Consider the following 71,725-nt stretch of genomic DNA (forward strand, 5'->3'; position numbering starts at 1 on the left):
GTGCCTCCTCGGCAGTCAACTGAAATGCCCGACTCCTCACCACTGGAGCCTCTGCCTTGCCCTGACGGCCATCCGTGATCCGCAGGGTCGCTGGAGCTGGCGCCTTCACTGGCGCTGAAACTGTCAACATGGGGCAATTGGCCTTCTTGTGGCCCCTCTGGTTGCAGTGGAAACACAGCAACTCCGATGTCTGAATAACTGTCGCAGGAGCAGTGCAATCCCTGCTGATATGCCCAAACTTGCCGCACTTGTAGCAGCCTGACGATCCCATCCTGCACGCCCCCTCGTGCGGCCTGCCGCACCTCCTGCAGCGGCTCAGTCCCGACTGGCCTTTCGGCCTCCCATCTGATCCCTTGGGCTTCTTCCCCGAAGCCCCTGCTGCCTGACCGTCCTCAAGTTTCCATTTCCGGATGTGCTCCAAATCTATCTCTCTCTCCCTAGCCCTGGCAATCATGGAGTCCAGGGTAGGGCAAGCCGAAAAGCTAACATGCTCCCGAATGTCAGCTCGTAGCATATCATGGTAACGAGTCCTCCTCATATCCTCGTCACCAGCATACTGGGGCACCAATAAAGCCCTCTCCCGAAACTTAGCGGTGATCTCCGCCACGGTCTCTGTCGTCTGCCTCATGTCTAGAAACTCCCTGGCCAGCTGCTGAAGCTCGACCGCTGGTGCAAACTCTGCTCTGAACCTAGCCACAAAGTCCGACCAGGTCATTGCCTCGATAGCCGAGGCTCCCACCGAGTCACCCACTGACTCCCACCAATCCCGGGCTCGGTCCCGTAAACACCCTGCTGCGTACCTCACCTTCGACCCCTCGGGGCAGAAGCTGGTCAACTGGGCGGACTCAATATCTGCAATCCACCGCCTGGCGACAATGGGGTCCTTCACCCCATGGAAATCCGACGCACCACTGCCCCTGAAGTCCTTGAAGGACAGTGTGCGAGATCCCGACTGGCTAGAGGCCAAGTCGCTCCTGAATGCCCGTAGGCGATCCTCCATCAACTCTATGATCCCTTCCTTGATCGACCCAAAGAGGATGGGGGTCGACTCAAGGATGCCCCTGGTAATCTCCGACGTGATGAACTCACGTAGCCTCTCGTCAATCAGCTCGGTGCCTGATCCCGAACCTGACCCCTCTCCTGAACCGCCATCAGTCGGTCTCGGTCGAAGTACCACCATTCTGCACAACATCATATTAATCATTAGTGATACTGCTACTTTCTGAGGGATCTCAACTACTTACAGGTTCCTTGGTCTCGTCTTGGCCTTCCTCGGCTCGGGTACGGATCCTCTGCTTTCAGTAGTACGGGCCCATACTACCTTCCACATCTATCCGTACCTTCTCCGAGGAATTCCTCGACTCCACCAGCTCCCCTTTACTACTGCTACTCTCCGTTATTCTCATCCTAGGCTTGCCCTAGGGAAAACTCAAGTTCAGCACGACTCGTCCTCAGCTGCTGTAGGTCTCCTCATAGTGCCAGTTAGCCACCATCCAAACACCATCACATGTGATGAGGATTAGATAATCCTTCAAGTAAAAGATCCGTTCCTACAACGGTTGGACTCAAACAAGAGCTGCGCAATAGGGCCAGTTCCAATACTTTGGGATTATTCAACCCTGATTACATGTGGTGTGACGTGTTTACCTAGTGGCTAACTCCCATTACTCAGAACCCCACCAAGCACGAAGCAAGCAGCATTCGGATGAGGGAAAAACAGACTCAAGCCAAAACTATTCTTATAACAAGAAACGACACTTAACATAGGATGCTAAGCTCATACTATCAGGCATAACCTAAACAGGCTATCCTACTGCTGTCTACTCAATTCTAGCATGCAATATTCATAAAGCTGTAACACATAAGCAGGCACATAAGACATCACTCCTAGATCCTTAGCCCTATTCTAGCATGCAGTTCTACGTAAGCTGATAAACATAACATAAACTTGTATGGGTACTATGGGGAATACTTACTTGAGCTCGGCCGGTCGCGCACGTCACACACTTTGCTCTTTCTTATGACTCTTTTCCGGGTTTTAAAGAACAATTTCTTTTGGAAAATCTTTCAATCCCTCGATTTGAGTCCAGACACTCCCGAAGGCGTGTCCGAATCCCTCAAACCAGAGCTCTGATACCAACTTGTAACGACCCAATTTTTACGTCCGAAAATTTCGTTTTAAAATATTACTTTAGAAAACATTAATAAATAAAAACATTGTTTGATCACACCATAACACATCGCAACCATGTTCTAAAAGGTCAAACCATACATCCCATCAAAATATCAGAGTACAATCCCAGTAAATCTTGTAATGCGGAAACCGAAGAGTGTGTGTATGACGTGCCGCTACCGCGCCGGCTCCTTCCCCTTCGGTGCAGAGGTACCTGAAAACAAAAGTGTAAACGTAAGCACAAAGCTTAGTGAGTTCCCCCAACGTACCACATACCATACAAACACATAACATACGTACTGCCAGGCTATTCTGGGGTGCCTGACTACCCGGTACGGCCATTCTGGGGTGCCGACCTACCCATACGCCCATTCTGGGGTGCCGTCTTACCCGTGTCAAGCCATTCTGGGGTGCTGACTACCCATGTCAAGCCATTCTGGGGTGCTGACTACCCATCGGTCCTAACAACCGATCCTCGGGGACTGGTCCCCTCCCGCTACCTCTATCGCATAACATAACAGGCCAACATACAAGCATACCATCACATACAGTCAGATGTTTCTGGGGTGTCTGACTACCTAGCGGTCCTAACAACCGAACTCTACTACTATTGCATATAACGTATCATGATAACATGTAACATAACAGGTAATAGCAAACCTAGATGATATCACAAAGACAATCATCTATCATACGTCTCCTACTGGTGGGCCGGCATTGTGGCCTTAGACCCACCACTTCTGGAAGGTAACTCACCTCAAAGTAGCTGCTGAACTGATCGGGAACTAACTGACTGCTGCTGCTCCGGGAGTCCTCCGGCTGCAATTCCCACAACATACTCAATCAAACACTGCTAACTGTCCTTTAGGTAAAATGACCATTTTACCCCCGGTCTAGCTCTAAGCCAATGCTAGAGTCAACTTTCAGTTGACCCGACTCGCCGAGTGGATCTCCACTCGCCGAGTCCCTAGCAAACTATTATCCTGGGTCCCTGGTTCTACTTGTCGAGTTGGGCTATGACTCGACGAGTTCATCTTCTAACTGTCATTCAACTCCTCCATCCTACTCGCCGAGTTATATGAACAACTCGTCGAGTTCATCTTCATCCGAAGAACACTTATGCTAAGACTCGCCGAGTTGTATGAACAACTCGCCGAGTCTGTTCTTGATCTATGAAGATTGCCTTGGACTCGCCGAGTCATGGCATTGACTCGCCGAGTCCTATCATGGGTGAGTTCAGCTCCCAACTCACCGAGTCACCCCCTGTGACTCACGGCTCAACTCGATACATCATGAAGGGACCAATTCGGTGACTCGCGACCAGACTCGCCGAGTCACCTATACGACTCGCCGAGTCGTCGCCATGCATCCACCAAATACACCGATTTACTCGATTTCAGTCCATGCCATTCATAGATCTGGACTTCTAGGACACAAATCACACGTAAAGTTTCCAACTTTACGTGTGGATACTCACTAATATGGATTTTAGGGTTCAAAATGCCTCAAAAGGGTAGATCTAGGATGAACAAGCCACATGGGGCCATAAAGCTAACAGATCTGAGCTCCTGGAGCTCAATCTTGCCTAGATCTAAAGGCCAATCCACTTATTACGAAACATTAAGCACAAACAAGCTTGAAGAATTGCCCAAGAGTGTCTCAAATGAAATCTTAAGCATAGAAACAGGGGGAAAACGAGATATACCTCAATGATACAGCTGAAAAACACAATGATGCTTGGATGGCTCTCCTTTCTCTTGATCTCCTTCCCCTTCTTGCCTCAAAACCTTCAAGAATGCACACAAGAGTCTCAACTACACAAGAAACAAGCTTAGGACGAGGGTTGGGAGCTCTGGGGGTGAATGGGGGCTGGCAAGGGGCAGATATGAGGTTTAAATAGGGAGCAAACCTCTGAAACTTAGGGTTTCATCCAACAGCGGTGACTCGCCGAGTCCAGGATATGGACCCGCCGAGTCGCCAACTTAAACGTGTCCTGAGTCTCGCCCCTACTCGGCGAGTCGGACCTTGTGACTCTCCGAGTCCAAGGCTAAAATAGGGCAATACTTCAAATAAAATCCACATACCGGAAACCAGGTGCTACACAACCGCTGCGAGAAACATGACTTTTGTAATGAACTTTTTGCTTTTACATGTTCTCAACGGTTCATCCTCACCGGGAACGAGGTAGTATCGTTTTGATGATCTTGATATGTAAAACCATTTTTCATCAATGTGGATGACATTAAACATATCATGGAATGTGGTATTGGAATTAGGTAATGACCGAGTGATCATAGATAAACAAAATTCTAACCTCTTTGTTTTATTTGCATCGGTAAGGTCCGGCTTGATAGCATTTGTGTGTGGTCTAAGGTCACCTTCTTTTATTCGTCTATGCAAAGTTGATTTTGCAATACCTAATGACTTTGCAATAGACCGAATGGTAGTTCGACGACGTAATGGAATTTGTGAAACTTGATTCAAATCGAGTTGAACCCTTCTTCGCCCAACAACTTTTAGCTTCTTTGAAGAAAAATCAATTATTGATCCATTCTCCACTTGAATTTTAGCCCGATTCCAAATACGACTTACGGTGCGTTTAGAAACTCCGAAAAGTGCAGCTACATCATTTATGGAACCCCTTCTTAGCTCTCCATTAGAATTGTGCTGCAACAAGGCTTGAAATATATCTTGACGTTGGGCATAGGTTGTGTGTTTTTTAGTCAATGAAGTTAAAGTGTTCTCCATGACTTACGTAGGAAAAAAAGATGAAGGAAAATGGTTTATAAAGATTCATTGAATTGTTTTTGGTGGGAGAATTTGGAGCCAAATTTTGCTACTGCACGGCTTAATTTTTTTTTTCATTACGAGGTAAGTTTGGTTTCAATTTACAGTAAAACAAAAATTGGTGGGAACATTTTGCCTCCAAATACTTTCATTTTCCGATTAGTTAAATTAAGCATTTAATAGTTCTTTAATTATTTTTGTTTTTCTCTTTATTCCATCGGAGAGAAATGGTTCAACCGTTTCTCTTTATTAATGATTGATTAATTGTATTAATAGCTCATAAGAAGGGTAGATAAGTCATTTTGTTTACAAAAAGTTGCATTAAATGTACTTTTCTTAAACAATGTGTTTTTTACTTGTGGACAACTAAAATGGGACGGAGGGAGTATAGAAGATATGTACTCTCTATCATTGTCTAATAGACCAAGAGCGTAGCAAGTATCTTTGTAAGAGTCATAAACGATCTTGTTAACCGTTATAATATCTTCATAGCAAGTAGGACCCTTTACTTTGTTGAGTAAAATGTGTAATTAATAAACATCACCAGACTTGGGAGACACATGATTAATTCTTCCAAGTGCCTTTGTCTTTTTTTTTTTCTTCTTGTCCATATTTTATCTGATTTATTCCAAACGTATTGAGTTGAGAATTCAATATACGACAACTCCCTTGCCTTTTCATCATAGCTATTACATTCCATCCATGCCAAAAATTGAGAAGCAACAATAGTTGGTTTAGAAACAACATTAGTAACACGTTGGGATGGTTTAAACACAACAAGTTGTCTGTCTTGTAGGTGAAACAACAACCTTTCAACAGGTGGTGTTCTATAATAAATATCATACCTAAAAAGTCTCTAGCATGCCTCACAAGAAGAAATATAACGACAATTATAATAGCCAACAATTTCATCATGATCGTTGTTTTTTTTTTATGTTGTTTTTTGTTATTTTTGGCGTCATAAAAAGACGCAGTGATCCTGTCTCGACCTTTGTTAATATACTTAAAAATGTACTTTATTGATCCAAGCTAATTACACCACTCAAGATTCATATGGGTTTGGTATTGCTTCAAAAGTATCTTATTATATGGAACAACATATCTAAAAACAGAAACGAAATTTCATAAAGAAAATTAAGATCATTTAATATATATTTCCTATAAAAGATAACATTTATAAAGAGATAAATGTTTATATAAATAAAAAAATAATTTTTATACCTATTGTCCAAAGAAACTCCGTTTTTCAAAACATTGTTTCCAATTTCACATATTTGGTAAACTGGATAACCATCATCATCATCAATATACATATCATTTGTAAAGTCTTTTGGAAATCCTTTAGAACATTTGCCTTTTTTCATACATGATATAAATGGAAAATCATTGCCGCAAGGTCCATGTATCATGTTGTCAGAAAAAATTTGATACAAATCTGGTTCAAGTTCCTTATTTGGCAATTCAGCACATGTAACACGATCTATGTCTTCGGGATTTGGAAGTTTAGACTTTTTTTTCTAAAAATAGGCATACATGACAATGTGGAAGACTCTTTTTTTGAAACTCGATCGTATACATAACTGTATGATGCAAAATATGTTACTTGGTTAATGTATAATATTATAATATAAAAATAAAATAAAATGAATAATTACATTTTAGATTTATACCTCCATCGACTTCACCTAAATTTTTTTCTTCCCTAAATCTAGTGATTAGTGAATCAAGTTTTATTTTGAATATTCTTGTCAAAATATCAGGCCTGTCTTCGGGTTTAAGATTTTCAGATTTAACGAATCTAATTACCTCTGACCATTTAGGATTACATGTAACGGTTAAAAAAAATATCACGATAAACAAACCACTTAACTAAAGTCATTGCGTCTAAGTAATTTTGTTGCATGTAACCGCTGCCACCCGTAAAAGAAGACAGAATAATAATACAGTTTCCCATCGTAGAAGCATCTTCAGTTCCTTCTTGAGCAGCCTCGGCCAGGTCTCCATAAGGAGGGACACGTAATGTTGGTTGGTTAAACCGAATATAATTAAGTCGGTCATTTTCAACCATTGTATACGAATCAACAAAAAAACTATTGAAAGAGTTTTCTGGAACGTAATATCAAATATATTTCATTAGTTCTCTGTTGTATATGATAAACAAAAAACTCTCACATTGTCAGTGTTATTCGTCCTTTGGAACTTGGCTCTTCAACACCATGATGTAATATATCCAATCAAAATCCCTTTGGCATAAGGGAGCAATAAAGGATATTGAAGTGAAAGATATTGCGGATGCAACTCATTAATACGTTGAAGTTGACGACTTTGAGTTTCCAAAAAAATATCTCATGAATCGGAACCGTCAATGCCACCTACAATAAGTGCAACAACCTCACTTGTGGTAGGAAGATTATACTGTCTACCGTCTTTTTCTCTTGTCCTGTTGGATTTGATCCAAATCGATCACGTGCCATTCTAAATTGCTTAACTAATGGGTTGATAGAATCCAATAAACCCATTAGCTCATGAATAGTCAAGAACTCCAGTGAAAAATGATTTCCCATTGAATTATGAGATGTTGACTTTTTCTTTTTTAAACTACATTAATAGGAAAACAAAATTATGGATATAAATATTATGAGGCATAATAAAAATGATAACCATATATATATATATATATATATATATATATATATATATATATATATGTGTGTGTGTGTGTGTGTATGTATGTATGTGTGTGTTATGTGTGTTTAATGCTATTATATGATATAATGTATTTACATACTCGTATGCATTGAATCTGTTGTCAACCTCATGATTTGTATCGTATATATACAACTGACAAAATTTTGGTAATTCGCCTTCCTATGGTAGTAAGCTGCCTGCAATATGATAATTTTGTCCATGCATTCGATAAACATAAGGACCACCTCCAGAGTTAATGACATGATCAGTCTTACCAGCCATATATGTAAATGCAAACATCATATTGTATCTATAAATATTTTTTTTATAAAGTTATGGCTTTTTTCAATAACTCCGCTATATAAATCAAGCAATAACTGAGGTGGGTGAATCAAGTTTGGTAATTCTACTTTTCCATTGTAACAACAAATGGAATAAGATGTTTTCCTTAAATCTTTATTTCCTCTTATTGCTTCTCCCTTCCAAACCCTAACTTTACATGTAGAGCAAACATATACCGCATCACCAGAATCAAAAATCTATAAAGAAACAAAAAAAAACAAAAAAAAAAAAAAAAAAAAAAACTCATCACATAATATATACTATAAGCATAATATGAAAAGGGTGATAACATATTGAAAGGATAATTTTTCATTGGATAATCAAAATTTAAAATTTTAAATGGAAAGAAACAGTAACTTTACTTATGTCAATATATTTAGTCTGGGTGTCAATCCTTACATCGTTTTAACCAATTGAATTATAAGACACAAATGTTTGTTTCTTTTTTCTTGGTGCATCAAAATAAACATAATTTAAATTATTAATAAGACAATGAATATTTATAAAATTAAGTGCAAAAATGTATAAGTACATATGTTAACAAAACAGATGATAACATACCTTGGTAATCAATCTTATCAATATAATCGAAGGAAGGTTGAGAACGAATAATAGTATTGGTTGAGTTCTCCACAAAATCTTCATTCAAATCAAAAAAGGAATATCCTTTGTATTGAACTGTTTTCGTTTCCCTCTTATCATTTTTGTTGTGTTATTTTCTTGAAATGTAGCACATTTTTTGAAAAAATAATGATTAGATAAGATCAATGATTGTGTTTGTAATAATTGTGAAGTAGCTTTTAAACGTGAGAAAAAGTATAAAGTGAAATACAACGTATGTAATTATATGATAAAATAAAAATACTATGTATTAATTAATAATGAAATAATTTCAAATATATTACCATAGTTCGGATAGGTCTTGCCTGCATTGAAAGTTGTTGCATTTTGAATTGTTTGATAATTTGAAATTGGCAACATACTTGAACTATTTACAACTCTTCATTGGTAGTTTTTTATGCTAGTAAATATTGAATGTATTAAAGTTTTTATATTATTTAAATTGTTTAGGTAAACATAATAAAAAAATAATTATGAAAACCTTACCCTGACCGGTGATATGTGACAATGGTGATCTTGAGGAAATAAATGAATGTTGCACATTTTGCAGTATAACGGTTATGAGAGGATGATGTTGAAGGTGATGGAGTAACTTTCCGAGTAACTTGTTACACCCATAAAATTCAAGCCAATTTAAAACTTTTTAGAACATTTAAAACCATTAAGTTATTACAGTTTGTTTTCAAAATAGTTTAATCACCAGAGTATCCCTAGAATTAAATCATAAAATCATGAACTATGAGGAGTTGTACGATCACGCCTTTGCCTTGCCACGATCCCTTAATGCACCTGAAACAATAAACTAAAATTGTAAACCCGAAAGCTTAGCGAGTTCCCCCCAAAATACCCATACTCACACAATACAAATATAACCATAAAAAGCATACTATGGGTCCAAATCAATCATCGGGTTGGAATACCCCAGGCCCTCAACCTTCCGGTTGGAATGCCAACATTCTATGGGTCCAATCATCCTCGGGATGGAATACCCCAGGCCTACAACCAACAGGTTGGAATGCCCAGGTCTGTTAGCTTTCGCACAAAGCAGATAAGCCTCAACCAATAAACAAACATGTGCACATATAACATATAATATACTATGGGTCCAATCATCCTCGGGATAGAATACCCTAACTCCACAACCAACATGTTGGAATGCCCACATACTATGAGTTGAGTCATCCTCGGGATGGAATACTCCAGGCCCACAACCAACAGGTTGGAATGCCCAGGTCTATTGGCTTTCGCACAAAGCAGATAAGCCTCAACCAATAAACAACATGTGCACATATACTAGATAATTTCATAACAGTCTATAGATAACAAACTGATCTACCGGATCATACCACATAACATATAATATTATCCTACCCTCTAGGATGTCTAACTAACAGGTCATATAATATATCACATATTATCATCTTACCCTCTAGGATACCGATCTAACAGATCATACTAGCATAACATAACTAATAACAATTCAAAGGGCCGGCCTTAGTGCCTTAGACCTTTGAGTATAGTGAGGAAAACTCATCTATCACTGCTGAACTCCTGCGGATGAAACTCTAGCTGCTGGTTGATAGATTCCCAAACTGTCAACATCAAACAACACCCAATTGATAATTGGGTTCCAAGCCCAAGGTCCAACTCACACTCCAAAAGCCCAAAATTCCAACTATGGCTCAAAGCCCAACATATAGCCTAATTTTCTAAATTGGGCCCAGACCTATACATGGTCTTATTTTAAGGCCCAACATCATATAATCATTCAGGCCCAAACTGTGGTCCATCTATGGCCTAATTTTCCAAATTGGGCCCAACTCCTCATATGGGCCTTACTCAATTACTTGACATTGGATGACCCAGTAATAACCGAATCATCAAGGCCCAATAGAAAGGCCCAACAATAAAACCCAAGTGAAATTAGGGTTTTCATGTAAAATGACGATTAGGGTTAAGTGTTTCTCACTTAACCCATTAAAGACTTAATCCATTAAGTCCATCATTCTTCTAAACAAGTCATATGGTTTGATTAGGCTTAATCATACAATTCCATTCCAATGGCCCAAAAGTGGGTCCTAATAAGTCCAATATTGCTTAGATTAATCTTTGCCAATGATTATTATTTTAATGTTTCAAACTATTAAATAATTCTCGTGTGTGTCTCCCGATTAATTTTCAAAGTTAGGGTTTTATCATCATAAGGGTTTCCAACCCAAATATTAGTCCATTTATCAATTTGTTGGGCTTTAAGGTCCATTAGGGCTTTATTGGGTCAATTAGGGTCCATTAGACCCATTAGGGTTTTCACTAAGCCCATTAGGCTTCATTGGGACCATTAGAGCTTACAAGGCCCATTAGGGTTTCAAGCACCCCAAACGAATCAATCTCAACAAGGTAAACACACCGCCACCCGACATGGCTGCCGGTGGTGGTTTGATTTTTCCTTTCATTATTCCAATTTGTAATTTACACATTACAATGCAAAAACTCAAAATAATCACACACACTAAGAGGGTGTTTGGATAGGGAAAAAAATGATAGCTTATTGCTTATTGTTTATTTTCACCACAATAAGCTAATTTAAGTGTTTGGATAGGATGCTTAAAAAATTAGCTTATTGCGGTGGGAATAAGCTAAATAAGCTGATTTTAATAAGCAAGGGGGGTAATGCTTATTGCTTATTGCTTATTAGTCATTTTACTCATATAACCTGTTTTGTTTGCCAAACACTTCAAATGCTTATTGCTTATTGTTTATTCCCACCGCAATAAACTAATCCAAACACATTTTAAAAAAATGCTTATTCCCACCACAATAAGCAATAAGCAATAAGCTAATTAAGCTAAAAATGCATTTATCCAAACACCCTCTAAACAAAATGAACACACACATGCGGCACATGGCGGCAGCCACCATATCACGGTGGTGGCAGTGGCGGTCCTCAGCTTCCAAGCTTGACAAACTCACACAAATAAACCTTACACTGCATACAACACTCCAGCACAACCTTCGCATGAAGGCGTACGGCAGTCGGAGTAGGCGGTTGATTCAAGTTGGCAGCAGCAAATCATCGACGACGACCAACCAAGGGTCTCCTCCGGTCACATACTGCCTTGGCGCTCCATGGCGGCCCTTCGTCTTCAACGGTGATGGTTGTGACTGAGGGTACGGTAGTAACAGCAGGGAGGTGGTGGTTGGATGGCAATCGAATAGTAGCAGTGTACTGTCAGAACAGAAACGGGGAAGAAGGATCGATAGGGTCTTTTCTTTATCCGCGAATGGTAACAGCGACAGCCGAGGTTGTTGTCGTCGGTGGCCATGGGACCTTAGCAAAGACATCCTTACCGGCAGCGCCATTTGCGGCCTTGACATCGGAGAAGGGAGGCGGCGACGTAACTGATCGAGGAACGGCGACGACGATCCATAGCAACAACCTCCGACGGTCTTGCTTTCTTTCCGATGTAGCAGGGTTGGCTCAGTCGGCTGGAGAGGAGAAGAGGTGAGGGTGACTGCTGGAGGTCTTCCGATGATGGCAGCTGCTTTCATGCTAGGGTTAGGGTTAACAGGTAATGGGTTTTATAGTCCTATAGCCCATCAAACTTTTCTCCATAACAACAACTTTGGTCCCTCCCTTTTCTTATTCTTTCAAAATGAGGCCAACTTTTACCCTTTCTACTCTAACCTCGAAAATCCTTTTCAAATTCGACCCATAAATTACCAAACAGACCCCAACCATCCAAAACCTTTCAATTTAAGTCTGATATTTATTCTTTACCCCTATTTCCATAGTTCTTTACTTATTAAGCCCAAATAATATCAAACACTCATTGACTTATGAAAATCTTTACAAATTAAGTCCCTAAATTACACTTTAACCCCTGGAGATTCAATTCTTGCCAGTTGACTTCCCAAAACCAACACCCCACTAACCATTTAACTATTCTATTTAAAACGGGGTGTTACATAACTTGAGAAACTGGCGTTATGAAGATATGATTTTCTGAAGGAAAAAAAAATTGTATTGTAAATGATAAGGAAAATATGAATATGTATATGTAATATTAAAGTACATATATTGAAATTAAATTTATAATCAGTTAAATACAAAAAATATAATAAATAGTAATGTAACAATATGATAACTATTACCAGAGTTGTGATGCGTCCTTACATCCTTGAAAGTTATAGCATTTTTATTTGTTTGGATATTTGGAGTCGGCGATATATACGGACCGTTTATAACTGTTTATTAATATCATAACAAATATTAAATTTGGTGAAATTAATAGTCGTTATATGGTTTTGACTGACAGTGGGAGAATAATATTAAAATGATTATTAATAATTTACCCTGATTGGTTATTTGTGAAAGTGAATACCTTGATGAAATTGTTGTAGGTTGCATATTCAGTCGTATGACGTTATGAGATGATGAGTTTGAATGTAATTCTTAACATTTTCGAATAACCCGACAACTAGTGGGGATGTAGAAGTTATTTTCTTAAAGAAAGTATGATAAATGTGGATGAAATGAAAATATATTAGACATTAAATATGAAATTTAACGGGAATATAAAAATCAATAAATTATATATTAGACATTAAATACGGACCGTTTATAACTGTTTATTAGTATCATAACAAATATTAAATTTGGTGAAATTAATAGTCGTTATATGGTTTTGACTGACAGTGGGAGAATAATATTAAAATAATTATTAATAATTTACCCTGATTGGTTATTTGTGAAAGTGAATACCTTGATGAAATTGTTGTAGGTTACATATTCGGTCGTAGGACGTTATGAGCTGATGAGTTTGAATGTAATTCCTAACATTTTCGAGTAACCCGACAATTAGTGGGGATGTAGAAGTTATTTTCTTTAAAAAAAAGTATGATAAATGTGGATGAAATGAAAATATATTAGATATTAAATATGAAATTTAACGGGAATATAAAAATCAATAAATTATATTTACTGAACATCTAATGCTAATATTAAATTAAAATTTTACCGTTTGTGATATCCAACAGTGGTGGACTTGGCGATGTTTTTGATTTGTTTCTTCCATTGTTGGTATTCGTATATGTTGTATACTGTAAAATGTAAGATGAAATGCATAAAGTTGGAGAGAATAGTAATAGCATAGATGAATATCATAACATACCATAAAAAATGATTATGCAATGAATGGAATTAAAGGATATTGGTGAAGATAATAACGAATTAAAGTTGGTTAACAAATATAGAGATATAATTGCAAAACGTGTGTCGTGATTTTATATTCAATAAAAATATGTATCAAAAATAGATGAATTAAGTCCTTTTTAATAAGATTAAATTAAATGGTAGTTTCTAAACTGATAAGGGTATATGATTTTGAAAAGATTTAAAGATAACATTTCCTTATTAAACGATAATGTCTGGATTCTATATATTGAAACCCGATAAATATGCATATAATTATTTTGGAAATTGTTTATGATTGACGGCATAATTGGAATGATAATCTACATAAATAAGAATATAAGATTCATGAAAAAAATTAAAATTTGTGGAGTATGTGCTTGCGTTGATAATTATACTCTTGGTCATAAAGAGATTACCTTTAAACTTAAAACAAGTTGACAATAATAGATTTGGTTAACATAATTTGTTATTTAAACTTAAAACAAATTGAAAATAATAGATTTGGTCAACGTAGTTTGTTATCCAAACTTAAAACAATTTGACCATAATAGACTTGGTCAACATAGTTTATTACGAACAATAAAAAAAATTATTGTTATAAAATGTTGTTTGTGCAATAACAAACTCAGTGGATTAAGCCAAACATTAAGGGATGAATAAATAACTTTTTGGCCAAAGTCTAACTGGTAAAGTCAAATATTTGGATCCTAATGCAGACTTGCAGAATAAGATGATATAATGTGTATATATATATATATTTAAAAAATAGTCGACATATAATTGTTATTAATTATAATATGGGACAACATTAAAAGTGTAATTATATTATGATCCACGTGACAAAATTTATTGAATACATGATCATTTATGAGATTGTAACATAAATGGTCTATATTATTTGTAAACATTGATGCCTAATACATCGATATATTTCGGCACATTGGTTTTATACACTTTGACAGCGATTGTTGTTGTCATGATTATTGTTTTAATGAAGGAAAAAGTGTAAACCATATATTCACCAAAAAAACAGTTTTCAATTCAATAAAGACGAAAATCAAATAGCATTCGGTAAACGAAACAAAATGTGAATTAAGAAAAGTTACAATTATTAAATCTTTTAACCCTAAAGAAAATAAACCAGTTTGCATACACATATTGGAAACACCATTCTATACATTATTCATAATATAACAACAAAAACAAACATTGTAGAGGATAATGAAACCTGTTATGGATGATGGATGATGGAAGTAGGCAGCAATAAGTGTAAATAGAGGTTGAAGAAACAATTTTTTTTTTGGTGATTGAGAGGGGTAAGAAACAATTTCTTTTCATGATTTGTATGATACGTAATATTATATAAAGTTTATAAGGATATATAAAATGATAAACAGTGATTTTATAAGATATCTATATATCATAACAGAATATGGAAAATAGTATAATTGAAAAACATGAGTCCTAATATTAAATTAAGTTACGATAATTATAAAACATATATGATTTACATCTATAATTAATTAGATATAATTAAATGACCGGATTTGAAATTGATAAGGGTACATAAATTTGAAAAGATTTAAAGATAATATTTCCTTATTAAACAATTTAATCATAAATGTTTGGATTCTATATATTGATACCTCATAAATATGCATATAATTTTTTTTGGAAAGTGTTTATTATTGACGGTATAATTAGAATGATAATATGTATAAATAAAAATATAAGATTCATAAAAGAAATTAAAAATTATGGAATATGTGCTCGTGTTGACAATTATACCCTTTGTCATAAGGAGATTATCTTTAAACTTAAAACAACTCACCGTAGTATATCGTTTTTATAATATATAGGTTGTAGTCATCTAAAGTTCTTAAAAACCAACTTCTAACTTGATTTATTTTTAAGGTTTTTAAAAATTCAACCATGATCTTCATCTTACATAATTTTCATTTGTAAATATAATGCTACCTCCGTCCCAAATAAATTGTTCATGTTTGACTTTTGAATTTTTACTTTTCAACTTTAATCTTAAATATTTTTGTTGTTTATAGATAATACTTGATTAAAAAAATATATGAATGAATTGTATTTAAAATGTTTTTTCATTGTTATAAGTTTTATCAAGTAATATATAAATAAATAAAAATATTTAAGGTCAAAGATGAACAAACAAAATTTCAAAAGTAAATATATATATATATATATATATATATATATATATATATATATATATATATATATATATATATATATATATATCTTAAAAATCTTTAAATATATATGTTAATAAATTTTATTTTTACTATCACTATAAATTCAAACATTTTCAATAAAATTTATTTTTCATTAAATGTTAATTATATATTTTTTATTACTTTAAATTTATATTTTTAATGACAAACCCATTTCTAACTTTTCTAATTCGTTTTTAGCAACATTTATTTAACCATTTATACATATAAGTATTGACAAGTTAAAGCTAGCCCATTTGGTTAAATGAAAGTTCTTAATCTACCAACTAACTAAGAGGTTATTGGTTCAATCTCAAACAAAATAAGAGATATTAAATATTTGTTGAAAAAAAAGATATGGTCTTGCTTTGACATTTATGCTCATTTATTTATCTATGTTTATCCAGATTTTTTTTTCTAAATAGAGATTATAGTTTATTGAGTTAAATACATTTAATGTTTTAAGTAGACAAGTTTAAATGAACGAACATAAATAAACTTTTGTTTGTATTCGTTAAATTCATTTTTGTTTATTTTTTATTTGTTCGGTTAATTTAAACAAACGCAAATAAACAAACATTTGTTTTTGTTTGTTCAGTTCGTTTATATATAGAGAAGATGATTATTTTTATTATTCATAACAACAAAATTCTAAATTATTTTATTATTATTTTAATAACAGAGAAAAAGATTATGTTTTTATAATTTTATAGTATATCTATTGATTTTTTATGATTTTAGTTAAAGATAATTAAACATAACCATCATCATCATTAGTAATTAGCGTGTGTATATATATATATATATATATATATATATATATATATATATATATATATATATATATATATATATATATATATATATATTCAAGACTAAAACCATTACATAGTAAAATAATTAAAAAATAAACCTAAATTAGTAACTTTGGTTGATTATTAAATGACTTTAATTCCATAAAAAATAAAATAAAAAAAACAAATATTTGCACAATGTAAGACTGGAGGGTGTGGTGTGGTTTCAGGCAGTGCGGTTTCCCACATAAACAGCGAACACCACCCCATGGGTGTGGTTTGGTGTTGTTCAAACCGCAGTGCGACAAAAAATAGTCACGACTTGTGATTGGGTTTAAATAATTTGACTGTTTTGTGATTGGGTGGGGAGAATTAAAGTTTTTATTTATTTTTTTTAAAAGAAAGTGTGACACCACTCCTTGGGTGTGATAAGGAACCACACTTTTGTGATAAAAATGACGTGGCGCTTACATGGCAAAGACGACAGTGCGGTTTCGGTTACACCACTCCCTCTAGCCTTAATATCCTTAACTTCGTCTTTTATCGATTGTAATTTAATATATTATTAATATTATTATTATATACTTTTTTTATTCTAATATAACAATACATATGAATATTCAAAACCTAAAGGGCAAAAGTTGAAAGTTTTGTAGAAGTAGGAGCAAAAGAAATGAAAATTTAAATTAAAACTAGACAAAACTTCAAAAATGGTCCCTGTGGTTTTCGAAAATATCAAGTTTAGTCCTTAAGTTCAAAAACCCTCACAGATGGTCCCTGTGGTTTCAAAATTTTAACAAATGGCCCTTTTCGCTAACGTCGTTAGCTTTTGGCCGTTAAGTGAAGGGTATTTATGTCTTTTCACTACCACAGGGACCATTTATGAAGTTTTGTCTTTTTTTTTGAAAAAAAGAAAAATAATAATTATTTGATATTAACTCTCTCTCTCTCTCTCTCTCTCTCTCTCTCTCTCCAATACAAATAAGGGGAAAGGACTTTTGTCCATGGCAGATCGAAGAAGACGAACATAAGCAGGCAGAAAAAATGGTCTGGTGATATTTGATCGAACTGCAAGGAGGGGCAAAGAGATCGATCTTTGGCGACCCTCTAAGGGTTTAATTTACGTTTCTAGCGGCGACAACCTAGGCAAAAAAGAATTGGTTCGAAGGCAGATCAAAAACCACACCTCACCCCTTGCAATTCGATCAAACATTGGCTCTCAATTCGAACATGCTACTCTTCAATGATGAAATCAAATCTTCAAAGAAAAGGCATGTTCAACCTAGAAAAGGCAGTATGCAGCCACATACGAGTTTTTTCATGACTGCTCGAAACCACTGGACCCGGTCTTAAAAACCCTCCAACTTAGAAAAACCCTCCGTTTGTTGGAGAAATAAGAGAAAAAGTTTAAGGAGCTCCTGCAATATCCTCCTTGGTCCATTTGTTCGTCATCTGTGGTCCAATCAAGGGGAAGAATAACAGAAGACAACAAATAGCGAAAAGGGTGACTGTAATTAGTGGAAGAAGGAAGAACAACCAGTTCTTCCGATGAGCTCCTTCTCTTGGTACTCCAACCTTCGATTGTGCAACTGTAATACGGGGGTGATTGCGGTGGCATTTAATCAGTTGTGAGGAGGGCTTACCCAACAGAAGGTGTTTAGCAGCCGGAGTTAATGAAATAGAAGGGAATAGGAGGAAGGTTGCCATCGCTGGTGAAGGTCACCAGTTTAAACACTTGGATATTTGATTCATGGGTTGAAGAACAAACAGAAAAATGGTTTCATGAAGAACACACATTTAATTTATGCTTTTTTTTGTTATTATTTCTGGAAAAGTATATCTTTTTTAAATTGGGTTTCGGTTTTTGATTTTTGGAATGGTTGGTTTCCTAGAAATCACAAACACGAACTCAAACATGAATTGGAATGGTGAGTTATTGATATTTGGAATTGAGAGAGAGAGAGAGAGAGAGAGAGAGAGAGAGAGAGAGAGAGAGAGAGAGAGAGAGAGAGAGAGAGAGAGAGTTCATATTAAATATATTTTTTTTAATAAGACAAAACTTCATAAATGGTCCCTATGGTAGTGAAAAGACAAAAATGCCCTTCACTTAACGGCCAAAAGCTAACGGCGTTAGCGAAAATGACCATTTGTTAAAAGTTTTGAAACCACAGGGACCATCTGTGAGGTTTTTTGAACTTAAAAACTAAACTTAATATTTTCGAAAACCACATGGACCATTTTTGAAGTTTTGTTTTTAAAACTAATTTTCACTCGTAATGATTGATATAGTGATTGAGTTACTCCATTTTCATGTATTTATAACTTTTATGTGCATTTAGAATTATCCTATTTGAACGTCTTCCACGTAACTTATCAGATCAATAACTTCCATTGGGATAAACTAAAAAACCATACGTTACTTTCGATAAATCCAGAACCGTTGAAATAAATCATACTGTCACATTTATACATTTTAATAATAAAGTCAAATTACGGTTTGTATTAGGTATGTATTAAATATTTGTTTATTATAAGATGGAATCACAATTAGTAGCAGGTCCCTCGTATAGAACTCCAAAATCCAACCAAACAAAGCTTCACCTTCCATGACATTAATTCAAGGCATGATTCATAACACAAACACACACGTATATATATTGTATGTATACATGTATTCTCCCATGCCACATATTCTCCACCGCATGTTTCAAAAATACATACACAATGAATTATTCAGTCGAACTAATTTTGTTACTCATTTCTCTAGTATTCCTCTTCTACGTTGTAGTTGTCCGTCGAATCAAGTCCATATCGATAGTTGGGGAAGCTCCTGAACTCGGTGGTGCATGGCCAATCATCGGACACCTCCACCTACTTGGTGGTGGTGACCAGCTTCTCTACCGTACACTAGGAGCCATGGCAGACAAATACGGTCCAGCGTTCAATATCCGGCTCGGAACCCGTCGTGCTTTTGTGGTCAGCAGCTGGGAAGTAGCTAAAGAATGTTTCACCATTAACGACAAAGCACTAATTTCCCGGCCTAAAACCGCCGCAGTGAAGCACATGGGCTATAACTACGCGGTGTTTGGCTTCGCCCCATACACTCCCTTTTGGCGTGAAATGCGAAAGATCGCCACCCTTGAGCTCTTGTCCAACCGCCGCCTCGAGATGCTCAAAGACGTCCGTTCGTCGGAGATCAACTATGGAATCAAAGAGCTGTACGGGAGATGGGCTGAAAATGATCGTCTGCCTGTAGCTGTCGAACTGAATAAATGGTTGGAATACATGATGTTAAACATAGTTGTGATGATGGTAGCCGGAAAGAGGTACTTCGGTGTTGGAGGTGGTGGCGATGAGGCTGACAGGTGCCAGAAAGCCATCAGTAATTTCTTCCGGCTGATTGGCATTTTCGTAGTATCAGACGCGATTCCTTTTTTTTGGTGGTTGGATTTACATGGATATGAGAAAGAGATGAAAAAAACCGCGAAGGATCTGGATTTGGTTCTTGGAGGGTGGCTCGATGAACATCGGCAAAGAAGGAAATCAGATGTAGCGAGAAATAAAGACGACGTAAAAGATTTTATCGACGTCATGTTGTCACTTGAAGACGAAGGCCAACTCTCAGGTTTCGAGCATGATTCAGATACAAGCATCAAGTCTACATGCTTGGTAAGTAATTATATTATATAACTTTATATGATCATAAGTCACAAGTTTATTAATTATTATAATACTCGAGTCATATATGCATGCATGCATAATATATATTACAGGCATTGATTCTAGGAGGTAGCGACACGACAGCTGGGACGCTAACGTGGGCTATCTCATTGTTGCTAAATCATCCTGATGCTCTAAAGAAACTACAACATGAACTAGACGATGAAGTAGGTAAAGACAGACAAGTGGAGGAATCCGACATAAAAAACCTCGTATTTCTTCAAGCTGTAATCAAAGAAACTCTGCGTCTTTATCCGGCGGGTCCGCTGCTAGGACCAAGGGAGGCGATTGAAGATTGTATGGTTTCTGGGTATAATGTGAAAGCTGGGACTCGATTGATAGTAAATGTATGGAAGATTCAAAGGGATAATACGATTTGGACCGATCCATCTGAATTTAATCCAGAGAGGTTTATGGGTGTTGAGTATGAACATGTTGACCTCAGAGGACAACAATTTGTGCTCATGCCATTCGGGTCGGGTCGACGTTCTTGCCCCGGGGCTACGTTTGGGCTTCAAGTCCTTCATTTGACTTTGGCTCGTCTTTTTCATTCGTTTCATTTGGATCTTCCAGGAGGTCTTCTGGTGGATATGACTGAGAGCCCTGGAATGACTATTCCTAAAAAGATGCCGTTGGAGGTGCTTTTGACCCCACGCCTTCCATCGGAGCTCTATGCTTAATTAGTTGTAAAAGCATTATGTTGCTTTATGTTTTGTTTTCTCTTTTTGTCGTATGAAAGAATGATATATGAAGTGAAATAAGAATAAAAAAGTTCCATCACTTTCTTTGGAAGTTTATAATTCACATATATCCTTTGGGTCCTTAATTGATATATTCTACTTCAAATAATTCTTGATGAAAGTTCATATTAGAACCGAAGTATAATGAAGACAGAAAACAAGAGAATCTCTGACACATATAAAATATAATTTATGATAGGTGTGTAGTAAACAATCAATGTTAGGTGTTTAGTAAAAAGTCTATGAAAATAAGAAAACCGAAAAAAAAAGAACATACTGTAAAATCTTTATAGATGGTAAACAAATCATTGAAACATATTTAGAGTTGAAGATTATAAATGGAAATAAGAGATTGTGGTGTGGTGAAGTAATGTCTGAACACAGAAATTCTCTTATTGTTGTCTGTTTATATACCTTGAAGATATAAAAATCTATTCAAATGTCAATCTTGATTTTGACGGTTTCCGATGTATCCATAATTTGAAAAGAAGAAAAGAAAATATATGATGATGCATATTGATTTGCCAAAATCTAAAAAAAGGGACTGTACAAAATATAAATAGGCATCCAATCGACAATTATTAACAGTCAAATACTTCCTCCGTCCCATTTTAGTTGTCCACAAGTAAAAAACACATTGTTTAAGAAAAATACATTTAATACAACTTTTTGTAAACAAAATGACCTATCTACCCTTCTTATAAGCAATTAATACAATTAATCAATCATTAATAAAGAGAAACGGTTGAACCATTTCTCTCCAATGGAATAAGGAGAAAAACAAAAATAATTAAAGAACTATTAAATGCTTAATTTAACTAATCGGAAAATGAAAGTATTTGGAGGCAAAATGTTCCCACCAATTTTTGTTTTACTGTAAATTGAAACCAAACTTACCTCGCAATGAAAAAAAAAATTAAGCCGTGCAGTAGCAAAATTTGGCTCCAAATTCTCCCACCAAAAACAATTCAATGAATCTTTATAAACCATTTTCCTTCATCTTTTTTCCTACGTAAGTCATGGAGAACACTTTAACTTCGTTGACTAAAAAATACACAACCTATGCCCAACGTCAAGATATATTTCAAGCCTTCTTGCAGCACAATTCTAATGGAGAGCTAAGAAGGGGTTCCATAAATGATGTAGCTGCACTTTTCGGAGTTTCTAAACGCACCGTAAGTCGTATTTGGAATCGGGCTAAACTTCAAGTGGAGAATGGATCAATAATTGATTTTTCTTCAAAGAAGCTAAAAGTTGTTGGGCGAAGAAAGGTTCAACTCGATTTGAATCAAGTTTCACAAATTCCATTACGTCGTCGAACTACCATTCGGTCTATTGCAAAGTCATTAGGTATTGCAAAATCAACTTTGCATAGACGAATAAAAGAAGGTGACCTTAGACCACACACAAATGCTATCAAGCCGGACCTTACCGATGCAAATAAAACAAAGAGGTTAGAATTTTGTTTATCTATGATCACTCGGTCATTACCTAATTCCAATACCACATTCCATGATATGTTTAATGTCATCCACATTGATGAAAAATGGTTTTACATATCAAGATCATCAAAACGATACTACCTCATTCCCGGTGAGGATGAACCGTTGAGAACATGTAAAAGCAAAAAGTTCATTACAAAAGTCATGTTTCTCGCAGCGGTTGCTCGGCCAAAGATTTGATGCCTTAGGAAATGAAATTTTTTCCGAAAAGATTGGCATCTTCCCACTTACAACAAAAGAACCCGCTAAGCGTTCAAGCAAGAACCGTGTTGCGGGAACATTGGAGACAAAACCAATTTTATCGGTTACTAAAGAAATAACGAGGTCGTGGTTGATTGAAAAAGTTTTACCCGCTATTAAAGCTAAATGGCCTCCAAACCATATTGGTCCAATATTCATTCAACATGATAATGCAAAACCTCATATTGATGTCAATGATAGCGAATTTCTTGAAGCATCGTCTCAAGATGGGTTTGATATTCGACTTTGTTTTCAGCCCCCAAATAGTCCAGATTTAAATGTGTTGGACCTTGGGTTTTTTTGGGCCATTCAATCACTTCAAGAACAAGAGGTACTCCATACAGTGGATGAATTGGTTACTGCAGTTCAAACCTCATTTGACAAGATGCAATCTCATGAGCTTAACAATGTTTTCTTAACTTTGCAAACATGCATGAAAGAAATCATAAAGGTTAAAGGTGGTAGCAACTATCGAATACCGCATATCGGTAAAAGTAGGTTGGAACGACAAGGTATTTTGCCAATACAAATTGAGTGTGAACAAAGCCTCATAGATGAAGTAGTTCCATATTTGAGTCAGTAAGATGTAAACATGAAAACAAATCAAATTTTCATTTGATGTGTAACACGTTGCTGGCTTTCTTAAAAAGAAAAAAGAAAAGAATGTTTATTTGCATTTGTAAGCAAAGAGTAACATACGTAACTATGAGATGCAAATGTCTTTTGCTTTTTTATTCCACTAATTAATGCACGATAGTAATTAGGCGTATTTATTACCAGGGGTAGTATGGGAAACTTTCTTAATTATACTAGTCTTGTTTTAGTAGGTGACAATAATTTTGGGACAAACCAAAATAGTATACTGGACAACTAAAATGGGACGGAGGGAGTACAAGAAACACATCATTGGGCCACCGCTTCTTTCTGCAGGTCCCTATTCGTTATGTTGATTACATCAGATAGTCTATCCCGACCTCATCATGTTTTTAAGAGACATATAATTGTCTTTCTAATGATGTCGTTCACATTCGTGAACAAGAAATAAGTGTGAAACTAAACCATTTACACAAAACAAACGTTCCCACTTTAATTGATATTAAAAATAAATTATTTCATAACTTTTTAATGTTTTCAGGCTTGAAGCTAAAACCGGAAGCAATTTACCACCTACCGTTTTCATACATTGAGAAATCTTTATTGAGCTGAGGACTGAGTCTTAAGCAAATATCCAATATGCGATTACGTGATCACAAATATATTCAAGATTCTTTCAATATGTTAATTCAAGATGAGCTTAATTATGATCGGTCTAATCTTGAATTTGAACATCAACAACTGCATTCAGAATTAAATGTCGAGCAAAAAATGTTTATGATATAATTATGAATGCAGTTGACAACAAAAAAGGTGGTGTCTTTTTCCTCTATAGTTATGGAGAAACAGGAAAAACATTTGTTTGGAAGACATTGATTGTTGGTATTAGATCTAAAGGTGAAATAGTTATTAATGTTGCTTCAAGCGGAATTGCAGCACTCTTGCTTTCTGGTGATAGGACAGTGCATTCAATATTTCATATACCAATTAACTTGAATGAGAATACATTTTGTTCTATTATGTCAGTTAACGATGTAGCTGCCATGTTGAACAAAGTGAGCCTTATAATATGAAATGAAGCCCCAATGATGCATCGTCATTGTTTCGAAGCAGTTGATATGACACTTAGAGATATTATCCTTCCATCAGACAATGATAAACCATTTGGAGGCAAGACCATTGTATTTGGAGGTAACTTTCGACAAATTCTTCTAGTAATACAAAGAGGAAACTGTTCAGATATTATGCAAGCATCATTGCATTCATCAAGATTATGGCGTGAATGTATAGTTTTACGTTTATCTGTAAACATGAGGCTTCAGGTCGGTTATCTAAACAATGATTTCGAAGAGACAAAATCATTTGCTGATTGGATTCTTAAAATTGGTGAAGGTACTATCAGTGGTCCTAATGATGGTGAAGTTAAAGTTGAATTTCCAGAAGATGTGATTGTTCCCTCTACGGGTGACCATATTCATTCAATTGTATCCTGCATTTATTCATCCTTTCATAACCATCTTGATGATCCATCATATTTTCAAGATAAAGCTATTTCGGTCCCTACTAATGAAGAAGTTGATGCTACCAACGACTACATGTTAGAATTGATGAAAGATGAAGGGAAAACATATCTGAGTTCATATTCCTTATTTGAGACCGAGATAGAAGATCCTTTTGAGGAATCAATTTACTCTCCAGATGTGTTGAATGCTTTTAAGGCCTTTGGAATTCCCAACCATAAACTTATACTAAAAAAAGGTGTTCCGGTCATGTTGCTTCATAATATCGACCAAACCAGAGGACTATGCAATGGTACAAGATTACAAATCGTATGGTTTGGAAGACATGTCATTGAAGCACGAATCATATATGGTAGATTTTTCAATGAGACTACTGATATACCTCGAATGAAGTTGACCTCATCCGATAAAAAAATTCCATTCTGTTTTCAACGTAGGCAATTCCCCATAGCAGTTTGTTTCGCTATGACCATTAACAAAAGTCAAGGACAATCGTTATGAAATATTGGATTATACTTGCGTAGACCTGTCTTCACCTATGGTCAGTTATATGTAGTTGTTTCTCGTGTAACAAGCAAAAAATGTTTGAAGGTACTCATATGTGATGAGGAAGATCGTTCAACTAATAAAACAAAAAACGTTTTCTACAAAGAGGTCGTGCAACGTTTATATATATTTATCAATTTTAGTGTTTCTTCTTCATATTTATATATATTTATCGATTTTAGTGTTTCTTTTATAATAAAACAAAAAATATTGTCTACAAAGAAGTCCTGCAACGTTTATATATATTTATTGATTTCAGTGTTTCTTCTTCACATTTCAATAAAAACAATAGCCATAAACTTTTTTTTATAATTATTATGATATATACATAAATATTTTTGTATTTTTTTAATATGTTCCCCATGTTTAACGCAGGTTATAATCCAGTGTATATTAATATCATAATATTTTAAGATTTGAAGATAAGCATTTATTTTTTTTTAATAATTTTTTTAAATAGATAAAGGTGGTAACATTTTATGAGGAATATGTTTATTTTCGACACTTTATTCGATAATTTTTCTTCGCGGCAGGTTACTAAAAGTAATACAACTATTATATATTATATATTATCTATATAATTAAATCACAACATAACCCTAAGTACCGTTCATTAGGTTTGTTTAACCGAGGTTAGTTTAAGGCTTCTATTACTCCCACCGACTCTAATCTTATCGACTTTTTCCACCGCCTCAAATCCATTCCATTAATCTTCTTCTTATTGGATTATGCAGTTGCACCCAAGGAAAAACTTCCACTCCTTCTCTTATCATCTACTCCCCTGGAGGTTGAGGAGATGTTTGGTTTATTTTTTTGAAAGGTAAAAGTTCTTTTTAGAAAAGATAAAGGATAAAAGATGTTTGATAAAAACATTTGAAAAATAACTTTTGGATTTTAAATAGAAGGAAAAGTGAATTTTTAGAAAAGTTAGGAAATCTAACTTTTTGTAATTTATAAAAAAATAAAAAATAAAAAATAAAAAATTGCCTCTTAAAAAGACAAGACAAGCCAAACACTCCTCAATATGATTTTTGCTGCCCTATTACTCGTAGTCATTCGTCATCGTATTTCACCTTCTATTCGTCTTTTTTTGGAGGTTGCCTTCTGTTCGTATTTCACAGACTCAAATAGGGGGTGTTTGGCTTAGCTTTTTAAGGGTCAAAAGATCTTTTTGGAAAAGTTGTAAAAAGTCAGGTTTTTCTGACTTTTCCAAAAAGTTGATTTTCCTTCTATCAAAAATCTAAAAGTAGGTTTTAAAATTGTTTTGCCAAACATCTTTTGGCTTCTATCTTTTTCTAAAAGATCTTTTGGCTTCTCAAAAGCTAAGCCAAACACCCCCATACTTTCAATCATCTGCGAGGTTGGCACATGTTTGTGGTTTTGCGGCTTTTGCCTATTCAGATCTTTCTCTCAAGCGTAAAAATCGATAAACACAGAGATAAGATTCTTTGTGCTGGTAACATACTACAGAAAAAATCTTTTCTACAACATGTACCCTCTTTAAATTAGAAAAACTCTTATAAAAACAGAAAGTGATTCAGAGGGCATTCGATTCTTCTCAGGTTTGTCTAAGTGTAAAAAATTTTGGGTTTTGCTTTTCTTAATGATTGTATTGGAATGTTTGTGTGATTGATATGATCTTATTTGTAATTGTACAGAAAGATGGAGCCACAGATACCAACATAGTTGGTATATGGGATGATAAAGGTTTATCTCTTACTTATTTATTCGCAGATGCCTCGTTTTTGGGGCTTAAATGAGATTTCTTAATGGATGTGTAAATTTTCACGTGAGCGATCATTTAAGTCAAGAAAGGTCTCTAATAACATTATTGTGATTCCTGCTGTGGAAGTAGAGCCACCTGGATGCTCATACAATCCATCATCTGATAGTCATTAGGTCATTTTGTTATACATGATTTTTACCTAATAGTTTGTTGAAACTATTAACAACTTCCACTTATTTACTACTTCTTTTTGTTTATAAGTTTTTGCAAGATTCATTAGCTCATGAAGTCATTGGTTTTATTTTTATAAACGTTATGGCTATAACATTCCTACTAAGTGACAAGCAACTGGTTTGTTGTTTATGTTTGGAATATTTGGGAAATTTACTCATTTGACCTGTGTTCTTCTGAACTCAAGAACACCAAGAATTGACGTTGAGATTTAAAAGAAACTTTCCTGATGCACACCAACTGCTCGATAAAATGCTTCAACCATGTTTCTGAATGTTTTTTTTTTTGTACAATGTTTTATTAAGGTAAGCTTAGTTTTGGGATCACTTACAGTTTAATGACTAATTTCTTTTGCCATTTTTATGTTCATGCTGCTTTTTTGTGAGAAGAGAATAAAAAAGCAGAAAGATTGTTTGTTTTCTCAGGTTTGGAATGAATGTACAAGGTCATATCTAATTGAAAGGCTTCCAGGTTAGTAATATTTGGTTCAAGTGGCAATGTTATTTTTTGGAACTGTACAATTAAATGATGATTATAGTGTGTAATTAATTTAATGATGGATTATGACAAACACATAGTGAATAGGTTATTTTTTCAAAAAAGATTGTTCTAGCAACTCTGGCAACGAAACTTAAGGTTTTACAACTTACTTTCCTTTGGTGATATGATTACATGTTACAATAAAAGTGTACCTTGCTATTGTTTTCTTTTTACATCACCATTTAAGAAATTATTATTATTATTAAAGCCATAAATGTTAAATTTTGGCTGGATGATAAGACTAACAGAACTAGAGGAGAGTTATTCCTAAATAACTAATCTCATAAAATCATGGTATGTTACTGTTTTTCATCTTTTTTTAGTTTCTTCTATGTTCCATGTCTTTTCTAGGGAATAATAATAAAACAATAAAGATTTTTTTAATAGTCTCAAGGTGAAGAATGGTTTCATTACTCTTGTGGTTGTCATATATTTATTGATTCCTAATTTTTTTCCTCGTGCATATTGTTAAATGATCTGCAGTTTCATTATGTAATTCAGGTGGATTAATCATAATGCAGATTTTTTATATGGTTCCAATTTCTAGATATTTAAATGTTTATGTTTACTCTATACATCTTCCCTATATATATTGAAATTCATATTTCTCGATTCTAATTGTTCCGATTCTTAATTTTCAGTGAGTTTGAGGACATTTTTGACATTGATAGTTCCATTACATCCTCGAGAGATGAAGTCTGTTTGCTTAAAAAGAGGGTCGATCCGAAACTAAGGTTAATATAGTCATTTACTTGGCACACTTAGATGAAGGGTAATATAGTCATTTTTTTCATGGTCAACGTAAACTAATCAATTTACCTTTTTTTTTTTTTTTTTTTACTTTTTTGTATTGATGTGTTATCTAAATATAAATAAAGCGTATTATAGCAAAAAATTTCAAAACTAGAAAGTCTTTCTTAATAGCAGCCTACTTTGAAAATTTATCAAAAACATTTGATTTTTTTCCAAAGTTGGTTGCTTATTTTCCAGTTCAAATCATGAAAACAGTTTTTCAATGACATCGCCATAATTAGGTAAGATTCTCCAAAGTAGAATGTTGTAAAAGAAGAAATTGGAAAAAAAAAGCCATGAGAAATCAGAAGTGAATTAAATCTATGTAAAACTGTTTACATTGGCATATGAAAGCCTTGCTCCTCAAGAAGCCAACTGCTATAAAAATGTGTTTGCTGATCCAATAAGCTTTCCAATCAACATTCTGGTTCATTCCCATCACAAAGTGTTAAAAGCGGTTTTCAAATTTTACAGGATAATGTCTCCGTTTTAGATCAAACTGATGGATGGATTTGTTATATATTATTATTTTTCTATATAAAACAAATAGTAATTAAAGTCTTACATTAACGGAGTTATTTAATCAATCATTTTATCGACTAAAATGGACTATAGGTTGATGGGCTTACATTATGTTCTTGGGTAACCAAAATAGGCTTAGCATATGGCTTAATTGATGATCAAAGTCCAAAGATATGGCCTTGACTCATTATTGGACTCGTCTTGTCGAATCTTACTTTTAATTCATTAAATTGGAATTTATTTTTTAATGACAAATTAATTTATGCCGTGATTTTTAATTAATCGTCCGGATATGTATTGGCCGTTACAATTTCAATTATTTGGCAGTTAATTATTGTTGATTGCATGCCTATTTATATTTTGTACAGCCCCTTTTGCGAGATTTTGGCAAGCCAATGCATCCTATATTTTCTTTATTTCTTTTCAAAATATGGATACATCGGAAATCCGTAAAAAATCAAGATTGACTTTTGAATAGATTTATATACTTCAAGGTATATCGACAATAAGGGAATTTCTGTATTAACACACTACTTCAACAAACCATAATCTCTTATCTCCATTTGTAATCTTCAGCTCTAAATATGTTTCAATGATTTGTTTATGATCTATAGAGATTTTATACTATCTTCTTTTTTTTTTTTTTTTTACGGTTTTACTTATTTTCATAGATTTGTTTACTAAACACCTAACATTGATTGTTTACTCCACACATATCATAAATTATATTTTATATGTGTCAGGGATTCTTTTGTTTTCTGTCTTTATTATACTTCAGTTCTAATATGTACTTTCATCAAGAATTATTTGAAGTAGAATAATCAAGGATTTAAAGGATATATGTGAATTATAAACTTCCAAAGAAAGTGATGGAAATTTGTTATTCTTATTTCACTTCATATATATCATTCTTACAAACGACAAAAAGAGAAAACAAAACATAAAGCAACATACAACTAAGCATAGAGCTCCGATGGAAGGCGTGGGGTCAAAAGCACCTCCAACGGCATCTTTTTAGGAATAGTCATTCCAGGGCTCTCAGTCATATCCACCGGAAGACCTCCTGGAAGATCCAAGTGAAACGAATGAAGAAGACGAGCCAAAGTCAAATGAAGCACTTGAAGCCCAAACGTAGCCCCAGGGCAAGAACGTCGACCCGACCCGAATGGCATGAGCACAAATTGTTGTCCTTTGAGGTCAACATGTTCATACTTAACACCTATAAACCTCTCGGGATTAAATTCAGATGGATCGGTCCAAATCGTATTATCCCTTTGAATCTTCCATACATTTACTATCAATCGAGTTCCAGCTTTCACATTATACCCAGAAACCATACAATCTTCAATCGCCTCCCTTGGTCCTAGCAGCGGACTCGCCGGATAAAGACGTAGAGTTTCTTTGATTACAGCTTGAAGAAATACGAGGTTTTTTATGTCGGATTCCTCCACTTGTCTGTTTTTACCTACTTCATCGTCTAGCTCATGTTGTAGTTTCTTTAGAGCATCAGGATGATTTAGCAACAATGAGATAGCCCACGTTAGCGTCCCAGCTGTTGTGTCGCTACCTCCTAGAATCAATGCCTGTAATATATATTATGCATGCATGCATATATGACTCGAGTGTTACAATTAATAAACTTGTGAAATTAACTTGTAACTTCATATAAAGTTATAGTATAATTACTTACCAAGCATGTAGACTTGATGCTTGTATTTGAATCATGCTCGAAACCTGAGAGTTGACCTTCGTCTTCAAGCGACAACATCACGTCGATAAAATCTTTTACGTCGTCTTTATTTCTCACTACATCTGATTTCCTTCTTTGCCGATGTTCATCGAGCCACCCTCCAAGAACCAAATCCAGATCCTTTGCGGTTTTCTTCATCTCTTTCTCGTATCCATGTAAATCCAACCACCAAAAAAAGGGAACCGCGTCTGATACTACGAAAATGCCAATCAACCGGAAGAAATTATTGATGGCTTTCTTGCACCTTTCTGCCTCTTGGCCACCACCTCCAACGCCAAAGTACCGCTTTCCGGCCACCATCATCACAACTATGTTTAACATCATGTGTTCCAACCATTTATTCAGTTCGACAGCCACACGCAGACGACCATTTTCAGCCCATCTCTCGTACAGCTCTTTGATTTCAGAGTTGATCTCCGACGAACGGACATCTTTGAGCATCTCGAGGCGGCGGTTGGACAAGAGCTCAATGGTGGCGATCTTTCGCATTTCGCGCCAAAAGGGAGTGTATGGGGCGAAGCCAAACACTGCATAGTTATAGCCCATGTGCTTCACTGCGGCGGTTTTGGGCCGGGAAATCAGTGCTTTGTCGTTAATGGTGAAACATTCTTTAGCTACTTCCCAACTGCTGACCACAAAAGCACGACGGGTTCCGAGCCGGATATTGAACGCTGGACCATATTTGTCTGCCATGGCTCCTAGTGTACGGTAGAGAAGCTGGTCACCGCCACCAAGTAGGTGGAGGTGTCCGATGATTGGCCATGCACCGCTAAGTTCAGGAGCTTCCCCATCTATCGATTTGGACTTGATTCGACGGACAACTACAACGTAGAAGAGGAAAACTAGAGAAATGAGTAACAAAATTAGTTCGACTGAATAATTCATTGTGTATGTATTTTTGTCGCATGCGGTGGAGAATATGTGTGTGTTTGTGTTATGAATCATGCCTTGAATTAATGTCGTGGAAGGTGAAGCTTTGTTTGGTTGGATTTTGGAGTTCTGTACGAGGGACCTGGTACTAATTGTGATTCCATATTATAATAAACAAATATTTAATACATACCTAATACAAACCGTAATTGGACTTTATTATTAAAATGTGTAAATGTGACAGTATGATTTATTTCAACGGTTTTGAATTTATCAAAGTAATGTACTGTTTTTTAGATTATCCCAATGGAAGTTATTGATCTGATAAGTTTGGTGGATGACTTTATTCTTAAAATGTATAAATACACGAATAAATTCGTGTCTTGTATAAAATTCAATGGAAAAACGTCATGTACGTCCAATCCATTTTAGTTGTCAATATTTTCATTTAAGACCCTACAACTTAGAATAATAATATATAACTTTGAAATCTTGTCATCTTTTATATATATATATATATATATATATATATATATATATATATATATTTACTATCTTATAAAAGAAATTCTACTATTTCTAAAAATAAATTGAATATAATAATAATATTTTTTTAAGACGTCCAAATTGTTAAGCTTTATGTACAATTTACCATCAATATAATAATATTATAATTTAAGTTAAGCATATAATACAAGCACTCAATGCATAAGTTTCATTATTTGATTAAAGCGTTTGACCTAGCCCTAGATCGAGTCGTATTGAATCCTCTAGAATCCAAATATCTCGGCAAAAATCGTACTGAACCCAAACTCCCCCACTATGTTGCCATTTCCTCTGCCGTATAGTGTTATACCTCCGCCTCTCTCCTTTGTACTTTCGCATTCACGACGAATTGGGTTATCGCACACCCTTCAATATGACCACCTGTTTCTTCTCCTACCCCTCAACTCTCTCTCCGAGTCCATCTCCACACCATTAAGCGCAACCCACCACCGCTACCACAACCACCACCAAAACCAAGTCAGCGACACCCACTCTAGCGCCGCCATGCCACTCCACCATCGTCCTATACGTCACTCCAGGTGGTTCTGGTTGAAATATCGACAACGATGCCATGTTCAGTAGTACAAGGTAAGAGCCCTAATCAATTTATGTTTACTAGCCCTAAGTTGATTTTTTTTAAGTTTTGTCTCAATTTTTGGATTCTTGCACAAGTTTCGACATTTCTCATTAGAGAAGCGACATGAGAACCCTATTCGTCTTTTCTATATGTGTGGTCGTTAAATGACATAGAAAGAAACCCTGTTCTCATTGCAGTTCCATCGCTTTTACTCTCAATCCACTTAAAAGGTTAATCTTCTTCCATCTATGTTGATATCTGTTTCTGATTTCACTTTGTGATTTTTTTAGAGTTTAAAGTGTGATTGGTGGAGAAATCAGCAGAATCATCCCAACCAGGTTCAAAGTACCTTCTAATTCACCAGGTTTGTCTTTTTTTCCCTCTTAATAATCATGCTTCTAATTTTTTATATGTATTATTCATGAAGTCTACAATTTGCCTCCTTCATCCTCACCACCATAACCACACCATAACTGCTTATCTATGTGTGTGTGTTTTCTTATCTCCCTAAACTATTGAATCAGGAACACACACTAACATTGAGCATCAGCTCTCTATCTCTTTCTGGTCACTCAAACACCTTACCACCATCGACAAATGTCCTCTCTCTGGTAAACTTTATATTCACATCACAAGTATGGATTTTTGAAATTCGGGTTTAGGTTATGATTATGTTTATTGTGTTTATTTTATCAATTTCTAATATCTACATCAATTATGAAGCATTACAACCTAATTGTGATGGCATGATTGGGAGGATATTCAAATAAAATTTCATTACAATCGACCGTTCATTGAATCTGTTTTCCAGTACTCACCTAACAAAACACTAAGATGGCTACTTTTACTTCATGTCAAGGTTTTTAACAAATTGGCCAGAATAACATGTTAATATTCTCCTAATTTCGTGTGTTTATATGTTTTTATTAGTGGTGTTTAGGTTTCTATTGCATATTTGCTTTGATTATTTGGAATGACAGGAGCTGATGGGTTTGTTCTTTCCATTACTTGAATTTTCTTCAACTTATTGTTTTTTTTAGTGATTTATTGTTTGTAAAATAAGAAAAACGAGATTTTTTTAAGTTTTCTTGAGCTACAGGTACACCATTGATTAAAAAGATTGCTGGCACTTTTGAGAATTTAAATGTAGGTCCAACCGATTTGGGGAATCATTTATGCCCATGTTGTTGATAAACAAGTTAGAATCAAGTATTTGATTAATTATGACAATTTTACCCTCACATTCACAATTTAGTGTACTCTTTCTTACCAGATTTACCCTCATAACTTTTATCTCACAATGATCCATTTTATTGAAAAATATATCTTAAGAAAACCAAATTAGATTCAAAATGAAAATCCTTTTAATTTGGTTCCTGGTTCCCAAAAGGATCCAGATGGACTTCTGATTTTTGGAAAGTACTACTATTTTCACTATATTACGGAACCATTTACTGTTACATAACTATTTTTGTAAAAAAAATTGAGCATATCTATGTTTCTATTTTCCACAGAAATTTGAATTCTCTAATAGCATGATGGACTTGGTCATGGTAGATTTTACATTGATTTGATGGTTCATCTCTTTGCAAGGTAAAGATCCATGTCAAGTTCTATTAAGAGACATCTTGGTTTTGAAGTTGTTGTGTTCACATAAATGAAAGATTATTGTTTTACCAAGTTCACATACTGTTCTGCTTAGGTCAATGAATAACGGGTGGAAATGGTAAAGTTATAAACCATGGCCTCAGGTGATTAACCCAAAACTCTCACACTTTATGATCATTTCCCCCAATTGCAGATCGTCCAAAATGAATATTTTTTACTTTTTGAGTCCCTATAAAGGAGATAAGGGTTTATTTGTCCTTTTAATAGTGTGATGATCTAGATGACAAAGGACTAAAGAGGCTTAGAGATAGAGGACTTCACTTTATCCTTATCTGTCTAAGTTTGAAAATTGTTATACATGGCTTCCTTTTATCCTTATTTGTTTGAAGCCTTTAAATCACAATTCATGATATCACATCAAGAATATTTGCCTATTAACATCAAGATATAGATATGTTGATATGTAAATATTAATTTGCAGATAACCACAAGACGACAACCGATGATTTCAAGAAAAGATGGCGAGAGAGGAAAGAAATAAATAAAAATAAAAGAAAAATAGAATGAATGCAATATAACAGGTTGAATGCAGTAATGACAATGTACGCACATTCATATTTTTGGCTTTGAATTTGGCTGACATATGTCATTCTTTTGGTTTTAGCTTCTTCTTATGATGCTGGGCAAGTCAATCTTATTGTGCTGGGAATTCATGATTCTGTTGACATTAATGTCATTGTATATATTTATTCTTTCAGAGCTTCAGTCATACTAAAATATTTCTTTATTTTTAAGGTTTGTTATGATTTTATAATCATTTAGGAATAGATTACTATGAAATGCATAGGCTTTTTAAATCCTAAAGGGCATTAAATTGAAACCAAAATTCCTCAAACTCTTTTGCAAACTTGACAGGATACTGCGAATTAAGGAAACATACATATATAAAAATGATAATAAACAATCAAATATAGAAACTTAGGAAATTTAATATATTTCACATTAAATATGCCTTATGAATTTTTTAATTTACATAGAATAAACAATTTAATTTTTTTTAGATGTAGGAAAGATTCCATATAAATTAAAAGATAAAATTTGATTTATATAATTTTTAAATGAAGAATTATCTTATATCAGTTATTATTTTTTTTAAAAGGAAGAAAATTGCTATCTAAAAACCATATTTATGGGGAGCTCATGCGTGATCTCATTATAAAAGCAATAATAATAATAATAATAATAATAATAATAATAATAATAATAATAAAATATTCATAACGAATATGAAAAAAATTGATATCAATTTCACAATCATGATTTACGACCTATTTATATAACCTGTTGCTAATAAATAACTAAAAAATCTTTATTTGCTTTAACTTTTATTACATTTCGATAAATAATTTAACTTATTGATTTGTGTTTTTTGTAAAATACTTAACAAATACAACTAATTAAAATCAAATTAATTAGCATTTTATCCTTATATTTTTTTAAAAATAACCAACTGTTTATGAAAAGAATTTTTCCAGTGCCATTGTATCCATCGTCTGTCGCATTGTATGGGTACCTGAGTGTATATTATAATGTTTAAAATGTGATGCAAAATACTTGGTATCGTTCAAAAAGACATTATCGGGAACAATATGCTTGAAAAAAAACCATCATCGTCCGTTTTCAAAAACATATTAGTTTTTTATTTTTTTATTAGCTTTATACACATCCCTAGCAATTATGTGTAAAATAAAAACCATAGAAATAGATAACACCGGATAAAAACCATTCAACTCTTGCATCTACGTACCTAGCTAGAAACTATTCGCTGAAAGAAACTATATGACACAAAAGAATACGCTAAAAGACTGAAATAAACTAACACGAAAATGAAACTAATTGTCTGATGAAAACTGTCGTCTGAAATGAATTATCTAGCGCCGCCGCATCGCGTGGGTAGCCTACTAGTATATATATATCAAGGTTGCAGAAATCGCTCGACGGTAGCTCGGTGGTGGATTGGGGTCAAGCGATTAATCGTCTAGGCGGGGATTAATGAGTGACCATTAATTATTAAAAAATTATCAAAAATTTGTTAAATATAACATTAATCCTAAAAATATAAAATTAATAAATATAACATTATATCTATTAAAAAATAAATAAAGATAGCATCATAAAAACAAACTATGATTACAAAAAAAAAACCCTTTGATCCTTAATACACCAAATCTAAATAACCAATTATTGCATTTGGATCTAAGTTATCAAATGAAAACAAGAAGAATCCATTATTGTGAAACATTATTTCAACTTATGAGCATGTTATTGCACCTTATCAGCATTAAAACTTTCATTTTGAGTTCATAACCAGTCCATTCTTATGTCCTGCAATGCACAATCCATTCTTGTGAGGCATGATTTCACCAATCATTTCATATTACATGTATGTTTATCAGTGTATGTATGCATAACCAATCCATTATTATATGTAGCATATATTCCAACAACAAGAGTTAAACCCAATACATATTGCTAAAGTTTTAATCAAGAACCCATGAATACCAATACTTTTCTTTGATAATCAAGACTACAAGATTCACTCAGGCAATTGATCGAACACTTGGTGGGCAGGTGGTTTCATACACTAATCGAGCAATTTCCTAATCATCTAAACCACCATACACACATAAAACCAATCAATGTTGAGATTGAAGAACTAAGAAACATGAAACTAAGATTCAAAAACCAATATGTAAGAGATGGATTACCCACGAGGCAGATTTGCTAGCAGGGCTCTATAGATTTGCTTCTAAGGCAATACATCTTCCAATAGGGCGGAAGAGGGCAACGGGTTGCGAACGGCGGCAGTGAAGTGCAAATCAGGTCATCGAGGTTAGGTCGATAGGCAGACGGTGTTAGAATCAGGACGTCGACGCATCCACAAAGCTTAAAATTAAAATTACAGATAAAAACAAATGATTAGATGTAATCATGTAAACGAAATCGAATTTAGACTATAAACAATTAAACAAAATCCTAACAACCACCACGCTTCCATGGCGGATGATCATCGTCTTCAAGGTGAATGTTCGACGGATCCTGGGGAAATTTCATCTCAACCTAATCCTAGATTATGAACTGACAAATTTCATCTTGACCTAATCTTAGGGGAGTTTTGTGTTTCCAGCGAAGAAGGAGGGTGGTGTAGAGGGTGTTTGATGGTGTTGTGAAGAAGGAAGTTACGTGTTTGCATCCCACATTGCTCGTGTTTCCAATGAAGAAGAAAGTATCATGTTTGCATCCCACATCGTTGGTAGGACAATAATTGAAGACACACATACCTTATAAAAGGATAGTTAGTTCCTTTAAAAAATCAAACCCGACTACTTGGTAGGCTAAGAAAACCCGACCCAACTATATTTTAGGCAAGCGGGCTCTTTTGAGTTGGCAGGTTGGAGTCATTCTGGTCCGATTTTAGGTCTGAGTTTGGACGAATTAGTTCAATTTGGACTGTCTTTTACCGATATTGACCAAGGCTGATTAGCTTACCCGATAACAACTATTCGTAAGCGGTTGGAGTCCGCCAAGTGATTAGGTGCCGATTAATCGGCCGCCTAGACCGATTTTTACAACCATGATATATATATATATATATATATATATATATATATATATATATATATATATATATATATATATATATATATGATGTTTTTCCACATAATCTTGTCATCTTTCCACAGATTTCGTTATCGAATTTCCGATTGATTCCTAATTGTCATCAAATAACAAAATCCTTAAAACCGGCCTAGCATAAAGGTGATTTTTTGGCCTTTAGCTGAAAGAGAATCATCTTAATGAAGTGTAGTGAAGGTTATCTTAGAATTTAGGGATAGAATCCCCTCATGGGAAATCGGTCGGCATTGTAGACATATTTTTTCCATTGATAAGTTTTAGAAAGATTATTTTCATCTCGCGTTTAAAATCATACAAATATTAAACATAATTGGTTTCTAATAATGACCAAACCATATGGTTAAATGGCTATTTGGTTAAATGATCGACCGTTTAAATTATCAATTTATAATAGTTAATAATTAAATAATGAGTTATCAAAATCTTTTTTAGTAACTAATCCATCAATTTTAGTTTTTAGTGGGATCATTTTAAAGAAAAATTTAATATTATAATAATTACATTTATGTTAATTTATTATTGAAAAAATGTTTATATATATATATATATATATATATATATATATATATATATATATATATATAAAGTAATTGTTGATGTGGCAGTGGGGACTACTTTTGAAAGATAAGTGTTATTGCATTGATGTGAGTAGTCATTACAAAGCTGGTGTGACACAATCGAAAAATTAGTGACATTACACTGATGTTGATGACCTTACTCTTAATTCGTATATTTAGAATATTTTTCGTGCAATTAAAATTATCCATTCTTTTATTTTGAGTGAAATATCAGCTTAGACTTTATCCATGATTTGACACATGTCAAAATATAATTTAACGTGGTCAAATTTTTGTAGATAAAACTTATATTATCTGTGCCCACGCCCTTTTGTCTTATCCGATCTTTGATGATTTCATTTTTTTCCATAGATTCATTATTATTATTATTATTATTATTATTATTATTATTATTTAATATTATTATTATTATTATTTATTTTGGAATATGTAAGACTCTCGGGTATACAGTGGAAACGATTAGGGTGTGTTGAGTTGTGGAAAAATATACTATTTTTCGGAAAAAAAAAATTCATAAAAAATGAGGATTTTCAAAACGCGTTTAGTTCATCTATTTTTCTAAATTTTTCACGGAAGATGAAAATTTTTCGTTTCCTAAAATTACAAATAAGTTTGAAAATTTTGGAAAACCGATAATAATTGTTTTCCGCATTTTTTTAATTCAAAATTTTTTCTAAAATACAAATAACCCACTCCGACCCCACCCACATCAACCTACCCTCACTTTAACACCCCCAACCGACCACACCCCTACCTACCCAAACTTACATACTCCCAAGCTCACCCCAACCCCATAAACACACACACACACAAACACACACAACCTGACAAACACACACCCACACCCCTACAAACCCACACCCATACCCCCGAAAACACACACATACACATAAACACACACCCCACCTCCACCCCCCACAAACACACACACCCACCTGCCCAACACTACTACTACAATCACCAACCTACCATCACAATCATCACCACCACCCCAACACCAACACCAGCACCACCACAACCGTCATCACCACCATAGTCGTCGCTATGTCACACCCCAAACCAGGATGACGGAAACGTCTGAGAGTGAATGACTTTCATGTATTGTATCACAACAAATTGAATAAAAGTGCCCAAAGACATATTATCAACAGCTACTCGTACGAGGTGAGTTACCTTCCAGTAGGGGTGGGTCTAAGGTCACAATGTCGGCCCACCAAAGAGGAATAATTAGGAGATGATGGTCTTTGTGATAATTATCTTGGTCTGGTTATGTGCTTGGATTATGAGATTTATCTGTATGATATGTTATGTGTATAGTAGGGATCATTTTCCCTAACAACGGTCCTTAGGACCGAAGGGTAGGTCAGTACCCGGATATGCCTAACTGTATGTTTATATCTTGATGTTACATAGTGGTAGGGGATGGAATAGTCCCCAATTACCGGTTGAAAGATACCCATTACCGGTTGAAAGATACCGATGATGATTACCGGTTCAAAGATACCGATGATAATTATCGGTTCAAAGATACCGATGACGATTACCGGTTGAAAGATACCGATGGAAGTTACCTGTTGAAAGATACCGACGATATTGTATGGTATGTGGTATGATGGGGGAACTCACTAAGCTTTGTGCTTACGGTTTCTGTTTTGGTTTCAGGTACCTCTTCGTATAAGGGGAAGGAGCTGGCGGCGTAGCATCGCATCACACACACACATGATTCTGCATCGGATTTTTTAGGATTGCACTCTGATTTTCATTGTTTTGATGTCATGGTTCGGAACACAATATTATGATTTTGTAATGTGTTGATTTATTGACAATGTTATGGTAAAATGTTTTAAAAATTATTAATTCAAATATGAAATTTTCAGGCTCAAATTTTGAGACGTTACATTTAAATAGGTCACAAGTTCGAAATTTAGGGTTTACACCCTTGGCACGTACGCCCGATGTACTTCTGGTACGCCTAGCGTACGTCCAACTCCTCCGCGACTAACCATAGCTAGTACGCTAAGCGTACTTAAAGGGCCAATTATGTAAAATGTGAATTCTTGAGGGTTTTAAGACGTACATGATTTAGGGCGTTACATCCATAAACCATGAAAGCCTAGAATCGCAATCCAACTCGTCGAGTTCTTCCCTATAACAAAATCAGGACTTTTCAATACAACTCGTCGAGTCCATCCTTGAACTCGTCAAGTTCTGCATTTCATAGAATCGGGGCACTTCGACCCAACTTGTCGAGTTCCTCTATGAACTCGTCGAGTTCTTTAGTCTGATAAGCTTTCTTAATGTATTAAGTCATTATTCTTCAAACGTAGGTCCTATATTCCAGATCTACGTTAAATACTCATCTAGGAGGGTAAAGTTTCCGACTTTACCCATTAAGACCCATCCTAGAAGAAATGAGCCCTAACCCTAACTCAAAATGGTTTAGATCCAACTCTAAAAACCATCAATTCAAGATAAGCCAATGGGTCATAGATCTGGACCTTAGGGACAGTTTGACCACGTAAAGTTCTTGCCTTTACTTGCTTGCATGGGCTACTTGGCTCAAAAGGTCAAAAAGATGGTCCACAAGTTGCATGGGACCTTCATGGCCATAAAGTTGGCACCTTTATGCCTTGAAGTCCCTTAAAGACCCTATATCTAAAGGGTTATCCCACATTGGACGTCCAAGTTCCAAAGACCAACATTCTTGGACCAAAACATGGAGAAAACACTCTAAAACTAGATCTAAACATCTAATGGACAAGATAGGAGCTTTATACCTCTGATGAATCAGAAATGAAGCTCAACTCCTGGATCTACTCCTCTCCTACACGTCCTTGCTCCTTCTTCAAGAATCCTCTCCTTCAAAATCACAAAGAATGCACAAAAATGGCTCAAAACACTGCAAAAGTGAATTAGGGTTTCGTAGCTAGGGTTTGGGACAATGGAGGCTGAAGGTGAGGCCAGGTTAAGGTGTTTAAATAGGGTGCAAAATCCTGAAAATTAGTGTTTCATTTTGCCACGCCTACTCGTCGAGTTGAGGCTCTCAACTCGTCAAGTAGACTTCACAACCCGCGTCCAAATCCATCCCTACTCGACAAGTTTGGGGCCTCCTACTCGTCGAGTTTCTATGCAAAAACGTATAAATTTCTGAATTAAATACATACTAGGAACCGGGTGTTACAAGATGGTATTATCCTATGGATTTTATCACATGTTAATGTGTGTAAATGTAACAAAACTAGTATGTATATGTGTAAAAACACTAGATTAACAAGGAATGCTTACCAAAAATCTAAGAACCAACTTGGAGGAATTAATCTATGGAGGAATTGTGCTTGTTCTTGAGAGAAAAATGAAGAAAGGTGAGGGTTTGGGAGCCCCTCGGCCACAAGTTAAGAAAGAGAGGGGAGGGGTGGCATGCATGGTTACATGTTGAATAAAGACTTGGTTTTATGTTGTGTAATAGTTTTTTTTGGGAAAGATGTAACCATCTTGTCCTTTAAGTCAACTCTTCTTTATTTTTATAAAAATCTAAGTAGTGTATAAAAGTGTGGTAATTTTTATAAAAAGAGTGATATCTTTTTTTATAAAAAGTGTGGTAAAATAATGTATAATTAATAAATTTGAATCATGAAAATTCGAATTACTATAAAAGTATCAACATCGTTAAAAGTATTAGCACATTGTGTTGTGAATATTATTTATACCAAAATAATACGTACTTGTACCATCGAATTTCACAGTGTTAATCCTATATAGGATTTTTATTAATTGGTAAGAAAAGAGGTACTTCGTATTAATACTTGTAAGTTGTACATTAGGAACATTAGAAAACATAGCACTCATCCTCGAATTCTAGTACTAGTCGCGTTTGACTTGGATGACTTGTCGACTTTGTTTGACCTAGAATTTGCAGCTATCACACTCTAAGATTCATCTCCGTAAGAAAACGTCATGTAATTTTTTGGAAAAAAGTTGGACAATATTGGTTGTTTCCGACCATTGGATCTTCAGAAACATTCACCCACGCAGGAGCTAATGCGTTTTCTTTAGTCGGTGTCCATTGCTTTGGAGCCGTCCTATGACTTTTTTAGGTTGTGGTGGATGCTCTTCTGATTCCGATTTCGTTTCAGAGATGACTTCAGGTTCCCCTTGAGTTTGGAATTAGGTTTGGAAATTCATTGGGGAGTCAGGAAGATCATCAAATGGATTAAAGTCAGTTTTCATTTGGGATGAGAAGTTTATTTGTGGTTGGTTTTGAAATTTGAGTTGTCTTTGAAATGATGAATAATTTTGGAATTGAGATTAGTTTGACATTATGCTTGATTTGGTATTGAGATTGGTTTTTTGTTTGAAATTGGTAGTAAACACCACCAAAGTGTAAATTTGGTGGAGAATAAATTGGCCGATCACTTTGATATTGAGCGAAATTTGCCGAAGAATGTGAGATGTTTAAGTTTTGAGTGTTTTTTGGTTTTTGTTTTTTTTTTGAACTTTTGGGTTGGAAGAGGAACCATTTTTCTTGACAAATTGTATTGTTGAGTGAATATGAAGATGATTTTTTTTTTTTTTTTTTTTTTTTTTTTGAAACGACAAATAATATAAATATCTCCTATGCCTGGAATATGAAGATGATGAAGTGTGATAAAATATAAGAGGTAGTGGTATTTATATTGAGAAAAATGGGAGGATATTTTGAAAAAAATAAATAAAATAAAAAGCGGTCACAAGGACCCTCCAACGTTTACAAACATTTAACCCAATACGCACTCTCTCATTGGCAACTATTAGCCGAGTTGCCGAGCCGAGCTTGGCATGCCGAGGGCTCGGCCTGGTGTTCGCTGAGCCAACCGAGGTGCTTGCCGAAGCCACTCCGAGTGGCCTAATGAGGTACTACTCACACCAAGAAATGTTCTCAGTAGAAGCTAAGTAGATGCTAGCATGTACTCCATAGCACTTAGTAAATGGTCAATTGTTGTCTTCCTTAGTAGCTTATATGTTGATAAATTGCCGACTTTATGTACACTTCAGTTAATGATCAGCTGATAGCCACTAGCTGATGTTTTCTTAAACACTTCCAGAGCTTGCTACTCTTCAACATCGAACCCTTTGACCATGTATATGTCCTGTAAGTAGATCCTTTTGATGAAAATTTGTTCCACTTGAATGATATAAATTGTATTTCTAATATCTGAGACTAGGACTGAAATATAGAATAATACATCTTAAAATTTGTAATTCCATCGAATCCTTTGACCATGTATGTCTTTCTAATACCATGACTTTAAATTTTAGTTATATATCAGTTCATCAAATACTCGAAACACTTAACGAATACTATTAATTATTTACACATATTCATTACATTGACTTTGTAGGTCAAACCATAACAACGTGATAATCTATATTAATCTTGATATGAATAAGTATTTGAACATTGACTTTTGCAAATGGAGTTTTATAATTTATTCGAATATCAATTCTTACGCAATCTAATTCGAACATGGGCTAGAGCCCGCTATTTTGAGGGTAATTTCGTTTTGTAGCCCATTAGTAAAACCCTAAAACATAAGCCCAGTTACACTTCAAGATCGGATTCTATGTGATCATCCTCACTCGAATGACCGTGATCCCGCAGTTGAAAACACAACACTGATCGGGTTTTTCGTCTCTGGATCTCTCTCCATTCTCGATTTTGCAGGCGAGAGAGAACGATGACGATGTTTCACTTCTTCAACTGTGCAATCTTAACGTTTGGCCCTCACGCCGTATACTATTCCGCTACTCCTCTGTAAGTCTCTCTTCTCAAATTAATGACCTAATTTGTGGCATCGTATCTGTAGATTTACTTTTCTAGTGTGATTATTTCAGCTAGAAATATAGTTGAGCAATTAAAAATTTAAGAGTTCATTTATCGAATGCTGCAACCATAATTATTGAAAGCGATTACTGTGTATTAATTATCTGTACTGTTGTATAATACCGTATGTAAATTTTACCTACTGCTGTGACATTGTAATTTCGTTGTCACGAAGATTTAGTTTTTGCTAATGATTTTAGTTGATAGCTTTAGATTGGATTTTTCACGCTGAGTTTACGTTCGTTGGACATTTCTATAGATTAATCGAACAACTGAGATTTGTGAGAAACTGGTAATTCTCTAGCTCGTGTTTCTATATTGATGATTTTGAGACTTTTGGTTCTTTGTTCTTCGGGAATTTTTTCAATCAAATCGAACCTTGTTTAGGTTTAGCTCTGTGAAAGCGTATTGGTAGTTTGTGTATTTCACACCAAGAATGCTTACACTTAAGAGATTTTATGAATCAAATTTGAACTAATAGTCAAGAAACTTGCTAATATTTAGCTCAGAGAACTATACCGGTACTTTAAACTCAATTGTTTCTTGGGAATTTCGTCATTTATGTGTGATGGATTATGAAGTTAAAACTCAGATTGTTTAATTACATGGAAACAAACTAGGTGGAAACCAGATGGCTCCAGTGTTTGTGAATTATGATCATAATATCCACTCAACCAATACTATGAAATGTGGTATATAATATTAGCATGATTTATAAAAAGTTTTACATAAGCTCATGGTATTTTTTTCTTTTTTACTGAAGATCTGAGTATGATACATTGGGGACTTCTGTGAAAACTGCTGTTGTCTATCTTGGCACAGCATTAGTGAAGGTATGCATGCATTCATTCCCCTTTCACCAACTTTTTTAATCACTCAAAATTATAAACAAAACTCAAAAAAAAAAAAAAAACATCTTCTTTCAACTAATTTTATCATTTCTATTCAAATATTTAACCACAGCTTGTTTGCCTCGCTACATTTCTTAAAGTTTCCGAAAGCGACAGCTTTGATCCCTCTCAGGTAACTTTCTCTTCCATTATCAACCCACCAATAAATTCATTGTTTTTTTAATATTTATTTTTTTGTTTGTAGGAATTTTTGAAAGCTTTGATTGGTTTTATCGATGTTGCTGGGCTTTACTTTGCCTTGACTCAGTTGACTCACAGAAACATCTCGCAAAATCACAAGTTCCAAGCCGTTGGACTCGGTGAGTCACATTATTATAATAATATAATCATTCTAATCATTAATTTAATTAAAAATTAATTAATTTATGATATGTGATATGATGACAGGGTGGGCTTTTGCTGATTCTGTTTTGCATAGGCTGGCTCCACTTTGGGTGGGTGCTAGAGGACTTGAATTCACTTGGGATTACATTCTTCAAGGCCTTGAAGCAAATGCAAATCTGGTATTTACTATAAATTAAAAAATAAAAAAAAAAAGTTTATTACATTTTCAAAAACAAGATTATAATGAATTTTCTTGTTTTGAATAAATAATACAGATGTTAAGCCTTTCACTTGCTGCATTGGGATCTTTGATGTGGTTAAGGAAAAACAAGCCCAAGACATTGATTCCTATCATATACGCATGTGCTGGAATTGTAGCAACAATGCCTTCTATCACAAGGTTTTTTTTTTTTTTTTTTTTTTTTTTAATACACAAAAAAGCGTAAATTATTATTGTATAATAAAACATGTGTTTATGTTTTTGAAGTTATTTGAGGTGGGGGTTGAAATGGCATCTTCCAGAAGTTGTGGGGTTTCAAGTGTTGACCTCGTTGACCATGGCTTTGATCAGCTGGCAACTTTTCTCAGCCTGTCAAAGACCATCGTCGTCTGCTTGATTCAGAAAAATGGGAGATTTCAGCCTCAATGGCACTTTTGTTATTCTTGTAGAAATTTAGACTAAATTCATCAATCTGTCTTTTGATTTACTTGTTTTGCCCCCATTCCACAACTATTGTTTAGAAATGAGCTTTATTTAAAAACAAAAAAATAATAATATCTATAATGATGTTGTCTTCTAAATTTTTTTTTTTTATGAAAATGAATGACTCATGAAATGAATCAAAATATTAACCAGCAGATTAATGTCTAAATATAAATACTTAAACGTATATTTATATGAGAAATTTACTAATTTAGTTAAATTTGCAAATTACTTTTCACAAAATAGCCAAAAAAAACATTTTTTGCATAATAGCCATTAAAATCACATATGGTTAGATTCGATCAGTTATTTAGGCTTTTAATAGATTAGGTTTGAGTACGGATTTTGGTTAAGTTGATTATGAATTCGGATGTTAGTTGACTATGAACTCGGGAAAATAAAAGGAATCTGGTTAAGTTGATTATGAATTCGTATGTTAGTTGACTATGAACTCGGGAAAATAAAAGGAATCGTCCATTATTCTTCAATCAAGAGCTTTGACAGAGTTTTCTCAAATTGAAAGATGGGAAATGATGGTTTTCCAAAAAAATGTTATTTATATTTGGGTTGGTCAAAATCACAAATAGATTTGGTCCAAATCGCAGATGGAAGTTCATCTACAAATGTACAAGTCTTTTATGCATAGTTCGTGCCTTAATGATTTGTACATTCTCAAATGAACTTCCAATTTCAAAAACGGTCCTTAATTACCTGCGATTTTAGTAGCTATTTTGTGAAATTTGCTATTTTTTGGCAGTTTTGTAAAACTAAAAAGTAATTATCAAATTTTGCTATATTTGAAATTTTCTCTATTTATATTTTAGGATAAAACTTGAGATCGTCAAAACATAAAAATAGTAGTCTCTATCGCTAACCAAACTCTCATTTATTACATCTCTGGTAAGGCTTACATCATCCTTGATGATTAGATAGTTGGGTGGTAACCATGATTAAAATTAAATTTGTGTTTTGTAGTTTGTTGAGATACTCATTAAAAATATAGAATTTTACTACTGTTACATATAATGGTTGCTTATGTATCTTAGTATCTATGTATCTAGTATCTATGTATCTACCTGTGTGTTTTGATATTTCCTTCACATATATTGTATGTTGTTCATCTGAAACATATGTACATATTTCATATTATGAAATAAATGTTGTCTATGTTTTATCTTTTGATTTTATGTCCAATTTTATTGTATTTTGTAAAATAAATGAGATGCAATAGCTATGACGAACTTAACCATATCACTCAATACTCAACAAACAAATTTACAGTGATTGCCCTTCACACAACATAGAACATCCAGGAATTTCAATTTTCAATTTTCTTTCTCATTGTGATTTCAGCTCTAGCACAAACGCTTGCTTGCAATGCATGTTCTCTAAGAAAATAACATCGTTTATTGTTTTCTATTTCAAAATCACTAACATACGCTTCATTTGATATTTATTCATGTGGATATATGGACTAATGGATCTCACCAATCATAGTCAAATAGGCAACAAATACTATCTCGTTTACTCGATGATTTCTCCCACTTCATTTGGACCTTTCTACTCTAAACAAAATCTCAAATATTCTCTACCTTTGTTAAAATCCCAAGCTTAAATATCCACTCAATCTAAAAAGCAAATCAAAATGTTTCGATGTGATAATGGATGTGAGTTCAACAACTCATCGTTTCATCAATCTTGCATTACAAACGGTATGCAATTCTGATTCTCGTGCCCATAAACATCTTCCTAAAAAAGTAAAGTCGAGTGAATCATACACACCAACAATATGATTTCCACTTCCCTAATTCATGCTTTACTTCCACCTTATATTGGAATTATGCACTTGCTTTATCCTAAAACTTACTCAATATACTCCTTCGTATCATATCAAACAAAACCCCAAACATAATTTTATATCACTGTTGTCCTAGCCACACTCACCTCCACACCTTTGGGTTTCTTTACCATCCCAACATTTATTTATTCCTTGCTTACAAACTTTCCCCTCACACCCTTACATGTGTGTTACTTGACTATACATCCAATCTGTTAGGGTGCAAAATCACGCTTGGATGTATTTTGTACTTAACATCTTGTATTATGTAATGAGTTGTCTTTCCTATAAATAGGAAGTGAGTGGCGCTCATTTATGTAATGATCATTTGTGAGAGATTTAGTTTTAGAGAGAGAAATCGCAAGACCCATTTGTACTCTTTCTACAAAAAAAAAAACTAATGAGAGCTTAAACTAGATTTATTTACTCCATGTGTTCATGATTTGTATGATGATTCACTAGATTTAATCAATTCCTCATTAGTCATCATAATCAAAACCACTACAATTGGTATCAGAGTGAGTGTTCTTGATTTGATCAAGAATTGATCCATGAGGATATTTTAGATTTGTTGATTCTTCATTTTGATCTTTGATCTTCGTGTTATAGAGAGTTCTTGGATTCTAAAAATCGAATTCATCTTTGATTCAATTCATAATTTGATTTTCCTCACTAGAATTCAAGTGATTTTTGCTTTCTCTTTATAGAAAACTCATTCAAAGTCACATTCTCTCTCTACAAAAACTCAAGATCTTATCGATTAATCAAAGATGGTGTACTTGCATTATGATTCTTTGGCTGTGATCATTGAAGATGTGAAATACAAAGTCAAAGAAAATCAATTATATGGATTATTGTTGAAAGGTGGCTTAATTTCAAGATCTTCAAAATTTAATTCGTTTGTTGCAAATGAAACTCAGGTCATCAAAAAGGTATCACAAATTCTCAAATGGATAATAAAACGTCCATAATTTCAATTCGTATTTTGCGTTTTTCATTTTTGATCGATTTGTCTCATTGGATCAGATCCATTTCAGCCCCATTGATTGATCCAATTAAATTTTTTTAGATCAAACATCAAACTTAAAATCAAATGTTTTTTTTATGCCATTAAGCTGTCATTTTATAGACAACAACCTTATACCCCTCTTATAGACCGGCTTCGTGAATGAGACCCACTAACGGTAAGACTGAATTTGTTCTTATATATATACATACATATTAACCATTAATATTATAAAGTATAAGGGTTGAATTTTAACTTTTAAAACTTTAGGATTTGGAATTAAAGTGTGTGTGAGGCTTTACAAATTCCAAGACTTCAGGGCAAGTTTTGAAATTATTCAAGACTTTTCATATTCAATAACTTATGAGTTTTAATGGTTCTTAAAGAAAAGACTTTTGGAATTTGGTAACGTGAGGATAAGTTATGGAGTCCATTAATTTGCATTTAGATCAAGAATTACACTAACAAACAATTTGTAAATAATTCCTATGATCTACTAAACTCATAAGCATGAACATTCATATCAACAATTTCAAAAATCATATAAACATATATAAAACTTGAAAATTTGATAATAACCATTGTAAATGGATTAGTAAATGGATTAGCATAATCATTACCACATCAAAAATAGGTTTTACAAGTCCAAAACAGTTTAGGGTAATGATTATAGTCCATTTCTAGCAGCAAAACTCGAAAATCTGCACACAGGGCCATCTACTCGTCAAGTGCAAGAACCTACTCGACGAGTAGGTTGAATTTACACTTGGACTTGTCGAGTTCCACCATGGACTCGGCGAGTCCACTGATCAGTGAATATATTTTCGACCTTTTCAAGCATTTTGCATCAAGTATAATGAAAACAAGCCTAGGCTCTGATACCACTGAAGGGTTTTGAGCATTCTAACACTCCTATGGTGTACATGCAACCCCAGAAACCTTGGATCTATGTTTTCTCTATTATACATGTAAATTTGATTTTCCAAGGTTCTCAACCTAACTAGCATGTTATGGGGTACTTGTAATAAAAAACTTGATAGAATTGTTGGATTAGTGTCGAAGTCCATAACTATTTTGGTATGTACTTGACCCAATGGTGCATGGTCCTTTTGGGTTGCCTTCACCAAAGCAACTTGATAGGATGAATTATGGAGAGAAAGGATTAAATATGATTTATTCATATATTATGAGAATAATATATTAAAGGAGAAATCATATTGTTTAATTAATATTAGTCAAGAATTAATTAGTAATTAGTTTTGTGACTAAAAGAGATTAGTTAAACATAAGGGACTGGAATTATAATTATAAGATAATTGCAATTTGGGCTATGGATTGTCTTAAATTAAGGAGTGGACGAATTCTATGGGGAAGCCCATAAGGAAATCGTCCAAGGCCTTAATTAAAGGAGTCTATGGGTTGCTTAGGGCTTAAGCATCCAAATTAGGGTTTCCTTGTTAGATAACCCTAATAGTCTCACTATATATAGAACCCTTAAGGCTCAAAAACGTGGGGAACTTCTCTTCTAGGGTTAGAACACGTTTTGGGCAGCCTCCATCCTCTCTCCTCTTCATCCTCTTGCTTATGGTGTTTGTGAACCATTAGAGGAGTGACATTTGTGGCTCTAAGCTTTCTAAAGTCAATACAAGGAGATTTGGGATTGTTATTGCTACATAACAATCAAGGTATGATCTTAAACCTATTCTCATGTTAATATGATTACTTGAATGTTAGAATTAGGGTTTATAGTCTTGGATAACTTGCATGTACAATAGAGAAACCTAGATCCAAGCATTAGGGTTTGTATGAGCACATAGGATGTTCTTATGACCAAAACCCATCAATGGTATCAGAGACTAGATTGGTTTCTATTGTATTGATGCTTTGTATGATTAAAAATTTCGATTTTTGTGTTTCTGGGGGCTGGACTCGCCGAGTTCATGCTGACTCGACGAGTCCATACCTAACTCGGCGAGTCGGCTGGTCAGATGGAGGGAAAACTGGGATTTCTTGCTGTTTTTGCTTAAGGATAGTTGCCTTATCATATTAGATCAATATAAATCCGTTTTTTGATATATTTGAGTATATTCTTGATCTAATTGAAGATATTTATCAATTAATAAAATATTTGTTTCCTTATGTGATAATTGATTAATTATTTTAATTAAATTGTTAAATTGTTTTGCCAGAAATCATGAAATAAATCAAATGTGGATAATTATGTGATTAAATGTTAATTAAGATTATCTGTTATTTGATCCTTGTTGTTATGAAAAGTTTCATATTTTCCCCTTTAGGTTTTATAGTTTAAATTTGAACCTAAAAGTTTTGTTGTTTTGAAATTTAAATAGTTGAAACCCTAATGTTTTGAAAAAGGTTTCAAAACTTGCCCTCAAGTTTTGGAATTTAAATTTTGATTAATAGTTTAATTTTGATGTATATTTAAATTCTAAACCCTAATGTTTTGAAATGTTTCAAAACTTGCCCTCAAGTTTTGGAATTTAAAAGTTGATTAAAAGTTTAATTAGGAATGTTAAATTCTAAGACCCTAGTAATGTTTTGAAAAGTTAAAATTACACCCTTGTGGGAGTCTTAATGGTCTTGAAAGGTTTCAAGAACAAATCAAATAAACCTTATCGATCATCGCTAGCACGCGAGTTGAGGTTTACAACCTATCGTGTTGACATTATTTTGTTTCTGTGTTGTTTCCAATTGAGTTAATTATGCATGTGAGTTCTATGAGTTCTCATTTTGAATGCATAAAAGGCAAGGCACCTTGATCAATGAAAGGTACATTGATAGGAAAAGGTGAGCTGCTTAACTACTTGGAAGACGTGGTGGGCAGCTGTGCTACCATAAGGCAAGAAATCAAGATTAAGAAAGTTCGATCCATATGAGTTTGAATTTGCCGTAAACTTTGGTTTTGACAAATTCACATGGATAGGAACAAATACATCGTTTAAATCTAAGTGTCATAAGATTTCCTCCTTCATGAAAATGATTGTGAGGAAATGCTTTCACTAAGAAAGATTTTAAGAAGATAGTGTGACATCCCCAAAATCACGGCCAGAAAAGACCGATTTTCATTTATGCTTTTAAAATAAATTCAGAGTAAATCCTTTTGATTTGAAATAGTTGCGGAATTTGTTCCCAAAACAAAACATGATAAAATAATATTTATCAAAGCATTTCATCAAGAGATGCATTTTCATTATATAATTAAAACTCGGGGTGTCATGTTCCGATACAGACCATTAAGCATAAACAATAACATTACAAGTCATTCAACAAATATATACATATACAGACTTGTAAACAAAACAACTTGATGGTTCGTCCATCTTACGCCCTTGCGCCACTTCCTATAATACAAATAAAACTGAGTGGGTCAGGCTTGGGAGCCTGGTGAGCATATAGGGTTTTCAACCCACAATAAATAAATTATATTTAATTTCACCAACCAATCACTATCCCGATTACCCATTCCCGTTATCCTCACTTTACATCCCTAAAACAACATCTATCTCAAGGGACCTAATCTAGGATTTTCATCGGGACGGACATTACTGCTAAGGGGTTTCCTCAACAATAGATATCCTAAAGGCAACCATGAGGGGGATAGAGTACACCGGTGAACACATCGTTCACAACACCTACAGGTTATGAACCTGCTAGCGTTCCACGAGACTGTCTAGAAGGAGTCTGTGGTCGTTATCCATACTCCGCTGAATAACTAGGTCAACAACAACAACATCGAGGCCTCTCATCTGTTTATTACGCACCAACTATCTACCCATGTTCTACCCCACATATTAGTAGATAAAAATATATATTTTTATACATAGTTTAAAACCTGTATAGCATTTTCATCCAATACATATTTCACATAACAGATGAGGCATACTCACATAACACGTATTTCATAGAAAACAATTCAGATCTATGAGATTGAAAAGAGTGAATATACATTCACGCACATAACATCAAAATTATACACATAACACGTATTTCGTATAAAATACTTCATAATTATGCGTTAGAAGAAATTAACTACACACTCACACGTATAAACGACAATAAACTTAATACCCTCGAACCATACTTGTATTATTATTGCGTTTATGAAAGGTAGTATACACTCACTTGATCAGAAGATGATCGGACAGCACTACGGCTTGCAGAAGTAGTAATCCTCAGCAGATCTGGAAGATCTCCACAAAAATCGAACTTCTCGCGGGCAGAGCTTCGGCTCGAAAACCGCACTTCTCGGGATCTTCGGGATCTCGGGACTCGCTTCGGGACTCGGGAATATTACCGGGGCTTCGGGGGTAAAACCGCAGAGCTTCGGCACAAAAACGAGAGGAAATTAGCAATTTGGCCGGCTGCCCTCGCATCCTATTTATAGGAGGCTGGGAGCCTCATTTACGCGGGGCGTACTGCAGTACGCAGCGCGTACTGCCTCCGAAATGCGTCATCGCATGCGTCATCCGAAGTGTCGACACTTTGGCTGTACGCGGGGCGTACTCGAGTACGCGGCGCGTACCTCGGATCAGAGCTGTGACTCGTCTTCAGATAATGCCTCCGAATTTTCAATTAAAAATAAATACAAATTAATTAGTAAACTTCGGAAATTCATATCTTCTTCATACGAACTCCGTTTTCGACGTTCTTTATATCCACGGAAAGGTGAGACTACGCTCTACAACTTTCGTTTAGACTACGTCGGCTAATTTTGACTTTATGTTTATTATTTATTTTTAATAGGCCGGGACAGAAACTTTCGTTATAAATTCATAACTTCTTCGTTTGACGTCCGTTCTCGCCTAACTTTTTATCGCTTTGATACTAACAACGAGATCTTCGATTCTCGTTTAGATCACTAAGGCTAAATATCGCTTTAACGTAAGTCTCACTTTTTACGTTATCCAGCGTTGCCGGTTCTGTCGTGAAACTTCGACAGGTCATAACTTCCTCGTTATAACTCGGATTTCGGCATTCTTTATATCTTCGGAAACCTTGTTTCAACTACTACAACATTATCTAAAGATATCAAGTTTATTTTACACTTAAATTTTGACGCTTATTTTTATTCTTAATTAATCAAACCACATAATTAAGCAATTAAGCACAAAACACATAATACTCAAATAATACACTTATATTATTTCAAAACGGGTTACAAAGGTTAACCTAGACCATTACATTGCTAAAAATGGCAAGCCCGGAAACACAGGCGTTACAGATAGTGATTGTAAAATTGCATTCTCGAATTCGATTATGGTTACGGTATCCCTTTCCATAATTTGAATTGTGAGGTTTGGCAATCAGTCTTAAGTGTTTCGACACACATATGAACTATCTAAGGCAAAGGTGTATAAGTTCGAGAATCCTTGATAAAAGATTATCAAAGCATTAAGTATTAGAAACATGGACTTAAGAAATTCAATAGGTATTGTTTTTCTTAAAGTTAAGATGTTTATGAATACATGTCAAAGCTAGTGGGAGCATAAGTGTTATGTTTATAATAATCATCATGATAGTGGGAGCATAAATGTTATGATTGTATGATTATTAAGGCAAATATTGCAAGTTGGCAATATTAATTATAGAAAACAAGAGTCATTCTTTGCAAAATTCGTAAGGATGAAATAGTTGTTTTGCTATAATTAAGGGAGAGAATATTATGCTTCATTTCAAATCTAAAGGCTTAGGTTGTGGAATGTTAATAACTTAGTCAAAGAAACATAGTGTGTTCTTAAAATTTCGATTATGATTACGACATTCCTTTTCACAATTCGAATTTTGAGAACATAGCAAATAAAACATTATGCATCGTGTCCCATACGCTTCGGGTATAGGATCGATTGCAAATGCTTTAATATTTTACCATTAAAATTTTCCAAATGTCTAGCACATTTAGAGGGAAAAGGGACTATAATCGGTTTTGACTAAAATAATTAAACAACTATCAAAGGACAATCCAAAGTTCGACGAGGATTGGTTGCTTATGAGTAGTTGGAAGCATGGTATAGGATGGACCACATCGACATTATTATGAATAGTATGAATAGAAAAGATTCTATTAAGAATGAATTGTCATATGGAAGTTATGGAAATGATTCCATATTGGATGGACCATATCGACATTATTACGAATAGATAAGATTCTATTAAGAATGAGTTGTCATATGGAAAATATGGAAATGTGTCCATATTGGGAATTGAATATTGAAAATCTACATCTAGATTAGAAACTTTTATGCAAAAGGATGTTCAAAGGAATGTGCTTTGAGTGAGAGACATCATATCTAAGGAATTGTCTTGTAACAATCTCTGATAGAAGACTTTGTAATTTCATTGGCAATAGTCTTTGTGACTTTGGTGTAGTTATATTACGAAAGGATCATTGCATAAAATGTTAGAATCTAACATATTCTATAAGTAGCAAGAATTTGATATTCTTACACTTATGAAAAAGGATTTGGAGTTGTGAAATGAGAATGATTGGAAATGTGTTCAATTTTATCTATTTCGCAAAGTAAGAACCATAGGTAAACATTGTGTGCATGCTAAGAGCATGGGACAAGTGTAATAATTTAAGCAAGAAGTTGATTACCCGAAATGACAAATAATGAGTAATCGATATGGTGATAAATAAAAGGTATTTTATTTATACTCAAAGGTTTGAGGCCATATGGGATTAGTAGTATTCTTGTGTTTCACTTTGCATGTTTTGACTTCCTGAATAATTTAATTGGTTAAGAACAGTCAACTTATTCGAACGGGCCACAGTCGTTCATATGTTGGAAGTAGGTATGAATGAAGACTGTCGTGAATTGGTGTGTGGATTGTCTAAAAGAGTATTAGACATAAGCAAATGTTTGCTGCAACGTTCACGAGTGCTTATGAATATGAATTTGAGCATTGGATTAAACCCACGCTCACTTGGATCACTCCATGAATTGTATCACGAGTGATTGGTGAGACGATAACATCTTATATTATTGAAACCGAGATGTGTGAGTTGTATCTTGCAAATCGGTTGTACATTGATAATATGTAAACGCACTAGTAACTTGGTGTTATAAAACATATTATTGTGTGTGATTCGGTAAGTGAGTGCAAGCAAGCATTGTATCAAAGTTTATCCGTTCCTTTTATCCAAAGTAGGATAAAAGCGATATATTTGGGCCCCTCGATGATTTAGTGATGACAAACGTAAATGCTTGGCCGGGCTAGGGCTAATTTGATTTGTTCAATTAGTTAGTCGTCATAAATCGGAAATTGAGATATAGTACAAAGAGAATGATTAGAAATCATATCTCATACGATATCAAGAATGGAGGAATATATGATCCCTTATCTAAGGACACGCGTATCTGATATGATCATAGTTGACAACGGCTTTGGAAAGCTACGATTTCAGATCAGGATCTGAAGTCATACGCAGAATAGTTATTAGACTTATCCAAGTGGGAGACTGTTGGATTAGTGTCTAAGTCCATAACTATTTTGGTATGTACTTGACCCGATGGTGCATGGTCCTTTTGGGTTGCCTTCACCAAAGCAACTTGATAGGATGAATTATGGAGAGAAAGGATTAAATATGATTTATTAATATATTATGAGAATAATATATTAAAGGAGAAATCATATTGTTTAATTAATATTAGTCAAGAATTAATTAGTAATTAGTTTTGTGACTAAAAGAGATTAGTTAAACATAAGGGACTGGAATTGTAATTATAAGATAATTGCAATTTGGGCTATGGATTGTCTTAAATTAAGGAGTGGATGAATTCTATGGGGAATCCCATAAGGAAATCGTCCAAGGCCTTAATTAAAGGATTCTATGGGTTGCTTAGGGCTTAAGCATCCAAATTAGGGTTTCCTTGTTAGATAACCCTAATAGCCTCACTATATATAGAACCCTTAAGGCTCAAAAACGTGGGGAACTTCTCTTCTAGGGTTAGAACATGTTTTGGGCAGCCTCCATCCTCTTTCCTCTTCATCCTCTTGCTTATGGTGTTTGTGAACCATTAGAGGAGTGACATTTGTGACTATAAGCTTTCTAAAGTTAATACAAGGAGATTTGGGATTATTATTGCTACATAACAATCAAGGTATGATCTTAAACCTATTCTCATGTTAATATGATTACTTGAATATTAGAATTAGGGTTTATAGTCTTGGATAACTTGCATGTACAATAGAGAAACCTAGATCCAAGCATTAGGGTTTGTATGAGCACATTGGATGTTCTTATGACCAAAACCCATAAAGAATAACATACCTTTTCTTTGTGGTTGATTGCTTGAAGTTATGAGAGCCTAGCACCAATAATGTGGATGCCTCAAATGGAATCAAAAATCACCAAACCAACTTGGAAACTTGAGAGAATAGTATACACCAAGTATAAATCGGCCCACTCTATGTTATCACACACACTAGTGTCATTTCAAGTGCCAAATACCTCTTTATATAGTATGGATGATTAAGGTTACATTCATGTAAACCCTAATACCCATGACCTTTCATTTCCATAGGATCCACGGGTTACAAACTCCATGGACTATCCATGCAAGCTTAGCCCATCCTAAATGAACTTGGCCCATTCCATATATACATATATAAGAGTCCATATTTAATTAGTTTCATTTGATCACTAAACTAATTCCAAATTAATTCTTGATCAATACTAATTAAATAATATGATTTCATATTAATATATTAATAAATCATAAATACACTATATTCTCAAAAGATTATCCATATAAATTGTTTCGGTGAAGTGCAACCCAAATGGACCATGCAGGGTCGGGTCAAGTACATACCAAATATAGTTACGGACTTAGACACCTTATCCAACATGAACTCCCTAAGTCGGTCCTCCATTAACTCAACAATCCCCTCCTTGGTCGACCTGAAAATCACCGGGGTCGCCTCAAGGATGCTTCTCGTGATTTCTGATGCAATGAACTCGCGCAGTCTTTCATCAATTGGTTCGGATCCCGAACCTGAACCCGATCCTGATCCCAATCCTCCTACTCTGTGACGCATAATCATCACCATTCTAAAACAAAAAACATTATTGTCAGGACCATATATAACTTCTAGAGGTATCATACATTCTACAGGTTCCCTGGTTCTGTCTCGACCTCCTTGACTCGAGTACGGATCCTCTGGTTTCAGTAGTACGACCCCAAACTACCTTCCACATCTAACCGTACTTTCCTCAAGGGTTGCTTTGACTTCACCAAGTCCCTTCTACTATTACTGCTCGTTACACTAATCTCATCCTAGGCTTACCCTAGGGTAACTTTCCAACCCACTCTTTGCAATCAGTTGCACAAGAAGTCCCTGTCATCTTTCCATAACTAGCTTGTGAATACCATTACATATTACTAAGACCAGATAGTTCTTCGAATGAGATGTCTCTCCCTACAACGGTTAGACTCAAACGAGAGTTGCGAAATAGGGCAAAACCTAACCTTCTAAAATTATTAGTCCTCGTAATATGTAACTTAACGTATTCGTTTACTAGTTAGTTAAAGATAACTAGGACCCCTAATAGCACAAAGCAAGCAGCATTCAAGCATTGAGTAACCCAAACCAAGCATGTCCTATTGAGGCTATCATATCACTATCTAATCAGTACTATCATGCAGCTCAATAAGCACATACAACAGACATATCAGGCATCTTCTTAGATCCTTAGCCCTATTCTAGCATGCAGTTCTCATACACATACAATAGGCATAAAAGGCATCCTTCCTAGACCCTTAGCACTAATCTAGCATGCAGTTCTTGTAATCATATCTTAACATAAAATGTATGGGTATCTTGGGGAAAACTTACTTGAGCTCGGCCGCTCGCGCACATCAGACACCTTGTTCTTTCTCAAAACTTTTTACTTTAACTTTAGAAAAAACATTTTCTTGTGAAAAATATTTCAAACCCTCGATTTGAGTCCAGATGCCCTCGAAGGTGTGTCTGAATCCCTCAAATCAAGACTCTGATACCAACTTGTAACATCCCAATTTTCAAGGCCAAAAATTTTGTTTTAATTGTGTTAATTGTAAAACAGTTTACTGAAAAACATCATAAATATCATATCAATCCATAATCTCATAAGTCAAATGTAATAAAACATGTCGTGGAATAATAATAATGTTAGAGTACAATCCCAAGAATCTCATAATGCGGAAATATGGTGTGCGTGTGATGTGCAGCTACCATGCCGCTCCTTCCCCTTTTGCTGAAGTGATACCTGAAACAAAACTGAAAACTATAAGCACGAAGCTTAGTGAGTTTCCCCCATCATACCACATACCATACAAAACACATACTATCAGGCATATATGGATGTCCGACCTACCCTGCTGAGCATACTGGAGTGCTCAACCTACCCCTGCTAGGCATACCGGGGTGCCTAAACTACCCCTGTCAGACATACCGAGGTGTCCAACCTACCCCTCCGGTCTATCTCAACCGGTTACAGGGACTATTTCACCCCTATTACTACCACATAAAAGCATAACATAATCATACTGTCAGGCATACCGGGGTGCCTAACCTACCCCCTAGCCCTATCGATCGGATACGAGGACTATTCCCCCCTACTACCACTATCACAGACATTATATCATCACCCGCAATGATTGGGTCAAGATTTTTAGGTTGTGATGTAGGAATAACCATTTTCTCTATACCCCCCATCTGTGTATAAGGGTCAGCAAGCTCCGAATCTCGTTTGTTCCTTTCTTGGGTCGAGGAGCAATTTCAAACATTTCCATTTAATTAGCACATAAAACATAACAAATAGTGACAAACCAGACAATTATTACGAAGATAATTATCTCAACTACAATCAACTACTAGTGGGTCGACATTGGTGCTTTCGACCGACTTCTACTGGAAGGTAACTCACCTCGTAAAGCTGAGTGTCGAATCTCACGAAAAGTAATCTCTAACAGCTGCTCTGATGACTCCCGACTACCGTAATCATAATAACACTCAATCAGAATGTATAACATTAATTAGGGTAAAATGACCATTTTACCCCCTTGGCATAACTTAAAATATTCTTAAGGTCTAATTCTTAACTTATTAAATCCAATGCACCCATGGCCCCATCAAGGCTCCCTAAGGGCCCACTAATGGCCTAATTTTCTAAATTGGGCATAACCCTTCGAATGGACCTTTCATAATTCATATAAGTCCTTAGCCCAAAATGAAATAATCTTGAGTGGCCCAATATGGCCCAAAAGGCCCAATGCTTCTAATTCCAAATTCTCGGGCCTAGAACTATACTCCACCGTAGGCCATGGGGCCCAATAGTCTAGGCCCGGTCCCTTAAGGCTCAAAAGTCCAATATAACCACTTTGCATGCATACACGTGACGTACCTGGCACGTACGTTGGGCTTGACCAAAACGGGGAGTTGACCCAGTACGTGCAGCGTATCAGGGTGTATGCTTAGCGTACTGGCCAACTTTCTTGGGACTTGATTTGTGACTTAATCCATTAAGTCTTTGCATCTAAAATGTATATCTAGGTCCTTTAGGACCTCCTAATCCATAAAGTCATAAACTTTATGTGCTTGCATGCATGTGGCTATAGTGCCTCTAAGATCCCATCAAACACTTGCATGCTTGTGGCTTAACCATCAAGGTCCGATTTTTATGACTTATAGTGCCTCTAAGATCCCAAAAGGACAACTATTATGGTCTGAAATCATAGAGATGCAAGAAGCATCAATAATGGAGTCCAAAAGTGACCTTAAACACTCCCATAAACAAATCTAAGCATACAATGGCCAAGTATGGAACTTGATACCTCAAAAGAGTCAGAAATGATACCAATCCCCTGGATCTACAAGCTCTTGGTGGATTCTTGCTTCTTCTTCAAGCTCCTTTCTCTTCTAAAGCACCAAAACTACACCAAGGTACTATTAAATGGCTTCCAAATCACAAAGACACACAAATAGGGGTTAGGGTTTTCATGGTGGTTGTATAGAAATGAGAAGGAGGTTGGACCAAAGGCATAAGATCCTTTATATAGGGATCAAATCCTAAAATTTAGGGTTTTAGAACCTACGCACGTACGCTGGGTATACGTGCATGGCCTCCCCGCCCCAACCTCTTGAGTACGTTGCGCGTACCAGGCATGGTACGCCCCACGTACTGCCTTTCTTAGCCCAAAACTGAAGGCCCAACAATCCTGGCCCAAACCAACAACAACCTATTAATCGATAAAATAAATAATATTAATACTTGCAAATCTCTGATGTTACATGAACATTGTTTATTGGATTCAAAATGATTTTGAATGTTGAGTTAAAATTGAAGAATGGAGAATGGACACTTAGGATCAAAAGTTGAAGGTCCTTATCTGCGTCGTTGATGTCGATGTCAATGCCTTTATGTAGATGTTCGAAGGAATAAAACCTATCAATTATTTTTGTTAGATTTCGAAGGATTTATGGTTTGATGTTTTGGGTTGAATGAAAAGAGAATCCATGGATATCGACTGGGATATTTGGATTTTGATTTCGAAGGATTGAATATTTGGAGTCAAATATCGATATGTTGGATTGAGTTTAATGTTTGATCTGATTTGATTTGGATTTGATGTTGATTGACGAACAGGTTAAATTGATGTTTTAATAGTCAATTTTGGGAAGACCTATAATAACGAACAAGTCCAAATTTGGGGTTTTTAAACCTAAGTCTCACTGCATTCCACTCACTTAAAATATCTTTCCCATTCCTAGAAACGTATAAGTTGTTATGCTTTATTATAATTAGAATAGGGCCATGACGCTTGAATATAATGCACTGCTTAAATGACACACTTGGGAACTTATGTCACGTCCGTCCCACATTAACATTATTCGGTGTCATTGACTCTTTCACATATATTTTGAGTCGTCGGTTCCCTATAACGATACAAAGCATATTCGATTGTTAATGGAAAATGTCAAGAGGTGTGTGTTAATTATGACAAAACATTCAGTCCCATTGTGAATCTTGCTCCAATTCATATAATTGTCAGTTTAGTTATAGGACAAGATTGGGATGTTCATCAACTTGACATGAAAACGTATTTCTTCACAGTGGTCTCCTAGAAAACGTTTACATGCACCAACCTCTAGACTTCCAATATACATCCTATCCCAATTATGTTCTCAAACTATGAAAATCACTTTTCGGACTAAAGCAAGCCTCGTAGGCCTAATATCATAAGTTTTGTAAATATCTTTTCGTATTGGCTTCACATGCAACAAAAGTGACACCCCCTTTTCGTTTTAAGTCGTGGAAAAAACCTAACATATCTCAATTGGTCCTGTAACATTGTTACTAGTTCTCAAAGCCAAACTCATCAATGTTCCCACACGTGAATTTGATCTGATGGATCTCTTGTATATATCTTGGTTGTGATTGATGAAATCGACCAAGGAAATTAACCAAGCTTTATAGATAATGGTTTCAAACTAGAAATTAATTGATGAAGAAAAGTACCACACTTACCAATCACCAATCTTCATTTTAGAATGAGATCCATTTCGTCGTGGGGAATACGAAACATAAAAAAAGAGGCAAAATGACATCGTGTTATCAACAAATACGCATCTTGCAATGTCCACACATTTCATTGTCGACTCCCTACAACATATAACATATGGTTATTTTGAACAATATGTTAAATGGTTTAAAGCAAGCCTCGTAGGCTTAGTATCAAAAGTTTTGTAACTATCTTTTCGTCTTGGCTTCACATGCAACAAAAGTGACACCCACTTTTCGTTTTAAGTCGTGGAAAAGACCTAACATATCTCAATTGGTCTTGTAACATTGTTACCGGATCTCAAAATCAAACTAATCAATATTCCCACACGTGAATTTGATATGATGGATCTCTTATATATCTTGGTTGTGATTGATGAAATCGACCAATGAAATTTACTAGTGTGAATATTTAATGCACTAGTTTTTTATTTATAATTCCTAATTTATCACATATAAGTCACACCTTACAGGCAGTGAACCCAATCGAGTATAGTATAGCTTATATAAGCAAGGGTGTCGAACTCAAGAGGAACGGTGGTGAATTAATTTAAAATATTTGATTATAGGTTACAAAACACATGAAAGGAATAAAGAAATGTTTAATTAAATCTCAAATGAATAACTAAATAGCAAATCTCGATAAACTGACAGGAAGACAAATCTCTTTAGGTACTTTGGTTTAATCAAATTACACCTTAAAATCATAGACAATTGCACATACATATTTATTTATTCATGTTCACCGATTTCTAAAATGATTAGGTTCATGTTCACTATTACTAATCCTTTAGCAAACAAGTCAATTCAAGCAGTGATCAATTGATTAAACTAACATGTTTCCTAGTGTTCAGTTCGTATCAAGCAAGACTTGTAATAATAGTTAATCAAATTGGCTGGTTCAATTAACTCATATATGGTTGGTCATCACACATACCCACACATTAATTTACTTATTTTCTAATTAACCCTAGTTTCACGTTCGCTATTCCTAGGTATATAATCTTGATGGTCATCAAAATCATAAGAGGCAAGCAATCAAGCATATGTTCATACAACTCAATATACTTAATAATTAATAGAAAATAATTGTCATTAACACATAAGGACCTTTTAACAAGCTTGGCAAGATAAATTAAACATAAATAAAAAAATCCAATATAACAATTAATCCATAAATCAAGGTTTTATTTGATCATAAACATAAAGCAAATGGTTTCGACACCAAAATCAGACAGTATAAACGTAGTAGTATCAAAATGGAATGCTAAACATGGTCACGATAACAATCCACATGATTACTGACACGAATCCGCTCTCTAATCCTTCAGATCTTCGCTCCTGTCAGCTTAACAACCTTCCGACCGCCTTCTAGACCGTCAAAACGGCCAAATATGTGTTACTTGTCGACTAAGGATCGATGGTAGTCAAAATCTCCCTTCTGGTTGGCTGAAATTCGCTATTTATAACTTTTGGAACCGACTTACGTACGTTGTGTGTAAGTCGGTGTACGCGGGGGTGTACTAAGAAAGCCATCCCGGTCCATTCTTCGGACACAAGCCCAATACACGGGGTGTAATTGCTTCTACACCGGGCGTAGTCATTGTCTCACCAGTACGCTTGGCGTAACTTATATTACGCTGGGCGTAATGGCGGCCTTCAACAATCTTTCTTTCTTTTTGCTTCTAAGCTCGAATTCCGCTCCAATCTTTTCTTTTCCGTTCTATCGACAACTAATAGCTGTAAATTATAATTCAAAGCATTATAAGTACATTTTAGTTCTAAATAAGAATAATAAAAGATAAAATATTAAAATATAATATATAAAAATACGTGTAAAAATACACATATCATTTACCAACCTTTATAGATAATGGTTTGAAACTAAAAATTAATGATGAAGAAAAGTTCCACATTTACCAATCATCAATCTTCATTTCACAATGAGATCCATTTCGTCGTGTGGAATACGAAACATATAAAAAAGAGGCAAAACAACATCGTGTTATCAACAAATAAGCATATTGCAATGTCTACACATTTCATTGTCGACCCCCTACAACATATAACATACGGTTATTTTGCAGCGTACTCATGTTTTGCTATGAACCCTTTGCAAAATATATGGGTAGAATGTGAAGTTTAGACTGTTTTTTAATAAATCCTTAAAAATAGTTTTCTCCATATCAAATATAAAATGCATTATGTTTTTAGTGTTGAAATGTAAATGTGAATGTTTGACTTCTTTAGTTAAATCTTGAGGAAACACACTTCGTTAAATCTGTTTTGTTTTGATCAGTGTCATCTAACACAGTCACAGGGTCATTTTGGTAAAACAACCGTCACTCTGTCCCATTCTTTTCCTGGCCCAAACCTTTTCCTGTCCGGGGTCTACTCCTCTACACAAGGCTGTATCTTGGGTTACCGTAGACTCTCTCTCTCTCTCTCTCTCTCTCGGTCGGTCGCTCTCTCTCTCTCTCTCTCTCTCTCTCTCTCTCTCTCTCTCTCTCTGGCTCTTCTCTCTATCTCTCTTCTATTCTCTCTCTCTCTCTCTCTCTCTCTCTCTCTGGCTCTTCTCTCTATCTCTCTTCTATTCTCTCTCTCTCTCTCTCTCTCTCTCTCTCTCTGGCTCTTCTCTCTATCTCTCTTCTATTCTCTCTCTCTCTCTCTCTCTCTCTGGCTCTTCTCTCTATCTCTCCTCTCTCTCTCTCTCTCTCTCTCTCTCTCTGGCTCTTCTCTCTATCTCTCTTCTATTCTCTCTCTCTCTCTCTGGCTCTTTTCTCTATCTCTCTTCTATTCTCTCTCTCTCTCTCTCTCTCTCTCTCTCTCTCTCGATTCACTATATCTTCCTTGAAAATTTCACTATATAAGAAGGGACGGTTGATTTGATTCACGGTGCATCTCAATGTCTGTAATTTTCTTGAGTTGTTTCTAGGGTTTTACAGAAAATCAGCTGATACAACGAGAGATGATGGATGCCAGAAGGCCTCATTTTATCAAGGGTTTTAACCCTAACATAAGCTTCGATAAACTGGTAAAAGAAATTCTCATTCGTGTTTCATTTGCTTTCTTAGACGCATGTCTACATATATGTAAACAATCACAAAAATATGAAAGAGTGCCATAAACACCTGCATTTTGTTTTTCTCTTAGTTAATGATCTAAGTTCGACGATGAACATCAAAAAATCTTTTCTACTGTTTTTATAGGGCTCACAATCACATTTACAGATTTATACCTAGGGATTAGTATAAGTGGTGGCTTTTAATGATATCATCAATGTTCAATCGTCTGTAGAGTTACGAAGTTAGAGAAAGTAGAATGTAGCTCCGATGTGAATTTGCTTTTACCAATTTGGTAGGATTTAGGGCTATTTTATTCAGATTCAGAAGCCTGTTGATGAAATCATATGTTCATAAATCATAAATAGTTATGATCTTCTGATTTAGAATCCCTATGGTGATTTGTGAAAGTTAGATACAGCCAAGAACTGTTTGATATAGCTAGTGGTTCTCATTGTTTTAAGTGGTATGATTTACTGTTATGTCTCTTTTTACTGTTCATTATGTGGTTGATACTTGTGTTTACTGTTGCAGAAAATACCTTCAAAATTTGGGAAACATTTGGAAGGGAAAACATGTGGAACAGTTTCATTGATGGGTCCCAGTGGGAACACATGGCATGCTGACTTGGCACAGCAAAGTGATGGTTTGTTTATCTTGGATGGATGGGCAGCTTTTGTGAGAGATCACTTCTTAGAAAATGGCGACTCTTTAGTTTTCAGATATGATGGTAATTTGCATTTCACAGTTCAAATCTTTGATCAAAGTTCTTGTGAGAAAGAGACTGCATTTTCAGCCGAATGCCATCAAGATTTAAGCATCTTTGATCAACATTTTGGAAAAAAAAGAGAAAGGGAATATGCATCTTTGTTGTCAAATATGGTTGATGGAGTCCCAAAGAAACCAAGAAGCTCTCAATCACACAATGAACCTACAAACATATCTGAACAAGAAACCATGGATGGAGTTGCAGACTTTTTGAATGGTTCAGAGTTTTGTGGAAGTGGTTTAAAGAATTCCATCACTCCTGCTTTACCTGTGTCAGGTAAAAAAAGCTTATTACTTTCTGTTTATTCATTGTTCTTAATACCTTTTTTTGTATCATTACACCTTTCTGTGTTCTTCTGAACTGATTCAGCTGTACGCCCTAACGAAGAAGAGTTAGGAAGAATATCAGCTTCAGAAGCAGAAAAGATAGCTCAAACTTTCAATTCAAGTTTCCCTCATTTTTCCCAAGTCATGAAAAGATTCAACATAAGTGGTTCATATACTTTGGTATTCCATGTCATGGTTATTTACTTATTTATATATAAAAAAAATGTTATTGATTCTGATTGGGTAAAAATGAAATTGATGAATTCCAGAATGTTCCATATCAGTTTGCTATGGCGTATCTTCCAAATTGTAAAGTAAAGATTGTTCTTCAAAACTTAAAAGGAGAATCATGGATTGTTAATTCAATCCCAACCACAAGAGTCCAAACTTCACATACATTCTGTGGTGGGTGGTTGCGTTTTGTTCGTGGGAACAACATAAATGTGAGAGATGTGTGCATATTTGAGCTTGTGGGAAACTGTGAAATGCGTGTAAATATTCTTAGAGTTAGACAAGAAGCAATAGATCATGAACAACAACAACAACATGGTAGTAGTGATGTTAAGGCATTGACTCATAAAACTTCCGGAAAGTCGGGAAAGAAAGTTAAAGGAAAATCACGCAAAACACAGAAGCTTTCCATGATGGAAAGTCAGAAGGTTGCTTTCTCCATTGAAAAGGTCAAACTTGGTATTGCTGCTAAAGGGTCTGTTGTTGGGTCCCAATCGAAAAGCACAACAAATGGAAAACCAGGTATTATTTTAATTCTAGAATTAACAATTCTGTTAGTTTTTTATGTAAATAGTAAGAAGTGAAAGGATTGATAGGGAAAGAGAGAGGGTTACAAGAAAAAAGGGGATCTTCAATGACAGGGTGTATGTCAATGAAGTCAGCTCCTGAAGAAAAAATGGCTGCTGAATCTTTTGTTTCTAGTTTTCCTTATTTTGTTAGAGTCATGAAGAAGTTCAATGTCAGTGGATCATACACTCTGGTGAGTATTAGTAGCTGTTTCTGTTTATCAGTTTATGTTATTATGTAGCAATTAACAACATGTTTTTATTTATAAAAAAAAATTTAAACAGAAAGTTCCGTATCAGTTTTCAATGGAACATCTGCCTAGCTGCAGAACAGAGATAGTTCTTCAGAATATGAAAGGGGAATGCTGGACAGTGAATTCAATTCCAACTCTTAAAGTGGAGACAATGCATACACTGCATACGTTTTGTGGAGGATGGATGGGATTTGTACGTGATAATGGGATTCAAATGGGAGATATTTGTATTTTTGAGCTTGTTGGAAGCTGTGAAATGCGTGTCCATATATCAAGTCTTGGAAATGGAAACGGAAATGAGTATCCTTCATCTGGAACTGGAACTGGACCTTCAAATCAGTTAGGCACTTAGTTCATAATCAGGTTCGAGTCTTTTTCCTTTCTTTCTTTCTTTCTTTCTTTCTTTCTGTTTTTGGTATCTTTTCGTGAATAAACTTGACATTTAGAGAGGTTCTGTTGATGTTTTTGCAGGTTGGAGTTTTTTTTTTTTTTTAATGGAGATGTTGCTGATCTATCGGAGCTGATGTGAGTGTGATTGATGTCCGTATATAATGTGGAAGTTAAATTAGGAAGACTTATCTCATGATGTATGGGCATCATATCATATATGTTTTGTGTCTTTTTGTATGAGGGTTGGTGACGGAGAACATTTATGGTTATATTAGTCATGAAATTGCTTCATGTAAACCTGGATTTTGTATATAAATGGTAATCTTTAGTTTACTTTGCTTGTTCATTTGGAAATAAAGAAAATTGAGTTAGTGACACCTATGCTTTCATTTTACATAAACATCTCTGTATTTTATACATGGGTTTTTGACACTGTAGTACAATCATTTTTAACGAATTTACACATCTAGTCACTCAAGTATTTTTTGTGCTCAAATAGTCCTTAAAGTAAGAAATCACATATCAACTACACCATTATGCAGCTGGAAACTGGAACAACTGGTTCCATCCGAGATGAGGCATTTAAATAAATTTAATAAAAATGTTTTTGTAATCCACGTATGCAACACGTTGCATTTAAGTAAATTAGACCAAAAAAAATGGCTTTAGATCCTTGATCAATGCAACCAACTCTAGTTACTTTCTTCTTCCATTCACTTTTTCTTTCTATGGATGTCGGCGATGCTCTGGCGATCAAACCCAATCAGTCGTGGTGAAGGTGTTTGAGAATGAAACAACCCAACCTGCCAAGAATACATTTCAAATTAACAAAGATGATGATCAGATTGGTTAAGATAAAACATGAAATCAGATCAATTTGTGTACCATATGAGATTATGCTTCATTCCCAATCTATGTTTTCCACGAACACATCCAGGCTTGTTGAACTGATTAGTGATCCATGAGGATTTTTTTCATCTTTGGATACGCCCTTTTCCTCAAATCACCATGATCATTATCATCGATTTCATGTTGGTGACTGAAACGCACTAAATGGGTAAATCATGGGCGATGAACGATGGATGGCAGATGCAGATGCTGCATAGATAGGGTGTTGGAGTAACAACAATCCATTTAGAATAGATCGGATCAAATGAAGAGAGATGGAGTGTCGAATTCTGACCTAAGGAGGTGTGGGTAGCAGAAGTAAGAGTGTACAGAGCGTGAAATTGGCAGATTCAACGAATTGCCACCATGAATGGTAAACGTAATAGAGGATGGATCGATGAACATAACAAAGACATAGTTGCACGAAGATATGTCAGACGATGGAGATCTATAAGCATGTTGAAGTATATCATCGACATCCACCACCACTGCGTCTTCATCGGAGGCAACGACACCATAAACGAGACCATTATGTGTGTATGTGTGAGAGAGAGAGAGAGGGAGAGAGATGCCCTCGCCGGAAACCTGCAAATATATGCAATTTTTTTACCTCCAAATCGTAAAGCAAAACCCTTAAATCATATATTTCTCTAAAATATGTCTGCTTTGAAGTATAGCTTGGTTTATCAAATACAAATATGTAGTGTAAAGGAGACACCTGCTTTGTGAAGAAGAAAGGGGAGAAACCAGAAAAGAAAGTTAGAGAAGAAGGGCAAGAGGGTGAGATGGGATAAGGGGTGGGCCCATCCATATTCATTCTTTGACACAAATAGGTTCGATTTAGTGTGATGAGGTGGCCTATTGTGGCGATATAGGTTAAACCAAGTTAACATTTACCTTTAAACCGGTTAAAATATCACTCGTTTATTTATTTAGAAGGTAATTTCTTACTTTAAGGACTAATTGAGCACAAAAAAAAATACTTGAGTGACTATTCATTCTTTGACTTGTGGGCCCATCCATATTCATTCTTTGACACAAATATGTTCGATTTAGTGTGATGAGGTGGCCTATTGTGGCGATATTGGTCAAACCAAGTCAACATTTACCTTTAAACCGGTTAAAATATCACTCGTTTCTTTATTTAGAAGGTAATTTCTTACTTTAAGGACTAATTGAGCACAAAAAATATTTAAAAGACTAAATGTGCTACAGTGCCAAAAACTCTTTATTTATACATTAGACGACCTTTTGCTTTTTTCTTGTGAGATCAACAATGGATATATACTTGCTTATAAATATCAGTTACCAAATTTCAACAAAATGAACTCATCCGTAGCATAAAGAACAAGGATTTCATTGATCATTAATGATTAATCCATCATTACTTATGAATATGTGATATGCATAGTAAGTCCTAACAACATAGTGGGCTATTCTAAAAACAATTGGGCCAAACAATATGGTGACAGATCAAATGTTGTGTTGGACTGGAAAGAGAAAGAGCAGGAAAAATTACATAAGATTAATTAAAGATTGATCAATAAACATAACTACTGTATTGGATGATTAAATCTTGTAGTTTTCAAATAATATTCTAACACTTCCATTCCACCATACAATATTACACATATGAGAAACTGTATATATCATTATATCGAATTATGCATAATCAAAAATCAAACCACAATCATGCCATCATCTTCAATCAACTAACTAGGCTTGAAGAACTTCAACTTCAGCCCATTATCAACAATACTCCAAATCCCCCCAATCGTAAACGCCACACTAAACGCAACACCAAGCCACCCAAGCGACCAATTGAAGTACCAATTGAAACTGTACTTTGTGGGCTTCTTGATCAACACCCACATGAAGCAAGGGTACGCAAATGTCA

The 71,725-nt window shown here is 34.9% G+C and overlaps 8 protein-coding genes and 3 long non-coding RNA genes across 14 annotated transcripts in view; 7 read left to right on the top strand and 4 right to left on the bottom strand.

The window, feature by feature from the left end:
* Positions 1-4,270: 4,270 nt before the first annotated feature.
* LOC145002933 (uncharacterized) lies at positions 4,271-4,921 on the bottom strand. Its single transcript, XM_078962113.1, has one exon. The coding sequence runs from the start codon at positions 4,919-4,921 to the stop codon at positions 4,271-4,273; it is 651 nt and encodes a 216-aa protein (XP_078818239.1).
* Positions 4,922-7,105: 2,184 nt separating this feature from the next.
* LOC145048402 (uncharacterized) lies at positions 7,106-8,649 on the bottom strand. Its single transcript, XR_013682838.1, has 3 exons — positions 8,552-8,649; positions 7,749-8,187; positions 7,106-7,558 (listed from the first exon to the last, which is right to left on the bottom strand). It is a non-coding gene; the product is annotated as an uncharacterized LOC145048402 (long non-coding RNA).
* Positions 8,650-19,491: 10,842 nt separating this feature from the next.
* LOC145048404 (xanthotoxin 5-hydroxylase CYP82C4-like) lies at positions 19,492-21,351 on the top strand. Its single transcript, XM_078996880.1, has 2 exons — positions 19,492-20,508; positions 20,613-21,351. Exons 1-2 carry the CDS (start codon positions 19,501-19,503, stop codon positions 21,237-21,239), a joined length of 1,635 nt encoding a protein of 544 aa, XP_078853006.1. The 5' UTR covers positions 19,492-19,500; the 3' UTR covers positions 21,240-21,351.
* A 967-nt stretch (positions 21,352-22,318) lies between these two features.
* LOC145002943 (uncharacterized) lies at positions 22,319-24,247 on the top strand. Its single transcript, XM_078962123.1, has 3 exons — positions 22,319-22,960; positions 23,013-23,553; positions 24,177-24,247. Exons 1-3 carry the CDS (start codon positions 22,319-22,321, stop codon positions 24,245-24,247), a joined length of 1,254 nt encoding a protein of 417 aa, XP_078818249.1.
* Positions 24,248-24,720: 473 nt separating this feature from the next.
* Positions 24,721-25,656, top strand: LOC145002948 (uncharacterized). Its single transcript, XM_078962129.1, has one exon. The coding sequence runs from the start codon at positions 24,721-24,723 to the stop codon at positions 25,654-25,656; it is 936 nt and encodes a 311-aa protein (XP_078818255.1).
* A 1,468-nt stretch (positions 25,657-27,124) lies between these two features.
* Positions 27,125-29,122, top strand: LOC145048409 (uncharacterized). Its single transcript, XR_013682862.1, has 3 exons — positions 27,125-27,263; positions 27,360-28,129; positions 28,840-29,122. It is a non-coding gene; the product is annotated as an uncharacterized LOC145048409 (long non-coding RNA).
* Positions 29,123-30,428: 1,306 nt separating this feature from the next.
* LOC145048416 (xanthotoxin 5-hydroxylase CYP82C4-like) lies at positions 30,429-32,264 on the bottom strand. The gene is made up of 2 exons (XM_078996893.1): positions 31,203-32,264; positions 30,429-31,095 (listed from the first exon to the last, which is right to left on the bottom strand). Exons 1-2 carry the CDS (start codon positions 32,205-32,207, stop codon positions 30,469-30,471), a joined length of 1,632 nt encoding a protein of 543 aa, XP_078853019.1. The 5' UTR covers positions 32,208-32,264; the 3' UTR covers positions 30,429-30,468.
* Positions 32,265-32,878: 614 nt separating this feature from the next.
* On the top strand, positions 32,879-35,703 carry LOC145018540 (uncharacterized). Of its 3 annotated transcripts, XR_013667086.1 has the most exons (8): positions 32,881-33,266; positions 33,546-33,619; positions 33,780-33,866; positions 34,186-34,401; positions 34,770-34,848; positions 34,958-35,006; positions 35,345-35,444; positions 35,528-35,703. It is a non-coding gene; the product is annotated as an uncharacterized LOC145018540 (long non-coding RNA). The 3 variants fall into 3 exon arrangements; XR_013667074.1 differs by having other exon boundaries at positions 32,879-33,266; positions 33,780-34,401; XR_013667103.1 differs by lacking the exon at positions 34,186-34,401 and having other exon boundaries at positions 32,885-33,266.
* Positions 35,704-44,748: 9,045 nt separating this feature from the next.
* LOC145018668 (seven transmembrane domain protein) lies at positions 44,749-47,033 on the top strand. Its single transcript, XM_078976562.1, has 7 exons — positions 44,749-44,928; positions 45,761-45,830; positions 45,961-46,020; positions 46,093-46,207; positions 46,296-46,411; positions 46,508-46,632; positions 46,720-47,033. Exons 1-7 carry the CDS (start codon positions 44,852-44,854, stop codon positions 46,847-46,849), a joined length of 693 nt encoding a protein of 230 aa, XP_078832688.1. The 5' UTR covers positions 44,749-44,851; the 3' UTR covers positions 46,850-47,033.
* An 18,738-nt stretch (positions 47,034-65,771) lies between these two features.
* On the top strand, positions 65,772-69,273 carry LOC145018777 (B3 domain-containing protein Os01g0723500-like). Of its 2 annotated transcripts, none has more exons than XM_078976711.1 (7): positions 65,772-66,376; positions 66,939-67,449; positions 67,543-67,679; positions 67,769-68,252; positions 68,327-68,490; positions 68,582-68,919; positions 69,029-69,273. In XM_078976711.1, exons 1-6 carry the CDS (start codon positions 66,311-66,313, stop codon positions 68,900-68,902), a joined length of 1,683 nt encoding a protein of 560 aa, XP_078832837.1. In that variant the 5' UTR covers positions 65,772-66,310; the 3' UTR covers positions 68,903-68,919; positions 69,029-69,273. The 2 variants fall into 2 exon arrangements, with proteins under 2 accessions (XP_078832837.1, XP_078832781.1); XM_078976655.1 differs by having other exon boundaries at positions 65,773-66,376; positions 68,582-68,913; positions 69,022-69,273.
* A 2,137-nt stretch (positions 69,274-71,410) lies between these two features.
* Positions 71,411-71,725, bottom strand: part of LOC145018975 (lysine histidine transporter-like 8) — a 2,619-nt gene continuing 2,304 nt past the window's right edge. Inside the window, exon 5 of the mRNA XM_078976712.1 lies at positions 71,411-71,725. This exon is cut by the window's right edge and continues 301 nt beyond it. Coding sequence (XP_078832838.1) covers positions 71,541-71,725 — 185 coding nt within the window. The 3' untranslated portion in view covers positions 71,411-71,540.

This window comes from Lactuca saligna, chromosome 1, assembly GCF_052625555.1.
Source record: "Lactuca saligna cultivar CGN05327 chromosome 1, ASM5262555v1, whole genome shotgun sequence".
Lineage (NCBI taxonomy): Eukaryota > Viridiplantae > Streptophyta > Magnoliopsida > Asterales > Asteraceae > Lactuca > Lactuca saligna.

Excerpts from the sequence above, each read along its gene's own strand:
- LOC145002948 (XM_078962129.1), top strand. The coding sequence starts at position 24,721 with ATGATGCATCGTCATTGTTTCGAAGCAGTTGATATGACACTTAGAGAT.
- LOC145048416 (XM_078996893.1), bottom strand. The coding sequence starts at position 32,207 with ATGATTCATAACACAAACACACACATATTCTCCACCGCATGCGACAAA. Across the intron at positions 31,096-31,202 it reads GCATCAAGTCTACATGCTTG|GCATTGATTCTAGGAGGTAG; the intron begins GTAAGTAATTAT and ends TATATATTACAG.
- LOC145048404 (XM_078996880.1), top strand. The coding sequence starts at position 19,501 with ATGTATACATGTATTCTCCCATGCCACATATTCTCCACCGCATGTTTC. Across the intron at positions 20,509-20,612 it reads GCATCAAGTCTACATGCTTG|GCATTGATTCTAGGAGGTAG; the intron begins GTAAGTAATTAT and ends TATATATTACAG.
- LOC145018777 (XM_078976711.1), top strand. The coding sequence starts at position 66,311 with ATGATGGATGCCAGAAGGCCTCATTTTATCAAGGGTTTTAACCCTAAC. Across the intron at positions 67,450-67,542 it reads TCCTGCTTTACCTGTGTCAG|CTGTACGCCCTAACGAAGAA; the intron begins GTAAAAAAAGCT and ends GAACTGATTCAG. Across the intron at positions 68,253-68,326 it reads CACAACAAATGGAAAACCAG|GGAAAGAGAGAGGGTTACAA; the intron begins GTATTATTTTAA and ends AAGGATTGATAG.
- LOC145018668 (XM_078976562.1), top strand. The coding sequence starts at position 44,852 with ATGACGATGTTTCACTTCTTCAACTGTGCAATCTTAACGTTTGGCCCT. Across the intron at positions 45,831-45,960 it reads TTGGCACAGCATTAGTGAAG|CTTGTTTGCCTCGCTACATT; the intron begins GTATGCATGCAT and ends ATTTAACCACAG. Across the intron at positions 46,633-46,719 it reads ACAATGCCTTCTATCACAAG|TTATTTGAGGTGGGGGTTGA; the intron begins GTTTTTTTTTTT and ends ATGTTTTTGAAG.
- LOC145002943 (XM_078962123.1), top strand. The coding sequence starts at position 22,319 with ATGGAGAACACTTTAACTTCGTTGACTAAAAAATACACAACCTATGCC. Across the intron at positions 22,961-23,012 it reads AAGTCATGTTTCTCGCAGCG|ATTGGCATCTTCCCACTTAC; the intron begins GTTGCTCGGCCA and ends TTTTCCGAAAAG. Across the intron at positions 23,554-24,176 it reads AAGTAGGTTGGAACGACAAG|GCTTGAAGCTAAAACCGGAA; the intron begins GTATTTTGCCAA and ends TAATGTTTTCAG.
- LOC145002933 (XM_078962113.1), bottom strand. The coding sequence starts at position 4,921 with ATGGAGAACACTTTAACTTCATTGACTAAAAAACACACAACCTATGCC.